We start from the raw sequence: 72,089 nt of genomic DNA on the forward strand, positions 1-72,089 counted from the left end.
CTTTTAAAACATAATTTGTAAAAATTTGATAAATATAGTTGCAGAAGCATAAAAAGTTTTTTTGTGTTCAAAGAGAAAGATGTTATGAAGGGGAGAATAGTTCTTTGAGGAGCAGTAAATATTGTTTTTCGGACTGTGTCATCAAAAAGATCTCATCTAAATTTTCATTAAGTGTGACAAGGAACATTAATTAAAATAATTTTATTTAATTTAAGTTCCTAAATTTTAATAGTTTTAAATTAATAATAATTGTAAGTATATTAAGTGGATTGTTATCCAATATAATTCAAGTTGAAATTTTGTAAAAGGCAGAGTTTAATTTAGTGAAGTTGGACTTAAATGCCACAGTGCCAAATCAAGCAGAAAATCATGATAAAAATTGAATGTTTGTGTACTTGCTCTCAAAACAATGTTTAAGACAACTTACTACTTTCTTAGCAGATCAAATATGCCAATTGAACAAGACCAAGATCAATATGAGTGGTAATCATGTATCACAACTCTACGAATGGTGTAGAACTACTCGCCCCCCCTCCCCCCTAGTTTGATTTTAAGTCAATACTAGTAAGACTTGAAACAATGCTGCCTAACCTGCCAAATTGGTTGTTTAAAGCTGCAAGAAAAACATCTTCTCGAAGAGCAAACCACCATTGAGAAAGAACCAAGTATGTGTTGAGGTACACGCCACGTCCATTAAGATGAGATTTTCCCCACCAATGTTCTCAAATAAAATTTAGAAAATACCTTTAATTTTTACCAGCAAAAGATGCCAAAGCAGCCAAATAAATTGCATCTTGAGTTGTTTTCAATAAAAAATTATCTCCGGAAAGAACTATCAACTAAGTATCCGGCGTGCCTCTACTTAGAATTAGCCCCGAGAAATATCTATACTTAAGTAATTTTTACATATATCGGTTGAACAAGATGAAATTCAGCACCCTTTAATTGTTAATTACGCGAAAATTACTTTACAGATTTTTTTAATTTTTTGACACAATGAAGCTAATTTAATTGTTTATTTATTTCAGTAATATTTTACATTTTTTATTGGACGCTTAGATAGAAACCGGATATCTTTGTGAGTACTTGACATCATCTGCTGGATCTTGCTTCGAGTTACTTTTTTTGAGGCGGCTATCTATCTACCGGCCATTTTTTTTTAAATCTTTTTCCTTTGTAGCTAATTTCTTGCTTTTCAATAAGTTTTCCTTTATAACTGACCAATAACTTTTAATAACTGGCTGCTTAGGACAATTAAGAGGATTTGCTTCCTTAGGACCAAATTCGACATCATTTGTTCATACCACTCTAGAGACTTTTTGGAGTAGTGAATTGTAGCCAAATTAGGCCAAAATAATATGGGCATTTCACGCTTTTTAATAAATGGCAAAAGGCATTTCTTTAAGTATTCTTTTATATTTAAATCTGCGTTCAAAGTTTTACGAGTAATGTATGGTGTACTTTTTATATATGGCCAAATAAGGAACTTTGGAGGAAGTTTTTCAGTTTGAATATATTTGAATTTTTTGGCAACATATCTACCTTTCGACTGATAAAAGTCATATGTTGTCACATATCCAGGCATTGCATTTTCATAAACAAACATTTTATAATCCAATACAGAAAATGCACGATCGAGTATGTTGTTTTTGATGGGTTTTGGGTTTTTTTTATAAGCAGTTGGTCACCAATCTTTGAAATTTAAAATGTCCTCGGGCGTGATCTTAGTAACCGTAAATGGTTTGGAATTTTTTTGCAACTGACTATCAAATCAATATACTTATCCACAAGGTAGTTGCGATCATGCTTTCTTACATTTCTTTTGATAGTACCAAAGTCTCCATCACAGAAAAGGAATGTCCCCGCGTAGGAATGTAATGACAAGTTTTCTTAAAACGCCTTCCAGCTTGTAGAGCTACTAGAAATTAAACAAGGGTATGGTTTTTATTTTTTCCAGGGCAGCCATAAGAGAATAGATGAAGTTCTTGAATGGTATTTTTGTGAAGATATAGTTCTGTAGAAAGGTACATACTTCATTTGGGCCTTTTCGGGCTTGTCATTTTAGTGGCTAATGTTTGTGGCAACTAAAAGTTGTTTTGACGTTTCTAAGGACTTCAAAAACCGACTATGACCAAAAAATGACGTAAGAGAGGTTCGCTATGTGCATTCCTGTTTGCCCCAAGATTATCCTGCAAGCATATTTTTGTTGACTATAAACTTTTTTAAGTTTAGTGTGATTAGTGCTACCCCAGGCAACGTTACAGTTAATTACAGTATTAGAGTATTAGTGTTCATAATACTTAAGGTCGTTCTTATTGTGTCAAACTTATACTGTATAAACCAAGCTATTGTTCTATGTCTTTTTAACACCGTTTTTATCTTTATGAGTCAGTGCAATATGTTTGTTTTTCATTTTAGTCAATGACTACAACTGTCCTGGAGGGCATTTGTTTTTAAAAGTTACATTCTAAATGTATTTTAAATGTCTTTTAAACGTTTTTCCGTAATGAAAGTTTAAAAGACGTTTAAAAAATGTTTAAAAGACATTTATAACGTAACTTTTAAAAACAAATGCCCATAGGGTGTGTTGTAGTTATTGCATGTTATATCTGCTTATCAATTCTGGTCATTTATTATTTTCAAAGTTTTCTAGCTTTTATTACAGTTTATATCGATATGGTTTTAATTAAACTTTTATTTTACACTTAAAAAAAATAGTTAAACAAGATTTCATTTTGAAATATATAATATAAAAATAATTAAGTAAATAAATATATAAAATAAAAATAAAGCTTATCTTTTATTGTTTCGTTTTTTAAATTGTGCATTACATTTTGACTTTCAAACGAATCACCAAGAAATCAATTATTATTTAAGCTACAAATGTTGACTTGAATTATTTATTCACTGTCATGTTAATTATCCAGAAGTTGGTTGGGGTCCGCAAAAATAAATCATTGTCGATAAAGTAACATTTTTAGTTTTATTAGTTTCAAAAGTCGTTTGACTCAAGTTCAAAAACTTCAGAAATTCATTTAATTATATTTGACATTTTTTTTAACATTAGGAATTTATTATCAATTATTATAATAAGTTATTTATTTTGTTAATATTATTATAATATAATACTTAGATGTTATCCGTTTAAACGTAAAATCAATTCAACTGCATTTTTCTTTCTTAATGCGATACATCTCCATTTATTTAGAAATTTAAAAAAAAATCAATTTTTTAAAAGTTTTTATTTTTAATTCAAAGCATGTCAATGAAACTTTTTTTTGTAAAAACTTGTGTTTTTTGGTCATAGTCGGTTTTTGAAGTCCTTAGAAACGTCAAAACAACTTTTAGTTGCCACAAACATTAGCCACTAAACTAGCTTTCTAATGTTCTGTGCTCAATATAAACAAGAAATATTTTCAAGTAATCAACTCTTTAAATGAGTGAATTAAGCACGGTATCAACAGTGACAGAAGCAAAGAGCCAGAAAGACACAAGTTTTTTCCACGAACAAGTTGGTGTTCGTGGCAGTGTAATAAAATAACAATTGAAACACCATACAAAACTAAATTAGGTTTACCGTTAGCAACAGCTTTTTAAAAAAAGTTACACAGATACTAAAAATGAAATGAAAAATGATCTGCTTACCCGAGAAAACCACTTATATGGAAAGATAGCGTATACATTAAGATACCCAACGGGCATTTGTCTTTAAAAGTAATGTTCTAAATGTCTTTTAAACGTTTTTTAAACGTCTTTTAAAATAAAAAAAACATTTATTTCCGTTAAAACAGAAAAACTGTGAGAAAATCATTTAAAAAATTTAGTCAACTAAGATCACTGACCGCTAAAAAGTTTGGAGGGGCGAGTCCAAAGAATGTTATTCATTACAGATTAGGGATCTTTTAAAACATAATTTGTAAAAATTTGATAAATATAGTTGCAGAAGCATAAAAAGTTTTTTTGTGTTCAAAGAGAAAGATGTTATGAAGGGGAGAATAGTTCTTTGAGGAGCAGTAAATATTGTTTTTCGGACTGTGTCATCAAAAAGATCTCATCTAAATTTTCATTAAGTGTGACAAGGAACATTAATTAAAATAATTTTATTTAATTTAAGTTCCTAAATTTTAATAGTTTTAAATTAATAATAATTGTAAGTATATTAAGTGGATTGTTATCCAATATAATTCAAGTTGAAATTTTGTAAAAGGCAGAGTTTAATTTAGTGAAGTTGGACTTAAATGCCACAGTGCCAAATCAAGCAGAAAATCATGATAAAAATTGAATGTTTGTGTACTTGCTCTCAAAACAATGTTTAAGACAACTTACTACTTTCTTAGCAGATCAAATATGCCAATTGAACAAGACCAAGATCAATATGAGTGGTAATCATGTATCACAACTCTACGAATGGTGTAGAACTACTCGCCCCCCCTCCCCCCTAGTTTGATTTTAAGTCAATACTAGTAAGACTTGAAACAATGCTGCCTAACCTGCCAAATTGGTTGTTTAAAGCTGCAAGAAAAACATCTTCTCGAAGAGCAAACCACCATTGAGAAAGAACCAAGTATGTGTTGAGGTACACGCCACGTCCATTAAGATGAGATTTTCCCCACCAATGTTCTCAAATAAAATTTAGAAAATACCTTTAATTTTTACCAGCAAAAGATGCCAAAGCAGCCAAATAAATTGCATCTTGAGTTGTTTTCAATAAAAAATTATCTCCGGAAAGAACTATCAACTAAGTATCCGGCGTGCCTCTACTTAGAATTAGCCCCGAGAAATATCTATACTTAAGTAATTTTTACATATATCGGTTGAACAAGATGAAATTCAGCACCCTTTAATTGTTAATTACGCGAAAATTACTTTACAGATTTTTTTAATTTTTTGACACAATGAAGCTAATTTAATTGTTTATTTATTTCAGTAATATTTTACATTTTTTATTGGACGCTTAGATAGAAACCGGATATCTTTGTGAGTACTTGACATCATCTGCTGGATCTTGCTTCGAGTTACTTTTTTTGAGGCGGCTATCTATCTACCGGCCATTTTTTTTTAAATCTTTTTCCTTTGTAGCTAATTTCTTGCTTTTCAATAAGTTTTCCTTTATAACTGACCAATAACTTTTAATAACTGGCTGCTTAGGACAATTAAGAGGATTTGCTTCCTTAGGACCAAATTCGACATCATTTGTTCATACCACTCTAGAGACTTTTTGGAGTAGTGAATTGTAGCCAAATTAGGCCAAAATAATATGGGCATTTCACGCTTTTTAATAAATGGCAAAAGGCATTTCTTTAAGTATTCTTTTATATTTAAATCTGCGTTCAAAGTTTTACGAGTAATGTATGGTGTACTTTTTATATATGGCCAAATAAGGAACTTTGGAGGAAGTTTTTCAGTTTGAATATATTTGAATTTTTTGGCAACATATCTACCTTTCGACTGATAAAAGTCATATGTTGTCACATATCCAGGCATTGCATTTTCATAAACAAACATTTTATAATCCAATACAGAAAATGCACGATCGAGTATGTTGTTTTTGATGGGTTTTGGGTTTTTTTTATAAGCAGTTGGTCACCAATCTTTGAAATTTAAAATGTCCTCGGGCGTGATCTTAGTAACCGTAAATGGTTTGGAATTTTTTTGCAACTGACTATCAAATCAATATACTTATCCACAAGGTAGTTGCGATCATGCTTTCTTACATTTCTTTTGATAGTACCAAAGTCTCCATCACAGAAAAGGAATGTCCCCGCGTAGGAATGTAATGACAAGTTTTCTTAAAACGCCTTCCAGCTTGTAGAGCTACTAGAAATTAAACAAGGGTATGGTTTTTATTTTTTCCAGGGCAGCCATAAGAGAATAGATGAAGTTCTTGAATGGTATTTTTGTGAAGATATAGTTCTGTAGAAAGGTACATACTTCATTTGGGCCTTTTCGGGCTTGTCATTTTAGTGGCTAATGTTTGTGGCAACTAAAAGTTGTTTTGACGTTTCTAAGGACTTCAAAAACCGACTATGACCAAAAAATGACGTAAGAGAGGTTCGCTATGTGCATTCCTGTTTGCCCCAAGATTATCCTGCAAGCATATTTTTGTTGACTATAAACTTTTTTAAGTTTAGTGTGATTAGTGCTACCCCAGGCAACGTTACAGTTAATTACAGTATTAGAGTATTAGTGTTCATAATACTTAAGGTCGTTCTTATTGTGTCAAACTTATACTGTATAAACCAAGCTATTGTTCTATGTCTTTTTAACACCGTTTTTATCTTTATGAGTCAGTGCAATATGTTTGTTTTTCATTTTAGTCAATGACTACAACTGTCCTGGAGGGCATTTGTTTTTAAAAGTTACATTCTAAATGTATTTTAAATGTCTTTTAAACGTTTTTCCGTAATGAAAGTTTAAAAGACGTTTAAAAAATGTTTAAAAGACATTTATAACGTAACTTTTAAAAACAAATGCCCATAGGGTGTGTTGTAGTTATTGCATGTTATATCTGCTTATCAATTCTGGTCATTTATTATTTTCAAAGTTTTCTAGCTTTTATTACAGTTTATATCGATATGGTTTTAATTAAACTTTTATTTTACACTTAAAAAAAATAGTTAAACAAGATTTCATTTTGAAATATATAATATAAAAATAATTAAGTAAATAAATATATAAAATAAAAATAAAGCTTATCTTTTATTGTTTCGTTTTTTAAATTGTGCATTACATTTTGACTTTCAAACGAATCACCAAGAAATCAATTATTATTTAAGCTACAAATGTTGACTTGAATTATTTATTCACTGTCATGTTAATTATCCAGAAGTTGGTTGGGGTCCGCAAAAATAAATCATTGTCGATAAAGTAACATTTTTAGTTTTATTAGTTTCAAAAGTCGTTTGACTCAAGTTCAAAAACTTCAGAAATTCATTTAATTATATTTGACATTTTTTTTAACATTAGGAATTTATTATCAATTATTATAATAAGTTATTTATTTTGTTAATATTATTATAATATAATACTTAGATGTTATCCGTTTAAACGTAAAATCAATTCAACTGCATTTTTCTTTCTTAATGCGATACATCTCCATTTATTTAGAAATTTAAAAAAAAATCAATTTTTTAAAAGTTTTTATTTTTAATTCAAAGCATGTCAATGAAACTTTTTTTTGTAAAAACTTGTGTTTTTTGGTCATAGTCGGTTTTTGAAGTCCTTAGAAACGTCAAAACAACTTTTAGTTGCCACAAACATTAGCCACTAAACTAGCTTTCTAATGTTCTGTGCTCAATATAAACAAGAAATATTTTCAAGTAATCAACTCTTTAAATGAGTGAATTAAGCACGGTATCAACAGTGACAGAAGCAAAGAGCCAGAAAGACACAAGTTTTTTCCACGAACAAGTTGGTGTTCGTGGCAGTGTAATAAAATAACAATTGAAACACCATACAAAACTAAATTAGGTTTACCGTTAGCAACAGCTTTTTAAAAAAAGTTACACAGATACTAAAAATGAAATGAAAAATGATCTGCTTACCCGAGAAAACCACTTATATGGAAAGATAGCGTATACATTAAGATACCCAACGGGCATTTGTCTTTAAAAGTAATGTTCTAAATGTCTTTTAAACGTTTTTTAAACGTCTTTTAAAATAAAAAAAACATTTATTTCCGTTAAAACAGAAAAACTGTGAGAAAATCATTTAAAAAATTTAGTCAACTAAGATCACTGACCGCTAAAAAGTTTGGAGGGGCGAGTCCAAAGAATGTTATTCATTACAGATTAGGGATCTTTTAAAACATAATTTGTAAAAATTTGATAAATATAGTTGCAGAAGCATAAAAAGTTTTTTTGTGTTCAAAGAGAAAGATGTTATGAAGGGGAGAATAGTTCTTTGAGGAGCAGTAAATATTGTTTTTCGGACTGTGTCATCAAAAAGATCTCATCTAAATTTTCATTAAGTGTGACAAGGAACATTAATTAAAATAATTTTATTTAATTTAAGTTCCTAAATTTTAATAGTTTTAAATTAATAATAATTGTAAGTATATTAAGTGGATTGTTATCCAATATAATTCAAGTTGAAATTTTGTAAAAGGCAGAGTTTAATTTAGTGAAGTTGGACTTAAATGCCACAGTGCCAAATCAAGCAGAAAATCATGATAAAAATTGAATGTTTGTGTACTTGCTCTCAAAACAATGTTTAAGACAACTTACTACTTTCTTAGCAGATCAAATATGCCAATTGAACAAGACCAAGATCAATATGAGTGGTAATCATGTATCACAACTCTACGAATGGTGTAGAACTACTCGCCCCCCCTCCCCCCTAGTTTGATTTTAAGTCAATACTAGTAAGACTTGAAACAATGCTGCCTAACCTGCCAAATTGGTTGTTTAAAGCTGCAAGAAAAACATCTTCTCGAAGAGCAAACCACCATTGAGAAAGAACCAAGTATGTGTTGAGGTACACGCCACGTCCATTAAGATGAGATTTTCCCCACCAATGTTCTCAAATAAAATTTAGAAAATACCTTTAATTTTTACCAGCAAAAGATGCCAAAGCAGCCAAATAAATTGCATCTTGAGTTGTTTTCAATAAAAAATTATCTCCGGAAAGAACTATCAACTAAGTATCCGGCGTGCCTCTACTTAGAATTAGCCCCGAGAAATATCTATACTTAAGTAATTTTTACATATATCGGTTGAACAAGATGAAATTCAGCACCCTTTAATTGTTAATTACGCGAAAATTACTTTACAGATTTTTTTAATTTTTTGACACAATGAAGCTAATTTAATTGTTTATTTATTTCAGTAATATTTTACATTTTTTATTGGACGCTTAGATAGAAACCGGATATCTTTGTGAGTACTTGACATCATCTGCTGGATCTTGCTTCGAGTTACTTTTTTTGAGGCGGCTATCTATCTACCGGCCATTTTTTTTTAAATCTTTTTCCTTTGTAGCTAATTTCTTGCTTTTCAATAAGTTTTCCTTTATAACTGACCAATAACTTTTAATAACTGGCTGCTTAGGACAATTAAGAGGATTTGCTTCCTTAGGACCAAATTCGACATCATTTGTTCATACCACTCTAGAGACTTTTTGGAGTAGTGAATTGTAGCCAAATTAGGCCAAAATAATATGGGCATTTCACGCTTTTTAATAAATGGCAAAAGGCATTTCTTTAAGTATTCTTTTATATTTAAATCTGCGTTCAAAGTTTTACGAGTAATGTATGGTGTACTTTTTATATATGGCCAAATAAGGAACTTTGGAGGAAGTTTTTCAGTTTGAATATATTTGAATTTTTTGGCAACATATCTACCTTTCGACTGATAAAAGTCATATGTTGTCACATATCCAGGCATTGCATTTTCATAAACAAACATTTTATAATCCAATACAGAAAATGCACGATCGAGTATGTTGTTTTTGATGGGTTTTGGGTTTTTTTTATAAGCAGTTGGTCACCAATCTTTGAAATTTAAAATGTCCTCGGGCGTGATCTTAGTAACCGTAAATGGTTTGGAATTTTTTTGCAACTGACTATCAAATCAATATACTTATCCACAAGGTAGTTGCGATCATGCTTTCTTACATTTCTTTTGATAGTACCAAAGTCTCCATCACAGAAAAGGAATGTCCCCGCGTAGGAATGTAATGACAAGTTTTCTTAAAACGCCTTCCAGCTTGTAGAGCTACTAGAAATTAAACAAGGGTATGGTTTTTATTTTTTCCAGGGCAGCCATAAGAGAATAGATGAAGTTCTTGAATGGTATTTTTGTGAAGATATAGTTCTGTAGAAAGGTACATACTTCATTTGGGCCTTTTCGGGCTTGTCATTTTAGTGGCTAATGTTTGTGGCAACTAAAAGTTGTTTTGACGTTTCTAAGGACTTCAAAAACCGACTATGACCAAAAAATGACGTAAGAGAGGTTCGCTATGTGCATTCCTGTTTGCCCCAAGATTATCCTGCAAGCATATTTTTGTTGACTATAAACTTTTTTAAGTTTAGTGTGATTAGTGCTACCCCAGGCAACGTTACAGTTAATTACAGTATTAGAGTATTAGTGTTCATAATACTTAAGGTCGTTCTTATTGTGTCAAACTTATACTGTATAAACCAAGCTATTGTTCTATGTCTTTTTAACACCGTTTTTATCTTTATGAGTCAGTGCAATATGTTTGTTTTTCATTTTAGTCAATGACTACAACTGTCCTGGAGGGCATTTGTTTTTAAAAGTTACATTCTAAATGTATTTTAAATGTCTTTTAAACGTTTTTCCGTAATGAAAGTTTAAAAGACGTTTAAAAAATGTTTAAAAGACATTTATAACGTAACTTTTAAAAACAAATGCCCATAGGGTGTGTTGTAGTTATTGCATGTTATATCTGCTTATCAATTCTGGTCATTTATTATTTTCAAAGTTTTCTAGCTTTTATTACAGTTTATATCGATATGGTTTTAATTAAACTTTTATTTTACACTTAAAAAAAATAGTTAAACAAGATTTCATTTTGAAATATATAATATAAAAATAATTAAGTAAATAAATATATAAAATAAAAATAAAGCTTATCTTTTATTGTTTCGTTTTTTAAATTGTGCATTACATTTTGACTTTCAAACGAATCACCAAGAAATCAATTATTATTTAAGCTACAAATGTTGACTTGAATTATTTATTCACTGTCATGTTAATTATCCAGAAGTTGGTTGGGGTCCGCAAAAATAAATCATTGTCGATAAAGTAACATTTTTAGTTTTATTAGTTTCAAAAGTCGTTTGACTCAAGTTCAAAAACTTCAGAAATTCATTTAATTATATTTGACATTTTTTTTAACATTAGGAATTTATTATCAATTATTATAATAAGTTATTTATTTTGTTAATATTATTATAATATAATACTTAGATGTTATCCGTTTAAACGTAAAATCAATTCAACTGCATTTTTCTTTCTTAATGCGATACATCTCCATTTATTTAGAAATTTAAAAAAAAATCAATTTTTTAAAAGTTTTTATTTTTAATTCAAAGCATGTCAATGAAACTTTTTTTTGTAAAAACTTGTGTTTTTTGGTATAGTCGGTTTTTGAAGTCCTTAGAAACGACAAAACAACTTTTAGTTGCCACAAACATTAGCCACTAAACTAGCTTTCTAATGTTCTGTGCTCAATATAAACAAGAAATATTTTCAAGTAATCAACTCTTTAAATGAGTGAATTAAGCACGGTATCAACAGTGACAGAAGCAAAGAGCCAAGACACAAGTTTTTTCCACGAACAAGTTGGTGTTCGTGGCAGTGTAATAAAATAACAATTGAAACACCATACAAAACTAAATTAGGTTTACCGTTAGCAACAGCTTTTTAAAAAAAGTTACACAGATACTAAAAATGAAATGAAAAATGATCTGCTTACCCGAGAAAACCACTTATATGGAAAGATAGCGTATACATTAAGATACCCAACGGGCATTTGTCTTTAAAAGTAATGTTCTAAATGTCTTTTAAACGTTTTTTAAACGTCTTTTAAAATAAAAAAAACATTTATTTCCGTTAAAACAGAAAAACTGTGAGAAAATCATTTAAAAAATTTAGTCAACTAAGATCACTGACCGCTAAAAAGTTTGGAGGGGCGAGTCCAAAGAATGTTATTCATTACAGATTAGGGATCTTTTAAAACATAATTTGTAAAAATTTGATAAATATAGTTGCAGAAGCATAAAAAGTTTTTTTGTGTTCAAAGAGAAAGATGTTATGAAGGGGAGAATAGTTCTTTGAGGAGCAGTAAATATTGTTTTTCGGACTGTGTCATCAAAAAGATCTCATCTAAATTTTCATTAAGTGTGACAAGGAACATTAATTAAAATAATTTTATTTAATTTAAGTTCCTAAATTTTAATAGTTTTAAATTAATAATAATTGTAAGTATATTAAGTGGATTGTTATCCAATATAATTCAAGTTGAAATTTTGTAAAAGGCAGAGTTTAATTTAGTGAAGTTGGACTTAAATGCCACAGTGCCAAATCAAGCAGAAAATCATGATAAAAATTGAATGTTTGTGTACTTGCTCTCAAAACAATGTTTAAGACAACTTACTACTTTCTTAGCAGATCAAATATGCCAATTGAACAAGACCAAGATCAATATGAGTGGTAATCATGTATCACAACTCTACGAATGGTGTAGAACTACTCGCCCCCCCTCCCCCCTAGTTTGATTTTAAGTCAATACTAGTAAGACTTGAAACAATGCTGCCTAACCTGCCAAATTGGTTGTTTAAAGCTGCAAGAAAAACATCTTCTCGAAGAGCAAACCACCATTGAGAAAGAACCAAGTATGTGTTGAGGTACACGCCACGTCCATTAAGATGAAGATTTTCCCCACCAATGTTCTCAAATAAAATTTAGAAAATACCTTTAATTTTTACCAGCAAAAAGATGCCAAAGCAGCCAAATAAATTGCATCTTGAGTTGTTTTCAATAAAAAATTATCTCCGGAAAGAACTATCAACTAAGTATCCGGCGTGCCTCTACTTAGAATTAGCCCCGAGAAATATCTATACTTAAGTAATTTTTACATATATCGGTTGAACAAGATGAAATTCAGCACCCTTTAATTGTTAATTACGCGAAAATTACTTTACAGATTTTTTTAATTTTTTGACACAATGAAGCTAATTTAATTGTTTATTTATTTCAGTAATATTTTACATTTTTTATTGGACGCTTAGATAGAAACCGGATATCTTTGTGAGTACTTGACATCATCTGCTGGATCTTGCTTCGAGTTACTTTTTTTGAGGCGGCTATCTATCTACCGGCCATTTTTTTTTAAATCTTTTTCCTTTGTAGCTAATTTCTTGCTTTTCAATAAATAAGTTTTCCTTTATAACTGACCAATAACTTTTAATAACTGCTCTTGCTTAGGACAATTAAGAGGATTTGCTTCCTTAGGACCAAATTCGACATCATTTGTTCATACCACTCTAGAGACTTTTTGGAGTAGTGAATTGTAGCCAAATTAGGCCAAAATAATATGGGCATTTCACGCTTTTTAATAAATGGCAAAAGGCATTTCTTTAAGTATTCTTTTATATTTAAATCTGCGTTCAAAGTTTTACGAGTAATGTATGGTGTACTTTTTATATATGGCCAAATAAGGAACTTTGGAGGAAGTTTTTCAGTTTGAATATATTTGAATTTTTTGGCAACATATCTACCTTTCGACTGATAAAAGTCATATGTTGTCACATATCCAGGCATTGCATTTTCATAAACAAACATTTTATAATCCAATACAGAAAATGCACGATCGAGTATGTTGTTTTTGATGGGTTTTGGGTTTTTTTATAAGCAGTTGGTCACCAATCTTTGAAATTTAAAATGTCCTCGGGCGTGATCTTAGTAACCGTAAGAGGAGTTGATGTTTTGGAATTTTTTTCAACTGACTATCAAATCAATATACTTATCCACAAGGTAGTTGCGATCATGCTTTCTTACATTTCTTTTGATAGTACCAAAGTCTCCATCACAGAAAAGGAATGTCCCCGCGTAGGAATGTACTGTAAGTTTCTTAAAACGCCTTCCAGCTTGTAGAGCTACTAGAAATTAAACAAGGGTATGGTTTTTATTTTTTCCAGGGCAGCCATAAGAGAATAGATGAAGTTCTTGAATGGTATTTTTGTGAAGATATAGTTCTGTAGAAAGGTACATACTTCATTTGGGCTTTTTCGGGCTTGTCCTTGGTGATAAACATAACAGTGGTCCGTATTATTTTCCAGATTGTGAACTTCAAAGTTATTTACCCAAAGGTGACGATAGTAAAATACCTCTTAAACAGGTATGTGTGGAAAAGGGAGGTTTTGAATGAAGCCAAAACATAGTGCGGCTACGTTTGGATTTGTATTACAAAGATATTTTACGTCTCTAATCATATTATAAAATTTAATAGCACGTCTTTTGTTGACCATGAGCTGCACTGCCGCCACTCTATTAACATTGTCGTTTAAGTTTTTGTTGCGTATTCTTGATCCCAAGTTCTCACATTCTGAGCACACGTTAACTTAACTTTTGTACTAAGATACTTACTGACATTTTATAGACTTGGATTGCATTCTGGTGATAGAATTTAGTAAACGGAAACTTTCGGCTTCGGCCGAAACCGAAACCGAAATTTCTGCTTCAGCAATTTTTTACTTTTCCTGTTTCGGCCGAAATTTCGGTTCAAACTGCAACCGAAATGAACCAAAACTTTTATAATATTTTTTTAAGTTTAGATTTTTTTTTAATTAAGAGTGGGATCATGATAATTTCCTAATTGTAATTGTTTGTTATTAAATCAGTTTTTAATTATAACAATTGTAGAAATTTTAATTGAAATCACGTTACACAATAGTTTTAAGTTACAATTCTCAAATCATTTTTAAAATGAATTAACATTTAAGTGAAGCAACCCAAATCAATAATTTCATCAAAAGTTTCTCAGTACTAAATTTTACAACGGAAAATGATCGATAGTAAAGCTGTTCGTCAAATCATTTTACCGTGACAGCCAGTGATTTCAAATACGCAATACTTGAGATATTTTCAAATTGCAATATCTGCAATTTGAAAATATCTCAAGGATCGCACAATCCAAAACTTCAATCACTTCGTGGACTTTCATCACATTTAAGAAGTTGACACCCACAGCTTACTCTAAAAAATCTCCTAACTGAAAAAGCAATACTCACAACTACCGGCAGTCCTGAAAATATACCAACTTCAGATCAAGTTGAGCCTATTGCAATTAAAAAAAGAACAATACCCTTATTTGAAATCATATCAAAACGACAGAGGACTGAAATGCTGCAATTTACAATGCCTGGTTGGGTTGACAATATCTTAAAAATTGATTCAAACTCCAAAGAAGGTCTAAAGTTTCATAGATCTATATTAGAAAACAACATTAAAAGCAAAGTTTGGTTATTTTGGTTATATATTATTATATATATATGTTTATTTTGGTTATATATTATTATATATATATATTATATATATATATTATATATATATATAATATATATATAATATACATATAATACATATATATAATATATATTTATAATATATACTTATTATATATATATATATATATATATATATATATATATATATATATATATATATATATATATATATATATATAAATTGGTGTATTCTACAAATAGAGTGCTCAATGTTCTTAAAGAATAAGGCCATCTTCTTGATGAGCCTACTGATAGCAAAACAACTTGTTGAAGAAATTTAGATAAGTGTTTTTACTAACTTATATATATATATATGTATGTGTAACTTATATATATATGTATATGCAGGCTTTTTCAGTATGACGTCACACCACTCACCAAAACCCCCATTATAATATATATATATATATATATATATATATATATATATATATATATATATATATATATATATATATATATATATTATTAAACAATCATTACTATCTATATATTTGCCTTTACTCAATAAAACCTCTTTTAAAACTATCTTGCTATTTTACTCTAAACATATAATCACTATAATAATAATTTTTACTACATTGTAAACAGTACTTTTTTTGTGTGAATTATATTGATATATATATATATATATATATATATATATATATATATATATATATATATATATATATATATATATATATGTACATGCACATATAAACATATGTAAAGACATTATATTATATAAATATGTATGTATAATTTTTTATTTTAGATATAAACATTAATAAAACAATTTTAAACAAAAATAAAGCATGAATCATTACAGTTTTCATAGAAAACTACAATTATACTTTCCTATATAATCTTCAATCAAAACATGCATCATATTTGATACACTACTTTATTGATATACGAATTTATTATTATGTTAATTTTCACAATCGTGACTTAGCTTATGCTATAAAAATTGTTTGTATTATTCATAAATAGTAAAATACTATATTTAGTTGAAAAATGTTTATTTATTTTTTTGAAATGTATTAAATTGAAACTACAAGTTTTCTATAAGCTTAACAATTTTTATTTCATATTTAAGATGAGGAAAATAAAGATAACAAATATATTTATAAAAGCATAAAAAACAAAAATAATGAAAGCATATTAATACTAGAAGAAACGTTTGAGTTGTTTTATACTAACAGAGCTCAATAAACAATTCATACAGCAGTTATATAATTTTGGGTTACTAAAAAAATCTCTAAATATTAAAACACTTACAAAACTTGAATATAACCTCATTTTAGTGTTGTCAAAAAAAATATTTTTTTGTTTAAATAAAACCCTGATTGCTGTCTACCATACAGTTATACTATAAACCTTCTAGCATACTGCAGAGGGTAGTTACGAATTGAAACGTACATATGTTTAAAAAAAAAACATGTTCATATAACTAATATTTATAGTTAACCTATTAGTAATAGTAGGTATGTTTAATCCCGCGTTTTACGGAACCGATTTTTGTGCTAAAAAACTGTTCCACGTTTTTAAAACTTGGCGTTTAGGCAGTATGGTAGGATGATGTTTTGTAGCATATTTTTTTAGAATTTTATATTAACTTAGAAGTTTTTTTAAAAGTAGAATGGTTGAACTTTTTTAAAGAGTATTTTTTTATTATATTGACGAAAGTTAAAGTGTTATTTATTGATATCAAAAAGTGTGTTGTACTTCTTGTGCTTAGTAAATGTTGAAGATATTATCTTTTTTTTTTCTATCCTATTCTTTTTTTTAAGTTTATACGTTTTCTATGCACATGCCATTTTTCAAGAATTTATTTTAACTAGCAGATACCCTATTTTTACCCTCACTTTTGGTACCTAAATTTTTCCGACTTCTGTTTGGGGGAGAAGGGGGGTACTGAAGGATATTGAATATTCGTTTTTAAAAGCCAATAATAATAATTATTAAAAAATTTGTGTGATTTTTCTATAAAGTGATTCTGTGATAAAAGTACTAATATTACATTTATAAAGTATCAATGTCAAAATAGCATTTATTATATATTAAATCAATAATACATGTTTTTTGCTCAGTCCAATCATACTATTACATTTTTAAATATCATATACTAATATAATATATTGCTTTTTTACGTATTTAGAATATATCATATATTAGTAATATACTAATATTTGTCTAAAAATATATAGACATATATAATATATTTATAGTATATTAAATTTAATATACTATTTAAAGTATATTACATTTATACTATATTATATGCTTAATAAATACTATATTATAGTATATATTAAATATATACTATAATATATATATATATATATATTTAATACATACTATATCAATAATAATTATGAATGATATGATTCCGATAGAGCAATGACAGTCTTGCACAATAGCAGAAAACTAAAACTTAAAAAAAAACATAGAAAGGCTATTACTATTTCTTACTGGACTAGAAAAGAAAATGATTCTGAAACTGTTGATTATTATATGAAAAAGTTCCAGCTGGTTGCTGACATTGTAGTTGATGTTTTCATTGAGTTGATGTTTTCCTAATGTGAATATGTTGCCATTATTTTTTGATAATTGGACATGCATTTTATTATCTTACTACATGATTTTACTATTTTTCGACTATATATATATATATATATATATATATATATATATATATATATATATATATATATATATATATATATATATATATATATATATATATATATATATATAAATTTTGTTAGTGTATTTTACAAATAGAGTGCTCAATGTTCTTAAAGAACAGAGCAATAATAAATTAGTAAAAAATACTTGTCTAAATTTCAACTTGAAGCTTCACCATTGCTGGATCATCAGGAAGAGTTCTCAGGAACTCCTCCTGATGGTCCAGTAATGGTGAAACTTCAAGTTGAAGAAAAGTTAGATAAGTGTTTTTTACTAATTTATATATATATATATATATATATATATATATATATATATATATATATATATATATATATATATATATATATATATATATGTAGTATGCAGCAAGTAGTGGAACTTGCAAAAAAAATATACAGCGAGTAGTCAAACTGGCAAAAAAAATTTACAGCAAGTAGTGGAACTTGCAAATAAAGTTACAGCGAGTAGTGGAACTTGCAAAAAAAATTATAGCGAGTAGTAGAACTTGCAAAAAAAATGTACAGTGAGTAGTGGAACTTGCAAAGATATGTACACGGAGTCGTGGAACTTGCAAAAAATATGTACAGCGAGTAGTGGAACTTGCAAAAAAAATTTACAGCGACTTGTGGAACTAGCACAAAAAAAATTACTGCGAGTAGTGGAACTTGTAAAAATATAAAGTGAGTAGTGGAACTTTTTTTTGATAGATGGATCTAGCTTACATTCACGTCGTGTCTATTGTTAACAATGATTATTATATAGTTTCATTAATGGAATTTAATATCTTAATCATTAACTAAAAGCCAAGATGTAAACTAATTAAAATAATATTATAAAACAATTTTTGTTTTTAAAAGTTTTTTCAGGTCAGAGGGGGAACCATCTATAACTATCACTAAGCATTATGTGATGTATTTTGAATTTTGGTAAAAGATGTTTTTATATTAAAGTTTATTATTTTAATTACATTTAAATATTTTTTCGAATCTCATTAAAAATATAATTTTTTTTTAGGTTGTAAAAGAGGGGGGGGGGCGGTGATACGCCCCTTCGCCATCTACACCCCTTGAAACAAAGGGTGCACTGCTAGTGATGTGAAGTAGTAAAATATAATTTTTGATTTGATACTAGATTTCTTTTTTATTATAAAGATAAATGTTTATTAAAAAAAAGAGTCATTTTTGACAATAGGGTGTTTGAAACCTTACATCCACCCAAAGACAATGATAAAACTTCTATGTTTGACTGGGGTCGGATAGCTAATTACAAAACATCTTGTATATAAAAATTTTTACTTTCATTAAAAAAAAACACTTTTTTACGAATACTGTTAGTCTTTATTGCCGGTATTGATGGTGGTTTTGTGCCCCCTCTTGCCCCCGGATGCACCCGTAATCTAGAAACCTTTATAAATTTGTAGATAACTCTTGTATCCATCTTTTGATACCAAGATGTAAACTTTTGGATAAGAATTGATTAAGTTATAATAGTTTTAGTTAATAAAAACTTTATTTTGACCACAGTTTCTTCAACAAATCCTAATATCAAAAAATCGGTACTTAAAACGTCATAACCTTTTGTAGGGTGGTTCGATTTTGAAAATTTTTTCGCTTTTGGAATAATGAAATAAAGCTCTTTTTAATGATATATAACAATCTAAAACTTGATGAATTTAAAAATTTCATGTAACATACCTAGTAATAGGTTTACTTTGTTAAACAATTTAACATTGTTTGTAAACAGTATAACAATGTAACATTTTGAAAACATTTAATAATAAGAGAATATAAGAATAAAAATTTATGGCATTTTTAATGTTTGTATTTTTTTATGTTTTGAACAATAAAAATAACATTGAATGTTGTTTTTATGATTCAAAGTATAACAAAAATACAAACATTAAAAATCCCATAAAAAGGTATTTTTATACATATATATTTCATCGTTTTTTAAATAAACCATTTGATTTTTAAGTAAATAAATATTGCTGCTATATTTTATTGAAGCATTATTATTTAAAATAAGTTAAAATCATCTTTACAAAAGCATTATTCTTTACAAATCTGTCAAAACGCCTTAACGTAAATATTATTGTTTATAAATCTGGCTGTACTTGACATCCCAGAATACCCGTTCGCTAAATTACAAGAAAACTTGAGAGTCCGTACACCACTGGCTTACGGTTTATAATGAAAATTTTTTTTTTTTTTAATTTTTTATTTTAGGTGCCCCAAGAAGTCAATTGAAGATTGGTCGCTACCAAGAGCAGTAACAGTATACGTTCTTCGAGACAATGGTAGTATTATGAGAGCAGCCATGAACATGTGCCAAAACTTTATAGAATTACCTTGCTTTGCTCATACGCTTCAATTATTAATTAATGATGTAGTATCCGAAATTAAAGGCATAATTAGTATGATAGCGAAATGTAAAAAAATCGTCTCGCAATACCATCACAGTATTCATCATTTCAATTGCTGTATGCACAACAAAGGCAATTAAAAAGAGATGAAAGTGGGCTTATAATGAGTGTATCAATGCCTTAGAATTCCGACTATAACATGATTCAACGCCTTATGGAAGAGAAAGCGCCCTTATTAGCCGAAATCGCATGAACTGGTAAAGTAAAGAATTTGTAGAATCTCACGACAAACGAATGGAAACTCGCCGAGGGTTATGTAAAGATTTTAACTCCTCTTGAACAGGCTAGCAGAGAGTTGTGTGGTTAAAGTTACCCAACGTTATCTATGAAAATGCCAGCACTGCATGGATTACACCAGAAGTTGCAAGGTTTCATCAGTGATATTACAAATAGAGGTTCTGGAATTTCACTGGCGCGGAGACTTGTGAAAGAAAGTTTCCTTCTTTTGACGAGATAACATAAATAATTATTTATATACTGAGACTTAATGTATAAGTGTTTATTTCTGTGTTTTATCAATCTTTTTTCAACATTTACTGTCATAATCACCACGCACTAATTTTTAATGATCTATTTCCATATAAAGCTGTCTTTAACTTCAATTGCATTATGGACCATGGTCATACTTATCTAATATATTAATAACTAATTATTTATGTTCCTTGAACTATTTGACAGTCTCTGTAATATTTTGTTTGGTTCAGCCGACTGCAGTTTGCACACTGGTAGATCCCAGGTACAAGTCACTTTACTGCAAGTAACCTGAGAAGCTGGCGGCCAACTTATCAAAGCTTCGTGAATTAGTCAATGAATTTCCAACAGTACCAGGTTTAGGACCAAAACCAGTCCAGTCTTAGCACTCCGACGGAGTCTACACTAAAAACACAATCAACAGGCTTGTGGGAATCAATCGATAACATGATGACAGCAAATGCAACCAACGACAATGCTGTTGATGCTGATGTGTCAAGTACGAGTGCGCTTGATAATGGTGTGAAGACATATTTGAAATATATGACAATTGGGCGCGATGGTTGTCCACTGACATGGTGGAGGCAAAATAAAAGTCAATTTTTTTGTCTTGCTAAGCTTGCTCAATCGCTTCTGGCAATCCCGGCGACCATTGTCAATTCAGAGCGTCTGAACTCAACATATGGGAACATCATTCCCATTAAACGTTGCAATCTTTTATCAGAGCATGTAGAAGAACATACCTTTCTTCATAAAAATTTGTAGACTTTTAGCATTAGGATAAGTATGGTTTGTTGATGATGACATTTTTAAATGAATTGATGTACACTTTCACTAGTTTGTTTAATAATTTCGAACTCGAACTCAATCGAATTTTTAGTAATCTCGATCGAACTCAATCGAAGATAAAAAACCTAATCTCGCACAGCTCTAGTTTACTTTTTCATTTAATTTTAAAAGTAAATGTATTTAAAAAGGTTTTAAGTGTCAATAGTAAAATTGTTATGAGTCAATTTTTTTTTTACTACCTGGTGGTCCTTTGACCAGATTTTGTACTTTTTTCCAGCATTTTTTGCATTTTGGCAGTTTATACCTTATGAACCCTAAGCATTAGCCTATTCAAACCATGCTTTAAATAACAAATCAATATTTTGGTCTATAAAATAAAAATGGTACATGTTCCAATAAAACATTTAAAATAAAAGTTGCTGCTACTAAATAGTTGAACACTCATGTAACCATTATTTTGTATAACACTCATGTAACCATTATTTTGAAAATAGTGATCAAGTATTACAGTAATTGGTAACGTTTTGGGATATAATTAGTACAAAAAACTAAAAAAAGTTAAACTAAAACTGGCACAAATCTTTACCCAGTTAACCAATCAGACTGATATTTTATCAAAATTTTGATATAGTCATAGCCTACGTTTGCACCAGTTTATATTAAAATATATAGGGAGGTTCTCATTCTTTAGATGTTTTTATTGGCGCACTAAGAAGTCACAACATGAGCATTCAAACTGAAAATTATTTTGCGGACAAAGTTTAAAGATTTGAAAATTTACATCACAAGATACCTTTATGCTGACGCTATTTTTCCGTATAAGTTTTGTTTTTGGGTCAGCTAGATTGGCATCATTATCCATAATAACTGTGTATTTGAGGTTAAAAATTGGCGTATGCTTTTTCATAATATGACAAACTTTTAATTTGTTTTTTGTGCTTTTTTTAACAAATATGTGCATTCTTAAACATGATATTTTGAGTTTGGTAAAATATCATGGTATTTAATTTCAAATTTAAAAATTTTCTGAGTGCTTTAGTTATTATTGGACTCAAGGCCGGCGCAAAGGTGTGTGTGTGTGAGAGTGTGTGTGTGTGTGTGTGTGTGTCATCAATGAACTTTTTTGTTCATTTAGTCAGTAAATTTGACTGTTTTAGACAAGTTAGTTGGCAAATGTAGACCTTTTTCACCAGTTAGTCGTATTTCAAAAAACGAGGATCTTTTTTTTTCGGTTGTAATGTGGAAAAAAGTTGTAATGCCAAACCCCCCACACACACCTCGTAACACTTATTCGCGCTAGCCATGATTGGATTCATTATTTAAATAATGAGTTTGAATTACAAATAAATATGGCGTTAAAGTAAGTTTAATTTCTTTATTTTTCTTGCCTTTTTTGCTAAACAAATTCATAAATCTATAAAAAGTTACTCTAAAAATGTTCTATGCATTTTCAATGCACGATTCTAAATCGAAACCTTTTTTTTTAGCTTTTAGAAACACGTAAAAATTTCAAAACTAAATAATTTATGATAATAAGATATCTTCTTTTAAATTATACCCACTTTTACGTAATTTCTTTGGAATAAGTGAGGCAATTGTAAGGAAATCAAGATTTCTTATTAAAAAAATGATAGCATACTTGTCTCGACTAGCATGCTTGCTTCAACTTGTATCAAGATTTTTTTTGAAAGGAAATGTGCCACCCTAATTATATACATATATAAATATATATATATATATATATATATATATATATATATATATATATATATATATATATATATATATATATATATATATATATATATATATATAGGAGGGATTTTTATTAGTGCAATTTTCAAATTTTAAGTTAATTTTCTTAGAGTATTTAGTTCTAAGTCTTTTACTGTCTTAATGTATGTTTCCCAACATATTCTAATACCAATTTACTATTCCTTGTTCTCCTCACATCTAAGTTAATGTTGCACTGTTTGGGGTCAAAAAGATAGTTTTCTATTACATCGTAACAGTTTACAACGCACTTCCATAAGAATTATGGCATTTCTCCTTACGATCTAATATCCAAAAATGGTTTTCTGAATTAAAAATTCTAAAGTTTTAAGATCTTTTAAAGCTTTATAATTGTCTCTATGTGTTTGATTTTCTTCAAAATAGACTACCAAATTCGTTTAATAACTTTTTTATTAAAACAAGTGACACACACAAATATTACACTCGAAATATTGAAAATTTTAACTTGCACACTTCCTTTTTCAACACTATAAAATATGGCTAGCTCTCTATAAAAACCACCTAGTAAACCTCGATTAGCCGAAAATGAGCTTTTGGTTTATTTCTCACCAAATTATAAAACTTATATCAGCATATTAAATCCTATTGAAATTATGATAAAAAAGTTGTTAAAAAACGCGCATTTGGCAGCAAGCCACGCTTGAATTGAATAGTTTTATGCGCGTTTTGTAAAAAATATTAGTTTGGATTTGTAATGCTGAAATTTTTTTAAAAAAAAATTCTTATAATGTAATATAAAAAATTTCCTACCCCCGTTTATTATATCTGGACTAAACCCCCCTTCCCCCGCCTGTATTAAGGACTCGAGATTAACTATGAAATTACACCAGTAGTTTTAGAAAATTTAAACTCAATCAGTTATTACTTGTTCAAAAGTAAAATAGTTTTCTTTTAATTATTAAAATTTTATCAAGAATTATATTTTATTACCTAATTTATTATTCAGAACAAACTTTACAAATGTGTTTTTTTTAATGTTCTAATGTTAAATATTATAACGATATTATAATATTGGATGATATTAGAACGATATTAATATTAAATATAAGAATGATAGTGTAATGCAATATATTAGAACGATATTAAAGGTTGCATTGTCATTATTTATCAATAAACTTTTTATTTTGCTTCAAAATATTCTAATTTAACAAGTTAAAACTAATTAAACAACTAAAATAAAGCGGGTTTTGTTCATGTATACTAAAGTGAAACCGAATGGTTCGGGGTTTGATGCTGGCTCTGGCCAGATAAGCGACGTTGGTAATGTCGACATTACCGATGATACTTAACCAAAAAGTGGCGTGGCGCAGTAGTTCTGGCTTAGAACACAGAGTTCTGGCTTAGAACACAGAGGCCCGAGGTTCGACGCCGGCTCCAGCCCAATAAGGACCATTGGCAAGGTAGCAGACGTGAACTTCTAATTAAATGCTTTTCCGCGGTGCTCCGTAACAAGACCGTAAGGACTTCTGGGAGCATCTAAATAACCTAAAAAAAAACGCGCTTACGAAGCCGTTTGAAATTACACCACGATTAGCATTTAATTAAGAAGTTCTCAGTCGTTTTCCTCGCCGTTGTCACCTTTATCGAAAGGTCGACCTTTCAATCCAAGAATTAGCAGGCTAACCATAGCGCTAAAGCTGCAGTAGTTATTTTTTTTAAATAGTGTAAAATTTTGTTTGTATAAAATATATGAAATCCTAGTCTATTCATAAGGAGTGTACTAGTCCATAGATTTTTAGACGATAATTTGTGACAAAATTAAAAATTACCACATAATATACAAAAACGTGCAAGTGTAAAATTTTCATGTCGAGTGGTAATGAAAATTTAATTTCCCTATACCGTAATTCAAGGCCACATATGATACTACATTAAATATAGAAAAACAATTATTTAAAGTAAACTATTACATTTGCTATTGTAAAGTAAAAAAATTATAACTAATTAGATTTTTTTAAAGACCGAGATTATGCAGTTTCAACGCTCTTTAACGTAATTGTGCAATAGCAACCAAAAGTTTAGAACGGTTCAGTTCATTTCTAGTAGATGTTGAAAGCTTGCAAACCAAACTACTATTTACAGTGGCACAGGAAAATTCTCTGATCGGGAAAAAAAAACGTAACATAACATAAGCTGATAAACTTAAGTACTAAAAAAATAATTCAGAAAAATTAATAATATAAAATTCTTCAGAACATTTTACAAAAACATCAACAAAAAAAATTAATTCGTTATTTAGAAAAATTATTTTTTGGTTAAATAAGGTACAAATCTTTCTAGATTTTAAATAGTATACGCCTCATAAATTTAAGCGTACATTTACCATGCGAATAAATCTCAAAAAATCAAAGTTTCTGAACTTATAGATAAAATATTTAATTTTAAAATTAAAACTGCAGAGAATAAAATTTCAATTTCAAAACATTGAAGAAATTAATTGATAAAAAGTCGAAGTTAATTGTATTTAGTCAGTAGTAAAATTCCAAAAAAAAAATAACATAAAAATGTAACATAAAACATTATTAGTAAATTACGAAAGATCGTGAAATACCACAAGTAAACTACTCAAAACTGCACACAAAAAATAAAAATAATTTCTTGAAGCTAACATTCAATAATATTAATTTAATAATATTATATAATAATAATAATTTAATATTAATCCATGATATTAACAAAAACAAATACACAAATACAACTAACTTATTAAAAAGCAGCTATAACTCTTTCCATTGAATAACCTAGATCAGGACTGTTATGAATCATTGAAGCAGCTCCAATGTAAACTTCTAAATAAATAGGCCCATCAACTCCTTCAAATAAAGCACCGGATGTCTGTGATGCTAAAATAACTGCTTTTTTAAATTCTTGTAAGTTCATGTAAGGAGGGCAGCTATTTAGCTGAGATGCAGCTTTATGTTCGGAGAATGTAACATAGGATGGACTGTTGAATAAAGGGCTAAAGCGTTGCCATAATGAAAGCACTTCTTTTTTGTTCCATGATATACGTACTCCGGACTGATGTGCACGTGCTCTAAATACATATAAAAAAATTATATGTGTGTATGTATATGTATGTATGTATGTAGTATGTATATACATACATATGCACACACATGTGTGCGTATATTTATGTGTGTTTTTGTATGTATATATATATATATATATATATATATATATATATATATATATATATATATATATATATATATATATATATATATATATATATATTAAATTACAATAAGTTATAAATGTCTTATAATACTGTAATACTTTACACACATTTGTTAAATATTATAACTAATATAAATTTTTTAAAATTGTTTACTTCTGCTTTTTTTTTAACATATTTTTAAACAGGGATTTATTAAAATTATTTTTTGAGCTGACTTATTTTAATAGCTTTTCAGGATAAACTTATTATTATGCTTGCATTTAGAAATCAATTCCAATTTTTTATTTAATAAACATTTTTGGTTTGCATGTGTAATTATGTCAAATTTTTCTTGCAGACATAACCTGAATTTTTTGGAAATATTATATGCTTGTGCTGTTATAAGGATAGATCAATTCAATATAAATCATCAATATTTCTATTATTTAATTTATTATTGCTCTGTTATTTTAAGAATATTGAGCACTTTATTTTTAGAATACATTTAAAATTATTTGTGTATATATACTAATATGGTACAGCAAGAACTTTGAATCTTAGAACTATTTAAAGTATGCAACAGTGTAATATGTAGAGAAAGAAAGAATAAAAAAAAGGGAGGGGGGGGGGTGATCATAAATTGCATAAGAGCAGAAAGGAAAATTGTGTAACTTCTTTGCTTTTGTAATATGTATGTATATGTATGTATATATATATATATATATACACACACACACACAGATATATATATATATATATATATATATATATATATATATATATATATATATATATATATATATATATATATATATATATATATATATATATATATATAGTTATGGTCAAAAACATCCAATCACCCAATAATTATAGTGAAAAACTTTTTTGTGCTGTGGACTGTACCAATTTATTTACTAGAAAATCTTTAACTCATAAAAAAACATACACAAACATAAAAGAATAAAGAAATCAAAGTATAAAATTATTTTATTATCTTATAAAGGCTGCTTGAACTTTTTAAACGATCTCTATTCCTCTGGCCATTGAGTTAACAAGAGACTTACTACATTCATGCAGTATTTTACGACACCACACTTTTATTAAGGATATACTCAGATCAACTAGTGAGGTTGGGATGTGTTTGGAAACAGTTCCAACCTCACCAGAATATTCAAATTTTACCTAACAGTTTTTGATGGGGTTTAACTAAGGTTGCCAGACCACGGGGCAAGAACATAATTGCACTTTTTTGGAGCGATATCTTGAGAACTTTGCCTGATGGCAAGTGTCTCTTCTATGCATAAAAATATTAAAGACAGTTTTTTATTAAAATTACTAAATAATTTGCAAAACAGATTTTTTTAAAAATAGTTGTTAGGTTGCTCCAAGAAGACCTAACTATCTTATCACAGAGCTCCGCAGAAGAGCATTTAACCAGGAAATTCACCCTCCTTCCTTGCCAATGTTTGCTAGCAGTTTAATTGCACCCCAAATCATAAAGTCATATCTCGATTAAACATATATACAATATAATTGCTAAATTAGCATCTGATAAGGCTGCTTCTCTTTATCGTGCTCACCATTTTCTCTCTCCTGATTCCATTCTCTACCTCTACAAATTTCTCATTCGTCCTTGTATAGAATACTGTTGTCATTTTTGGGCTGATTCTTCTAATGATGCTCTTTCTCTTCTAGACAAGGTCCAAAAACACATTGTAAATGTAGTTGGACCAGGTCTATCTGCTAAGCTTGAGCCCCTTCCCATCATAGTAAAGTTGCACCTCTTTCTCTTTTCTACAAATAATAGTATGGTCACTGCTTAAAGGAGCTATCATCTCTAGTTCCATCACATAAAAATTATTTTTGCTTGACTCGTCATTCATCAAAGTCTCATTCTTTTACTGTACCAGTCCCTGCATGCTCTAAAAACTTTTATTAGTCTAGTTTTTTCCTGCACTTCAACCCTTTGTAACTCTCTTCCATCTTTATGTTTTCTTGACTCATACAACCTTCAACTTTTTAAGTCTTCTGTCAACCGTTTCCTTGCTCTATAACTCTATCCTTTTTTTCTAGTAGCTCCCAACTTAATAGTGGTTGCTTGCAGCCTTGTTGGGAGTGAACCAGAATTTAAAAAAAAAATTGCTGAACAAACTGCTCCACTTGTACTTTGTCAGAGAACATGACATGTTGCCATATTTTAACAATCCAACAGTTGTATTCTTTGCAAATATTCACAAATATGTTTATGAGTAAAATGTGGCACAGTGTGTTAAAGCAGCATGGTAAATTAAATCCTTGGCGAGGCATCTTTTTGTAAGATTGAAATTTTTCACAGCCAAATATGGTATTATCTTGTTGGGTTTTAGAACGGTAATTCTAGATTTTTACATAATTTTGCTGAATTGACGGCATCTATTGATTTCATGTGCTGAATGATATCATAAACAATTGTCTTAGACATCTTTAAACATGCAGCAATCTTTAGTTCAGACTTGCTATTTTCCAATAGTTTGTTTATACTGAATCTCTGCAATACTCTTTATACTAGCGGTTTTCCTGATTGGTTTAAAATTTTTAGAAAGTAAAATAACACATGAAAACCTATAACAGGAATAGAACATGTTGGTACACAGGACAACGCTTTAACTACTTTATTATACAAATTCAATAAAATATGGTTTATAAAACATAAAAGTGAAACATTATCATGTAATTAAGTATTTAAATAATTACATTTTAATTGCTTTAAAGTTTTAACCACAATAGCTTAGGGCCGGGTTTGTGTCCAGGGCTGCATAAACATTTATACATCTTAAAATATATTTTTTTTATTCCAAACTCATGTTATATTTTGTATATTTATGCAAATATAAAAATCATTATAATCAACATGAGCATCATGATCATGATCATCTTCTCTTTTGGCAAATCTACACCATATAAATACTAAAGTTTATATAAATATGAAAGGATATTATATGCCAGGATCTAAATAAATAGCAAAAAAATGTCCATAAAAATGAAAATGTCCATAATATGTATGCATAAAGCGCATTTCAGAAGCTTTTATTCCTTCTGTACTAAAAGTTTGGAAGCTTTTATCCCTACTCTTCAATTTTAAGTCAAACCTCATTCTACTCCATATTTTTCACCATCTTGAGCAGTTGCTTTACTAATCATTTATTTCATCTTTTTTACAAGATCATCTCTCTTAAGAACAAATATCTTTTTATTATTGCAAGAAGCCAATGTAAAAAAGTCCTGTCTGATGTTAAACTCTGTTATTCTCAGTTTACTAAATCTTGTATCTTATATCATATGTTAGGTTATAGAGACTTTTGGTTAGTCTTCAACAATGTCATTAACTAAATTAGATCTAACATTTAATCTTTTTAATTACATAATATTTAACAATATTTAATTTAAAAAAAATGCTAAACAAGTGGTTCCAATTTTTCAAAACTCTTGAAAACACTTTGACCTCTCCAACTATCCTACTATTAGTCTTCACTTTGTTATTAGTTTCTTTATATAAAGGTTTTGAGATTATTAAATTATTTCTTACTAACTGCAGTAATAAAGTTATTCTTGAAGGCCTGCACTCTTCTTTATTTCAAGTAACTTTAAGGGTACCACAAGGTGTCTAGTGGTACCCTTAAATCTTTGCTCCTGTATTGTTTTTTATCTACAATATCAATCTTTATGAAAATTTAACATCTAAAGTAGCTCTATTTGTTGACGACTCAACTTTATGCTCTTGTCTTGACAAAAAATCTTCACTTTTTGATTGCTTAGAACAAGCAGCTGATTTTTAATCTGATCTCTCTTCTGTAACAGCATAAGGCTTGCTATGGCTTACGGATTTAAATTCTGGACTTAAAATATGCAATTTTTCAGACAAAAAAACTCATTTTTTTACAGCAAAAAAATATTGCAATAATGTTTGTATTCCTACATTGATAAATAACAACCGTCTTACTCTCAGACAAAGTCTAAAAGCACACTATAAATGTAATGCGGTTGTGGTGTAGTGGTAGAGCATTCGAGTCAAACAAGAGGTACCGTGTTTGATCCCCACCACGCTTCTGGTAGTACTGCTACTGCTACTCAACTTGTTTCTCTGTGTAGCAGCCTTGGTTGTCAAGCCTCTCTCAACTATATAACTCTGAATCACGAACTTTGGTTGTCAAGGTTCGTGTTTCGGAGTTATATAGTTGAGAGAGGGTTACAACCACAATTAAGTAGCCTCCTCGCCTGTAGTGGTGTTTTCAGCCTTGAGGTGAATTAACATAAAAAAATATAATAACAATAAATTAGACCTGCTTTATCTGCCAAACTTGAGCCACTCTTCCTTAGTTGTAAGGTTGCATTTCTTTCTTTTTTCTACAAATATAATCATGGTCAATGCTCAAACAAGCTATCTCTAATACCTAATATGGTTTATCATAATATCTCTGTTAAACCAAAAACTAAACCAAAACTCATTCTTGCTTCTTTCTTACTCAACAAGCTGCATCCGTTTACTGTATCTGTGCCTTTATGCTATAAAAATTTTTATTAATCCAGTTCTTTTCCTTGCACATCAAAAAACCTTATAACTATTAGCTATCTTCATGTTTTTCTTTTATATACAACCTACAACTTTTTAAGTATTCAGTTAACCATTTGTTAGTATTTTTATTTATTCTTTATTTTAAAGTAACTCATAACTTTATAGTGGTTGCTTGCAATCTTGTTGGAAGTAAACTAGAGTTTGAAATTATACAAATATATGCAAGTATTTAATAAATAGTAAGTGTAATAAGCATAAAAATATAATAAAGTATTATAAATTTTTTTCTAGCCCCGGCTATTAACCCCTGCTAAATCTTATAGTTTAGCTCGGGCCGGGTTTGAAAAAAGTATCATTTTTAACCGGGGCCCCGGTCACTTACTAATTATCACAAGGTGGCATCTTTTTCTTTTTTCTACAAATATTATCATGATCAATGCTCAAACAAGCTATTATCTGTAGCTCCATCAACCCAAACTTATTCTTGCTTGACTCATTATTCAGCAAAGTTGGACCCTTTCACTGCATTTGCACCTTCATGCTCTAAAAACTTTTATTTATCTAGTTTTTTTCCTTGCACATAAATACCTTAGAAATCCTTCCCATCTTCATGTTTTCCTGACTCAAGCACCTTTTCAAGTCAACAATCTTGCTTGAAAAGGTGCAATCTTTGCCCTTTGACAATTCTATGCCATTTAACACTATTTTGTCTTCTAGTAACTCCCAACTCAACAGTGGTTCTTTGCAGCCTTGTTGGGAGTGAAAAAATAAAAAATTCAAAATACTAATAGTTAACTAAATTTGCTAGTACACAGCATATAATAATATAATAAATTCAAAAAAAAAAAAAACTACATTGTGATGAAGTGACTCATTTGAATAAAGTATAAAAAGGAATATTTTATTTATTTATATATATATATATATTTTTTTTAATTATAAAATAAATTATTACAAAATCAAAGAAATTACATAATTTACTTTCTGCTCTTATGCAATGTATGATCCCTCCCTTTTCTTCCTCTACTTAATACTGTTGTTGCATATTTGAAATAGTACTAAGATTCAAAGTTTTGCTGTACCATATTAGTATATATATATATATATATATATATATATATATATATATATATATATATATATATATATACACATATATACATACATATATATATACATATACACATATATATACATACATACATACATGCATATATATATATATATATATATATATATATATATATATATATATATATATATATATATATATATATATATATATATAGTAGAATATCATTACTCTGATCCTTTAAGGGAAGAGATATATTGTCCAACTAAGTGAATGTACCAATTTAAGTAAGAGTTTTTGAAAAAGTCTGATTTTATTTAACGGCAAAAAGGGAAAAAAGAGAAAAGGAAAAACAAAAGAAATTATTCTAAAGAATAAAAAAGATAAGTTAAAAATAAAGTAAAATAACAAAAATATTAAAAGGTAAAAACAAACTAAGAGATTAAAGAAAAAATAAAACAAAAAAATGAATAAAAAAGTAAAACTAACAAATAGATTTAATAAAATAAAACAAAAATAATCAATTAAAAGGGAAGTAACAAGTTAAAAGAAAAGAAGTTCGAAAAAAGTTCAAAAAAATAATAAAAAGAACTAATTAAAACAAAAATAATTTACTACAAACTTTCTACGCTTTTCTGTTTCCGCCAAGAATAACATATATAATTTAATTTATTTTGTAGAAGTTTTTGTGTTTGCCTTTTCGCTATGTAATTTTTGTTTTCATTTTGTAGTTTTTGTGCTTGCCTTTTCACTTGCATAAAGTTTGTTATTATATGCGTTGTTGTTGCTAATTATTTTTATTTTTGTTATTGATTGTTTTCATATTTTTTTGTCTCTTTATTTAATTATAGCTTAATCATTTTTTTTTTTGACTAAATTTACGCTTACTTTTATTTATGCTGTTGAATTTATTGCTGTTGAATTTTTTGTTTGTTTATTCTGTTTATGTGTCACTCCAATGACTAGTTTTTAACTATATGAGTGACACCTACCCTAATTTTGTAAAATTATAAAAATTTGTAATTTTCAATTTTTGGTTATGCAGCATTTTACCATATATGCTTGATTTGCAAGCCCATAAATGTATAAAAGTTACCTTTCATTACAACATGTAACTTTGTTAACTAAGTTACATGTTGTAACTTAGTAAACTAAGTTACAACTTAGTAACCTAAGTTACAACTTAGTAACCTAAGTTACAACTTAGTAACCTAAGTTACAACTTAGTAACCTAAGTTACAACTTAGTAAACTAAATTACAACTTAGTAAACTAAATTACTTAATTGTAACTTAGTAAACTAAATTTACATTAAGGTTAGTAAACTAAGTTACAACTAAGTTGTAACTTAGTAGACAAAGTAACAACTAAGTTGTAACTTAATAAACTAAGTAACAACTAAGTTGTAACTTAATAAACTAAGTAACAACTAAGTTGTAACTTAGTAAACTAAGTAAAAACTAAGTTACATGTTGTTAAAATTCTTTTTATCAGCTTTGACATTATTGTTAATTATGTATGTTATAATGATAGATTTAAAAGGTCGAGTGTTTAGGAGAACGTTGAAAAATCAGTAGATAGTTTTTGCGAATGTATAAAAATCAATGGATAATTTTCATTGCATGATAATAACAATATTTGTGTTGAAAAATATTTTTCTAATGTAAAGTAAGTGAACAATAGATTATCCATTATAAATACTATTAATATTATATTTAATATATACCAGTTTTATTTGAAAATAATGATATTTACCTGATTACTTTCTTCTATAACTCTTTAAATGTTAAACTTTTGCCCCAAAAAACAAGCGCATTACGATTTTAAATAAAACAAAAAAGGTTATATTAACTTAAATGGTATTTTCGATGATTACTTAATGATAACTTAAATGGTATTTTCGATCATACAAAACGCTTAAAAGCACGAAATGGATTTGTGTTGTTGTTGTTTAGAATAATTTTCATACTTTAAATTAATTTTTTAAATAACTTTTTACATGATAACTTGGAATTTTGATTAAAAAAACTAAACTTAGTCTAATACCACAATTAAACAAGTTTTAACAGTTTAACCACTTTAAACACATTTTATATTCTTTCATTCATGTCAAATTTAGAACTGGTTTTAATTCCACGCAAAAGGCGCCAAAGTTATTTAAACAAAAAACCTATGTTACTTTAACAAGTCACGATTAAGACACAGTTTAATTTAAGTGCAAGTTTGATGTGAATCAGGTATTAGTAGTTAATTAGTCTAATGACAATTACTTTTGTTTTGTTGGGAGCTATATCTTTATCTATTCAAATAGCATAATTTATTTTAAATAACTTATTGAACATAAATAAATTTTGTTTCATTTCAAAAAATAGATTTAACAGTAAAATAATTTAGAATAGTAAATATTATACTATTTTTTTTTTATTATTTAACTCTGTGGTAGCTCTCAGAGAGGCTGATTCCATCAACAGCTGAAAAATATCATAGTATTAACAGTGCCATGGATGGTGTCCCTATTTGTACTTTTGGTGTGCAATGCCGAGGCAACATTTGGAGCCCTTTGTTATGGCTTAGGGTTTATTAATAGTAATGTGGCAATTGCTGGGCTATTAAACAGTGTTCTGAGTACTATCTATGCTTTGAGTCAAGTTCTTCAACAAATTTAAAAATGAATCAAGTACCAAAAACTATAAAACACAAAAAACCATCATCATCATTCACTAATATTCGTGGTCTTAGAAGTAACTTTTCTTCTGTTGAGTCTTATCTCTTGCAAAGTTCACCAGACCTACTTGCTCTTTGCGAGACTAATTTGAGTTCAGCTGTCTCATCTTGCGATCTTAGTGTTGATGGTTATCTTCCTTTAATTCGTAAAGACTCCAATAGTCGCATGCATGGCTTGGGCATTTACATTTGTAAGAATTCACCCATTTGTCATGAAACTGGGTTTGAATACACAGACCATTCTTTCATGTGCTTTTGTTTAGCACCACTTCACTCTATTGCCTTTCTCTTTGTTCTATATCGCTCTCCTTCATCTTAAAATTGCACTCTTTTTGATGTTATTTCTGATCATATTGACCAAGCTTGGCTCTAGTGTCAGTGATTCTGCAGGCATTAAAGCCCATAACTTTTACCTTTCTCAATCCCTATCTGAAATAGTCAACTTTCCAACTCGTTTTCCAGACAACCCGAATCATTTACCTTCTCTACTCAACTTTTCTGATCCTAGTCAGTGTCTTTTCTGATCCTAGTCAGTGTCTTTTCTGATCCTAGTCAGTGCTTAGTTTCTCAACATTCACCCTTAGGTGCTTCTGATCACAGTTTGATCTCTCTAAAACTAATATCTCATTCTTCTTCATCAGCTGAATCCCTCTATTATTGTACCTTATACAACTACCTTAAAGCTGACTGGGATACTTTCCGTAATTTTCTTCGTGATGGCCCTTGGGAGAAATCTTTTGTCTTCCTGTCAACAAATGTGTTTCTTACATAACTTCGTGGATTCAGGCTGGCATGGAAACTTTTGTCCCATCTCGACAATTCCAGGTCAAGCCTCACTCTTCACCATGGTTTTCCTCACATTGTGCTGCTGCGATTGCCAATCGAAACCATTACTTCCATATCTATCAGAAAACAGACATCTGTTTATTACTGCTAGAAACCATTGTAAAAGGCTTTGTCTAACCCCAAAGCCCGCTATTTTCAGCTCATGAAATGACTTTGTCACCTCACCTAAAGACATAGCTGAACTGTTTGCTAAAAACTTTTCATCAATATCATTTCTTGATTCACTAGTTGCGTTCTACCTGATATTGCCAACAAACAGGTTGATCCATTGCTTGACATTCGTATCACTCCAGCTTCTGTATCTAAAGTGATTTCCTGCCTAGACTCTTCTACAGCTTATGGCCTGGACAACATACCTGTTATTGTCTTGCATAAGCGTTCTCTGGAGCTGTCGTCTATACTCTCAAAACTATTCAACAAGTGCTTATCAGAGTCTTGTTTTCCAGCCTGCTGGAAAGCGGCATCTGTTATTCCTATCTTCAAAAATTCTGGGGAGTTATCTGATTCGTCTAACTACTGTCCCATTAGTCTTCTTCCTATGATAAGCAAGGTTTTTGAATCTTTAATTAACAAACACTTAATTTCTCATCTTGAATCTAATAACTTACTTTCTGACCATCAATATGGATTTCAATCTTCTTGTTCTACAGCTGACTTGCTAACACTAATAACCGATAGGTTTTATCGTGCATTAGATAAAGGTGGAGAGGTTAAGGCCATCGCTCTTGACATTTCAAAAGCTTTTGATAAAGTTTGGCATGCTGGTCTTTTCCATAAGTTTCTTCTAATGACGTATCTGGCAACATCTTTAAGATTATTAAATCCTTCCTTTCCAATCGTAGTATAAAAGTTGTCCTCGATGGACAACACTCTTCTTCTTATTCTGTAACTTCAGGGGTTCCTCAAGGTTCTACCCTTGGCCCTATACTCTATTTAATTTACATTAATGATCTTCCAGATATTCTCACATCTAAGGTGGCATTGTTTGCTGATGATACTACTATTTATTCTTGTCGTGATAAGAAACCAACACTCTCTGATTGCTTGCAGCCAAGCTCCAACCATTATTAATATAGCCATTATTATTAAACATCGTCATAATGTTGCTTCTCTTTCTTTTTTCTACAAATACTGTACTGGGCACTGCTCTAAAGGGCTAGCGTCTCTTGTGCCATCTACTAAAATTCATTCTCGTGTTACTCGTCATTCAATTAAGTTTCATCTTTTTTCTGTGACTGTTCCTAAGTGCTCCGAAAACTCTTATTCGTCTAGTTTTTTTCCTCGAACATCAGCTCTTTGGAATTCGCTTCCTTCATCTTGCTTTCCTGATTCATATAATTATCAATCCTTTAAGTCATCTGTCAATCATTATTTTGCTCTACAATCTTTATCTTTTCTCTTCCAGTAACTTCCAACTTTAATTTGTAGTGCTTGCAGCCTTGTTGGAAGCGAAGATGTTTAAAAAAAAAATTATTAAACAATTTTTTTTCTTCCTAAAGGCCTTTATAAGATGAAAAGTTTAAAGCCCATACAGGATTCCCGCATAATCACTGGGGCCAGCATGTCACTGGTTTTTGTTTTTAGGTTTCTTTTAGCAACCCTTAATATTTTATCTTAATAAATTAAATTAGTTGAATTGTATAACTATATTTAATAAATTTTCAAACATTTAAAGCTCTGAACATTTAATAAAGTTTTTTAAGTTTTACAAGTTTTAGTGTTATATGCACTTGTGTGTAACTTGATACGAAGACCTACTTAAGTTTTTTGCTAAAGGAACCAAAGACCATGTTTTATCGAATAGTCAGGCTTAACAAGGTACATCTTAAGCAGATGGTTTTATAAAAACTTTATACTGAAAATTTGGGGGAAATTAAAAATCTGCCAAACTTAATAAAAGCCTTTAAATAAAATCTTTAATATTAGTTTAATAATAACTTTTTAGCTTCTTTCAAAAAGTTAACTAAAAGTTAAAATCAAAAATATTTAAGACAGCATTAAAAAAAAAATTCTTAAAAAATATTTCACGATTTTTTATGCAACTTAATTTTAGGTTGTTTTTGTACCAAATTAGCTAATTAATATAATTCAGGTAAACATTTATTAGCAAAGAAAATCTTTCATTTTCAAATCTAAACACTTAATAGTAAGGAGAATTAAAAAAATCACCCATTTCAATATGAACTTTAAAACGAATTTTTAAAAGGAAAGTCTGAAAGTTGATTTGTAAATTTCAAGTCCAAAAATTCATTCATTAGTTCTCTCTAAAACTCTTTCATTCTTAAGTTCATTCTAAAATGCTTCATTCTAAAAATCTTTTACTAATTAGTTCTTTCTAAAACGCTTTCTTTCATTAGTTAATTTTAAAACGCTTTCTTTCATTAGTTAACTTTAAAACGCTTTCTTTCATTTGTTAATTCTAAAATGCTCTAAACAGAAAATGAAAAAATTCAACAAACTTACGTTGTAACATTTCTTTTAGGATAGACAAATGGACCAGTTTGAACACCATCAATTTGCCTTAGTTTAAATATTCTCCAGGACTCAATACACATACCTGAAAAGTTAAACTTAACAACTACCATATTAGAATCAGTCAATACCACAATTCTTTCATTTTCCATATCCCAATGATCAAGCCTAAATTAATAAGTTTAAATTCGATTTTGATTGATGCCATAAAATATAAAAGATATTGTTTACTAAACATGCTAAACAATTACATTCATTTCAACTTAATAATTTTTTTTTAGAGGCCTCATAAAGCAAAAATAAGTAAAATTATTAATGCTATTTTTGTTGCGCATTTTTTTAAGTATAAAAACTTTATTAGAAGTTTCTAAATACTATTTAAAGTTTTAACTTCCTACTTAAATTTTGTAATGTTTATAAACTTTTGTTACTATACATTTTGATATCTTCTCTACTAACTAACAATTTTTCAATGATCATTGCATGATTGATAAATTAAATTACCTTTCAATCCTGTATAAGAGGAAGTCATTTCATGTATTCAAAGAGATAGTGTATAAAAAAAATTTTAAAAACATTTAATTTAGTATTTTTAATCTATTTTAAGTGAAAAATTCATTTATAATATTTAAATCAAAGATAGTTCTTTGTTGGATTAGAATGTAATCTTGATTGCCACAAGCAAGGTTTAACAAGAAAACAAGATTTTTTAGACCCTTCAACATTAATGTTTTAGACAATTTGGAAATGCATAAGTTGTTTTATGGGCTGATCTATCTGGTTAATAAATTATGATTAATATGCAATAATGCACATGATTTTGTGAATTGACAATACTTTAATAATAATGAAATTTTTTATTATTATTTAATTTACTCCAACAAGGCTGCATGCAACCAATATTATGTTGGGAGTTACTAGAAAATAAAGATTAAAGAGAAAGCACTTCAAAGTGCTTTAGTTCCTTCCTAGTTAAGTGAAAGTTCCTCGCACTTTAATGCTTTGGAACTTTCTCCCATCTTTATGTTTTGCTGACTCATACAACTTTCAACTTTTCAAGTCTTCTGTCAACCGTTTCCCTGATCTTTAACTTTTGTTTTCTTTCTCTTGTTCTCTTGTTTCCTTGATCTTTAATTTATGTTTTCTGACTCGCACTACTTTCAAATTTTCAAGTCTTCTGTCAACTGTTTCCTTGCTATTTAATCTTTGTTTTCTAGTAACTCCCAACATAATATTGGTTTTTCTTGTTGGTGTGAATTAAATAATAATAAAAAAAAATTTCATTACCATAGATTATCCAGGTCATATTTTAAAAATCTGGAAAATTGTTTGGATAAAATGTCTGAAAAAAATCCAGAATATGTTTTCCCTTATTTTCAAACTTTGTTTGAAAATAAGAGAACTTTTTTTGAAAATAAGGGAAAACAGTTGTTTTTAATTTTTTTTCAAACTTTTCATAATTTTTCTATGAGTGATGAGTGAAAAAGCTTAAAAAACAAATATATTACAAAAATATATACTTAAACTTGTATGTATGGAAAATGTTTTGGATACTTGGGAAAACTAGGTGAAAAAATATCCAGAATTCTAGAAATATCCAGAAAAAGATAACACCTGTATTATTAAAGTATTATCAATTCACAAAAAGATGTGCATTATCATAATTTGTTTATCTGTAACCAGATCAGCCCATAAAACAACTTAGAGCATTTCCAAAAAATTAGAGAAACTTGTATATGTTTTGTCTATGATTTTTAAAATAATAAATTTGGCAATCTCCAATTTACTCTCATTTAATTCTAATCTATTTTGCAAACAAAGAATGGTATAAATTAATAAATTTTTATCAAAGAATAAATTAAGTTTGAAGCGGAATCACGCACAGAACAAAAAAACACAAATTTTAGTAAATAAACTTTAATTCCTTGAAAAAAAGAAAGTTTTAGTATTATACTTTTTTTTAAATATTTTTTTTATATTAGTAAAGATTTCCAGAAAGTTATAGGATTGCACTGTTATCATAGTCACAACAATTGTTTAAATGCAGTTCGTGTATGGCCATGCATGGAAGTCACAAACGGAGTTTGCAAATTTGTCAATTTCATGTAGTTATTTTTATGAAAATAAATTGCTTGTGAGAATTTTAAGTGAAATATTCTCTATCAATCTCTACAACTCATATCTAATATTTTTCCAATGAGAAATAGCATTCCTTAAATATTTCTAGCTTGAGTATAGCATTTAGAAAATTACTGTATATTTTTCGAAATATTGCAACATAAATACACACAAAAAACGAAATAATAAAAATATATATAATTAAACATTTAGGTAACATAAAATATAATATTTAAAAATAATTAAAACAAAAATAAGAAATATTTTTGTTTTAATTACTTTTTATGATAATTATAATAGCATGCATATTGCTATAAGCCCAAGCTTCTAATTTTAAAATCAAAGAAAAATAAAAAATCATGCACAGAAATTTATCAAATGTAAAGTTAGTATGGATGCCAATATAATCCAAAAAATAGTATGTGACACTAAATGAAGAAGATTATAAATAAAGGGAAAAAAATGCTATCAATTTATCTAGATGAAGCTAAAATGCCAGAGGATTGCAAACTTCAAGTTTTTTTGGTTCACTATGCAATAACATTGCTTATAATGGAATTGGCCACCAAAGATGCTCTTAATTTGACAACAACAATGACAGCTAACAACACGCTACCAACTTTTGCAGCAAGTCATAGCCTAATCTCATTCATGGTGGCCACACTTTTTTTGAGTTAAAAGATAAGAAGAATTTAGGAGGTTTTTAAGGACTTTTTATAAGATTTTTCCGGAAAACTTGGAAAAACGAATAAAAAAAATTAGGATTATTTAGGAGATTTAAAAATTTTTTTTAAAGGAAATTTAAATATTATTCAAAAATTTTAATAAAAAATTTGAAAGTTCAAATTGAATTTTGAAAAGAAAACTTAAAATTAAAAAAGCAAGTTTAAATTAGAAGATTTTTGGAGTATTTTTTAAACTCAAGTATATTTTAGGAGAACTTAGGTCTTTTTAGGAGATTTTTTAAATATTAGGAAATTTTAGGATTTATTAGGAGGCGTGGCTATCCAGTCATTATTTTTGGTGCCATATTGATCTACATCCAAAAACCATATGCCCAGCACGAGATTCTATTTGTACACATTGTTAAAAAAGGGCAACTGGGAAACTGTCTGTCTCTTTTAGAAACCTACACCAAAGCAGCAGTTGCTTAATGAAGAAAATATAATGAAGAAAACAAAAACACAATATCAACAGTCAAAGCATCAATCAACTCACCTGATAGACCTGATAGAAATATACTTCACCATAAACAAAAATATAACACAGATTTAAAATTAAATGTACAATTCACTGATAACTAAACACTGGTAATTTTCAGATTGGATATATTAACACAACATGTTTCAGTTACTATAAAGAAAAAGAGCCACTAAAATTCTGTTTGGAGACAAAAAGCATGAAATATACCACATATTCATTAAAACCTGGAACTGATATTGACAAAATTAAACTGGTCACTACAATATCATGACAAGTTGCCAAAAATAAATCCTTCATAACAGATAAGATAAACCATATGTTAAAACAAGAAATAATTGAAGTGAGCTGCAGTCTTTGTTGTGCAGTGTTTTGAAGTATCAACAGGAAACACAAATCACCCTGTGATCAATTATTTAAATAAGATCATCAGGTGAAAACATGATCTAAATATTACAAGCTAACCACATTTATGAGTTTAAATGTTTACCCTGTGTTTCACAAGACGCTTTACTAATTTTTCAGTGGGTTATGGATAAACTTTTTTAAGCTTATAAACGCTTATCTTGACAATACAATTACCAGTGGAAAAAATGCCTAAGAACAATATAGAAATCTTAGCTGTTTTTAACATCCAGCTAAAATCACCAAAAAATAAACAACGAAAAAGAGCAAATAAAAAAAACAACTCATTATTAAAAATCGAACTTTGAAACCTGATCCAAAAAGACCTTGTTTTAAAGTGTTGTGCATAGAGCGATTTTGGTTAAGTGACTTTTTATCATTTTTTAACTTTTAAATTATTCTATAAGTGGTAAGATAAAAGTAATTAATTTTAAAAAAATCACATTAACTTTAGAATGATGTTTATGTCAAAATACTTTTTACAAAAGTTTGAATGACAATTATGTTAGGTATAAGCACTATTTACTAATAAAAAAAACTCAAATAAAATTAAAAATTTATTTTTATTTTGTTTTTATTTTATTGTAATGATTGATTTTTCACTTGAAAAATGGTAATACTTTAAGCTTGAAGCAAAAATAATTTAACTTAATTCTGATAAAAAATATATGATTTAATTTAAAGCTAATTTAATAAAAATATATAATTTTATTCTGATAAAAAAAATATATAATTTAATTAAGATTTTAAAAATATATTTGCACAAAACGTAAGTTAACAATTTTTTTTAATAACGCAAGATAAATCGCAGTTTTTATTTTTTAATAAAGGATACATACAGCGATATAATTTTAATAAACGATGTTTGGAAAAATAATCTTTGCTTTCACAAACAAAACCATTAATAAAATAATAAACTTTTAATAAATAAAGTAAATAAATTAACAAAAATTTTTATTTGTTATTTGCTAATTTTTTTTAAATAAAAAATCATTTGTATATATCGTAAAAAATCATTTGTAAAAATCAGTTCTAAAGCTGCAATTAGAAATTTATGAAATTATCATCTTTACAAATTTAACATGTTTTAATTCATTTATACAAATGTCCAGAAAAACACCTTGTTTATATCAAAAATGTAATATTAAACTTAATTATTTAATATTTAAAAACAATAAAATAAAATAAACACTTTCTTATAGTAATAATAAAAAGAAGTTAATTAATATTTAACTCGTTTTGCGGTAGTTAATATTTTTGCAGTAATTTCTAAAAGCTAGTCTTTAAAAAATAAAAAAATAAAGAGAATTTGATGATGTTAAATTCACATTGGGCTATTGTGTTAAGCATTTTAAATTTAAAACAAGGCCTGTGTTTGTTAAAAATAAGGGAAATAGATCTATGGCCTGTGATTATATTAATATGTGGTACTAAATTAAATATTTCTATCTTCTACAGCATTCTACTATGGTAGCCATTACTTTCTCAACTAATATGTGCTTTTTTTCAACATTTGTTAGTGTTCTTGAGAAGAAGGCTACAGGTCTGAGGTGCCTACCTCAACTCTTGGAATATGGAAAAACGAGGTCAGCAATTTTTTGCTGGCCATAAATTGTTTGAGGTTGGCATCAGTTTGGTTTAAAAAATTGGAAACAAAAGTTTTATATTTTACCCATAAAACATAGAATTGAGTCACGCCCAAAGTTGAAAAATTGTTTCTTGTTTGAGTAAGTCGAGTCAACTTGGTGCAATGGTGTATCCATTTGGCATAATATGCAAAAAAACATATTATGCCAAATAGATAGACAATTGTGTAGAAAAAAAAAATTGTTGTTAACTATAAACAATTTTGTTTTCTGTTACTAAATATTTCGATAAAATAATTAGATAAATAGAAATTAGGTTTTCGTAGTTTTTAATTTTTTGAATTTTTTTTATTAGTAAATAGCACTTATATCTAACATAATTGTCCTTCAAACTTTTGTAACAAACTTTTTTTACATATTCGTTATTCTAAAGTTAATGTGGTTTTTTATAAAGTTAATTACTTGGTTTATCTTACTGTTAAAGAATAACTTAAAAGTTAAAAAATTATAAAAAGTTGCTTAATGGAAATTGCATTAGGCATACATAACGTGCATGTTAATTGCCAGCAGCTTGATGCTTTAAAACAAGGCCTAAAACAGAGTTCAACAAAAATCAAAAATGAAAAACTTGATGACATTTAGAATTAGCAGATACTAATTATTTACAATATTTATTCTTAACTAGGCCATTCTTTTAAAAGAATGGTACATTATTGCAAAATCTGGCATTAACCCTACTCCACTTAAATTAAACAACTAACAAGGCAATGTACAATTTCCGATGAACTTAAACCATATTTCTACAAGCCACCTATAGGTCATTTCTTTTGGGAGCAATTCGATGTGAAATTTTGTAGATGTTCATAACTTATTAAAATCTTTGAGTGGTGTAAAAATCAGCAAAGTCTGAGACTTAGGGTTGCATTTTATAGAAAAATTGAATGATTTCACATAAAAATGCCCTCAGGCAACAACACCTTGGGAACACTTATCCATGGACTTTGTCAGGCCATTTCACCACATTTCACCACAGCTATTAAATATATCCTTGTGGTAGTTGACCAGTACTCACGCTACCTATTAGCATTCTCTTGTCAGGATATAACAGCTAACACTGTAACAACATGTTCTCAGTCTCTTTTCATTATTTGGTTCACGATTATCTACTCATACAGATTGTGGACCATAGTTTGAAAATATAAAACTCAAAGTATTCCTAGAAAACAATGGTATCATTAAAACCAGAGCTTCATATCACCCACGAAACATTTGTGAAAGTGAACGAATAAACAGAAAAGCTGTTAGTCTGGGTCTGAAAACACTAAGTCTAGGGGGAAAAAAGATGAGAGGTAGCATTGCAAATAGCTCTATACTCTGTAAGAGGACTTTTGTGTACTACTACTAAGAAAACACTCCATCAGAGGATAACAAACTTGCAATCCTTATCAATAATAGGTACCTTACTACCATACTTCATAACAGAACAGGATTCAACAATCCTATATTGGAGTGAGATAGAAATAAAAGAAGATTCACTCCTTGACAAAGCCAGGGTTCCCATCAAATAAAAAAAATTAAAATTCCAGGACTATCCAGGACAATTTTTTTCTTTTTCCAGGACATTCGCTTCATTATTTCAAGGACTTTTCCAGGACTTACAAAAAAAAAAGTTATAAACTCCAGGACTTTTTTATAGATAGCCCAAAATAACACAAAATACGATATTAAATGTAAATTAATATAGAAATCAAATAAAAATCAAAGAAATACATTACAGCTACATCACTATAGCTACATCACTACAGCTACATAACTAAATGTAAACTCAAAAAATATTTGACAAGGAACTATTTTTTATTTGAAAGAAAACTTTTAACACAACCAATTTCAAAAACATCAGAATCATTTCAAAAACTCATAATATAAATACCATTTTATAAAACAACAAAACAAAAACTAAAACTTTACTCAACAACTATGTGTACAAAAATATGCTTTAAAAATTAAGCAGTGAATTTATCATTTTCGTGAACCATCTTATTTTTCCTATATTGCACAAATCCTTGATTTCCTTTTGTTTTTCTCAACAGAATTTCTTTTTTTCATTTGATTCTTTCAAAAGAACAAAACTACTTTGCTTATCTGTATTTATAGCTAGCATATGAGACTGTTCTATTAAAGTAGTTATTTCACTTCACAAGATTCTGCACTTTATTCTAACTAACTTTTTCTCATCACCCAAAATTTTTCGTTTTAAATTCCTACTGCTACATTCTTTTTGTTCTCTTTGTGATTGCAAATACTCTTTATATTGACTACTTGCCTGTTTTACATTTTGCAGGATTTCTTTATCAATTTTGATACTATCAGGGGATTCTTCAAAAGAAGACAAATGATCTTCAATAAGACATAAGGCAATAAGAGATTTTTCATTCAGATTTTTGACAAGAAGTTATTTATTAATACTGAAGCCATGCTCAATGGAAGATTGCCCATGTGAAAGCACAAAAACTATTTTAAAAATACTCCAAATGTCTTAATAAGCTTTATTTGCTCCTATAAAGTCAGAGAAAAAATGATCAAGACTATCATTTTTAATATCAAAATCTTAAAATGATATTAGATTTGAGTCTGCTATTTTTAAAAACTTATAATATTGATTTTTTGCTAGTTCGACAGACTTTGGTGACAAAAGGCCATATTAAACTAACTTTTGCAACAGAATTGAAGAATTATTGACACAAATATTCTTTTTATTGGATTTGAAATAAAAATTGGGTTAGTAGATACTGCAGTGCGTATTATGACAAACTTCAAAGGGGACTTCTCAAGGAGATGTGTCAACAGACCAGCTAATAACTGGCCTGCCTCTTTTTTAAATATAACTACTCTTTGGTCACTGTAACTTGAACTAGCTTCATCAATTTTTAACTGAGCAGCAAAACCAATATCAATTTCATACTTTCTAATATTTTTATCCATTAAATTTATTTGAAGCTGCTTGTATAGATTGCTACAATTATTCAAAATGCCTTTTAATATGATTCTACTGAGTAAGTTGCTTTTCTTAAGACTACTGAAATATATTATAAACTTTTTGTATCCATCAAGTAGTGATTCAGCCTTTAGAGCGCATTTTTCATTTTCATACCACTTATGTCAATAAAACTGCATTGGATAATTAAGTATCCAAGTGATGTTTTCATGAGTTACTCTTCTACTAGAAGAGTCATGAAGAAATTGCCACATTGCTTTTATAGATTATTTAGCTTTCAGCTACTTGCTTTAGCCCCTGCTTTAAAACTGCCATGAATGATATGGAGACAACAGGTTCCAATATCTATAAGAGGATCAAGTTCTTCCTATTTCCTCTGTTCCTTTAAATTATCTAGAAAAAGCAAATTTAAATTTAGCCCATCTGATGACACTTGTAGAATCTTTGATTTATCTATATCAGAAATACAGTTTAGCAATGTTTGCATAATATCATGTGCGGTTGAGAACCCCATGAACTCTGATTTAAGATAACGAGTTTTAACCATACTCATATTGTCATCCCAAAATCTAACTTAAAGGTCCATTTGACCCTTCTGAAAAACTTGGTTCGTGGATTCATCAAATGAAACAGTGTAATAAGGTGTATTAGATAGGGAAGTTAGCAACTCATTTTTAAAAAAAGGAGCTAATACGAATGTTGAAATAGCTGACCTTGGTGGGTTCACATTGAAACAACTTAGCAATGACACTATCTGGAAACATTTTACTAAATGATTTAACAGAATCAGTTGAAGAATTTAACAGCTTTAACTGTAGATGTATTTATTAGCATTTTATTAACTGGTTTTTGGTGTTCTGCTTTATTTGAGCATTCTGATCTACTCATTAACTTGTTAGGAGCAGTTGGCATCAATGACTTGATATTGTTAGCAGAAGGAGATCTCTTTATGTGCTTTCATGGTGAAGTTAAAGTAGCTTCTCCCATATTAGCAATATTAATGTCTTTAGCACAATAACTGCAAATCACAACAGTTTCTGTTTTTCTACATAACTAATGTTTATATTTTTCTTTAACAAGCCATTTTACTTGAAAAATACATTTATTTTTAGGCATTTTCTAACTATTTTATCTATAAAAAAAAAAAAAACGTAAACATTTTAGGAGCCTAAAAGAATTTAGAATCTCTAATATTTTATACTTTTAAAAATTATTCAAAACTATACAACAATCCAACCATTAAATACTAATTGAAAAAATATATATCAACAGTTATTATTCCATTTTCCAGGACTATTCCAGGATTTTACAGAATAGTTAAAAAAATCCAGGACTTTCCAGAACTGGTGGGAACCCTATAAGTTTAACTATTAGAAATAACATTGCTTCACTTTGTGCAAGTCATATTTCAAAATGAAAAAATTAATTCTCCTTCAACAAAAGATCTCACCCTATTGATGTAAATCCACCATCAGAACCAATCCATCAACAGTCAAACAATGACAAAATTGTTATCAGCAACAATATCCAAAAATCCAGAAATGGAAACCAAGATGAATTAAATGAAACCAACCAAGTAGTTTTAAAACTACATTATTTGATTGTGGATTCAATATTGGATAGCATCTCTTATGACCAATCACCTACAACAATACCTGGCCAGCCTTATATACAAAAAGTTACTACTCCTGACATTGTGTCTGATATATCCTCAAGAATAGGACGTACTATAAAGTAGTCAAAGTATCTCACTGACTACTTTCCTTCATAGATTATTATCCAAATTTAAGTCATTACACCTCAACCTAAAACTTTCTTAAAGCAGATAAGACGAGTTAAAATATAACATTTTAACTCGTATTATGAAATCAGTAATTGAAATCACTTCCTGCCATTTAAACTAATATGGTTAATTGAACTGGAGATAACTATATAACTATTACCTCTTCTCTGATTGAGAAAGCCAGAGCTTTATCTCTCGCTCTTGCCCACACTCCCATAATCGATTAACCTTTATGGCTCTTGCAAAAATAGAGGCCTATATATATATATATATATATATATATATATATATATATATATATATATATATATATATATATATATATATATATATATATATATATATAAATATATATATATATATATATATATATATATATATATATATAGATCTATAGTTTGTTGTCTTTGGGAAGAGCGGAAGGAAAAAAGTGATTCTTACACCAACACATACGTCACTTTTAATTACTTTTGACTTTCGTCCAACATTTCGTGTTGAACAAAAGTAAAAACCATTAATTTAATTACAAATAAATCGTTTTTAAAAAAAAACACAAAAACGCAAATTTAATTGACCAGAATGTTTTAAAAACATTCTGAATGTTTTTAACAATATAAACAGTGTTTTTATTTTTCATTTTTTTTAATAAAATATTTTTATTTTTAATTTTTTTAATAAAATGTTTTTATTTTTATTTTTGTTTACTGTAAATCATGCACGGAGTGTTGCTACATCGACTATCTTATAGCCTGACTTGCAAGGGAGTGCTGCTACATCGACTGACAAATAGCCTGACTCGCAAGGGAGTGCTGCTACATCGACTGACAAATAGCCTGACCTGCAAGGGAGTGCTGCTACATTTACTATCTTTTAGCCTGACCCGCAAGGGAGTGTTGCTACATCGACTGAGGGTTTGGTTGAGGCAGGCAGTCTATCAATTATTAAAAAAAAATAATTCCGGTCTTGAATTTTAATTTTTACTTTTTGTCAACAAAATATGGAAAAAACTTTTGGACAACATCTACGGGTTGTATATATATATATATATATATATATATATATATATATATATATATATATATATATATATATATATATATATATATATATATATATATATATATATATATATATATATATATATATATATATATATATATATATATATATATATATATATCAGGCCTTGTTAAGAAGCGTTATGCAGCTCGCATTTTGCTTGCAAAAATGCAATTTACCTATGTGTTCAGCAGTTTTGCGCTACGCAAAAACTTTTATCTTTTAGAAAATTTAAATTATCTTTAGATATTGTTTATGTGACATTTATTTAAAAGAAATAAAGTCGTAAGTAAAAGCATTTAACCGCAATTGTAAACTAATAGATTTTTTGTTTAATAATTTTTTTGTTGTTGTTAAAAATTAGTTAAAGAAGATAAAGTGTTTTAAGTTTTATCTTAAGGAATTAAATATATAAATTCCTTTTAAATATATAAATTATTTTTTGTCATAATAGTTTAAAAAATGCACAATTTGTTTTGATGAAATTATTTTATTAATAAGATATTTTATTTAAAGTTAATCGCCAATTCAATAATGTAAAGTTTTAATGACATTCGTTTAATTTGTGAAAATAAACTATGATCACGAATATCTTATCGGTAACTGATAAAAATCTTTATTGTTTAAAAACACTATTAAAAAGAGTTCACAAAAAAAATAAGAAAAAATTTAACAACAGTTAATAAAATAACTAAAAACCAACTGTAAAATTATAAGAAAATAAACAAATATTATGTTACGTTTTATGAATAAAATATTTTTTTTTAAATGAAATTTAGTTCTTATTTGAAAAAAATGATAAAAACGATTTTTCAAATAAGAACTAAGATTTTATTTGTGTCTTTTGTTATAGTGAGAAAAAAACTGTCTGTATGATTTTTAACGCGTTAATAAAATAACTTTAATTACAATGCGGTACTTAAAAATATGCTTGTGACGCAATATAACTTCTAACAATACAAAATATATTTGCTGAGTTGAGTTACTTTGAAATGCGTAACACGTTTTCGTTACGCAGCAAAATCTCATAACAAGGCCTGATATATATATATATATATGTATATATATATATATATATATATATATATATATATATATATATATATATATATATATATATATATATATATATATATATATATATATATATATATATATTAAGAGTTTTTGTGCTATAAGGTAATAAGTTAAGTTATTTCAAGATATTATGATTTTAGAGATCGTAAGTTAAGAAAAATTAAGCTTAAATCTGTTAAATTAAGATTAAACAAGATTTTTGGTAATTCTTAAGAACAAATTTAGCCGCTAAAATTTTTGCTACCATTTGGAAACTTATTTTATTGAATTGTGCTCATTGCTTACAGATATATTTTTAAAAGCAATCAAACATTTATTACAAATTCTTTCGAAACATTCAAACATTCAATTTCGAAACATTTTAAACATTCGAAAACTAATTGTTGTTTTGAGAAATAATTTTAAAATTAGAAGCCATATTAAATAAGAAATTAGATTAGCAAAATGTTTGTTATTAGTATTAAAAAAAGACTGAGAATTATGAATGTTAGATTTTTGTAAAAAAAGATATTTGCTAATAATATAATGTAAGATGATAACCAATATGATAACTTATCTGAACTTATTATTTTAAGAGAGACTGTAAATGATAGTTTTAAAAGAATTAAAACTTTAATGATGAAATTTCAGGATTAATCAACAACACAGATGAGCTACAAATTACCAATAACTTAGTTATTCATTTTATACTAAGCTTTAAGCAAGAGACTTATAAGATAAACAACTATTTAAGTAAATTTTCAGCAAGTCTAATGATGGCACTAGTTCTATATGTACATTTTAAGTTAATAAAACAATAATACTTCCTACATTATAAATTAAGGCATTTTATGGCAATTGGGAAATTTGGCAATCAATGGGAAATTTATGAGTAACATTAAATGTCAGACATTCTTTAATTCAAGTTAATTACTAATACATGATTAATTCTTAATTCAAAATAAAATTGTGTTGTTAATTTTATAGTGAATAGCAGATGTCATATGATCTCTATTTTAAACTGATTTTTCATTATTTTATGACAATTAAGTTACAAAATAGGTCTGTAGATTGGTGAGTTCTAGCATATTTTTAAATAAGGAAATTATATTGGTTGATGAACAAAAAAGTTTAAGTTATAAAATATAAAAAATATAAATGCTATTTTAAGTGTAATTTTATCTTTAATTAGAAGTATCATAGCAGTATATAAATACAATTAGTAATATATAAATACAATTTCTTTTTTTTTTTTTACAACTTTTTATATTTAAGTTTTTATTTCAAAGTCAAGAACAAAAATGAAGTTCACAGAAAACTTAAAAACTGTAAAATGTACGAATAAAGAAAATATAGAGACAGGGGAACTCCTAAATAATGATATTCCAGAAAAAAATTTAAATGAATAAAAGTTTTTTGAGCATAAAGAGTCATCCAAAAATGTGTTTTGGTAGGTGAATAGGTAGAACAAGAGATGATAGCTTGTTTGAGCAGCAACCATGATAGCATTTTAAGAAATGAGAAAGAGATGCAACCTTTATTTAAGTATATAAACTTGCATTTAACATAAAAATATTAAAACTTACTCAGCTAGAGCCCACGCAGATTGATATACTCCATCACGATCTTTATTTAAATTTGCGCTAATTATACTAACTGCTTGCTCAAATAATCCAGGCTAATCATAAATAAATTTCATTATTAAAAATTTATTTACAAATACTACATTTAATAAATCAATCATATTTGGACATATTTTATAAACAATCTTTTAATATATTATTGTTACTAGGAACTTTATTACCCGCATAATATAAAACTTCCACCAAACTTTGTTCTTTGCATCTGCAAGAGATACTTGGAAAGAGGTGTCAGAAGTTAAACATGGCGAGTTTTCTCTTTCACCAACATTCATACTAATATAAACTTTGTTTCTATTTGAAAAAATAAGAAAAAACTGTAACAAATCTACAAACAACACATATGATAACAACATATGATAAATACAAACAACACATATGATAACTACACATATGATATGAAGCGACTCAGCTAATTTTTGAGTAAAAATTTAATGAGAATTAATTTTCAAGGAGAAGAACATAAATATCGTTAAAAAATTTAGTTCTTCTCCGGCTTTCTATATTTCACCGCTAACGCGATAAGTTTTGAAAGAAAAGGCTAAAAGTTTTTACTGAAGAATAAAAGGACTGTCCCTAAATTAAATCGATATGATCGTATTGAACACATTTATTAATCTACGGAAATATAATAAAAAAGTTTTAAACATTCATCAATAAAATCCTGGCAACCGCTTCTTTTTTTAATGTTAGATGAAGAAAACTTTCAGACAAAAAGCAAACTTAGGTATGTTTATGCTTGTATCAAATAAGAAAGCTTTGCAAAAAGTTGCTGTGATTGGAGTCTTGGAAGAACAAAAACTCAAAAGCTTAAGTCGCCCAAACCCCGACCCCAATTTTGAGGCCCATAATATATTGAGCTTTTTTATTATTACTATTTTAAGTTAAATTTATATTCAACGATAGACTTTTTTTCCGAAAATCGTTTTACAATAAAATAGTTCAATTTAAAAAAAATCGTTATACAATAAGAAATAATTAAAGTATTAAAATATTAAACAAATGTACAAGTATTCAAAAACATTTTTAAAAAAATGAACGCGTATATTCCCAGGAGACCAATTAAGTCTTATCATCGAGAATTTCAGCAAATGGTTTTTAAATGTTCGAAAGTTATGCTCAGGTAAAGTTTCCGAGACCCGTAAAATGAAGGGGTCATTTCATGTTGTTCTAATACAGCCTGTTTCTCGGTATTTCTAAATTACACTGCAAGGAACTATTCTACCGTTTTTGTGGGTGCAAATTCAGTCAATATGATGGTTTGCTACCAATCCATACCAACTCTATACTTTAAGATGGAATGCGCTTTTTCAAATGTTTCCTTTATATTGCGTTCTGATGAAATATTGTTACTTTTTATGGTAATGCTTTATGGCATAATTATGGGATCCGGGGGGATATGGACCATTATTACAGTTAAAAAATCAATAAATAAAGTGAGCAAATATAAATTACTTTATAAAAAAAACAATATCAATAAGAGGCAAGAAATGCCGTTCAATCTTCTACTTAAGGTTCTTTCCAGACTTTTTTGATAGATTTTTAAAATAGAAGTTAAAAATAAATAAAAATTTTCATTTTAGTTAGTGCGGTTGCTAATAACAACCACATTCATTAAAAGGCTTATAATTCGAAAAAGATTGTAAAATGCAGACCAATTTTTTCTAATTCAATGAGAAGTCTAAAATAAAAACAAAGAGCTAGACAGTCTTTTAAAACAAACTAAAAACAAAACTTTCATACTAATAAAACACTTAAAAACAAAACAAGATTTGATAACCTTTGATAAACGAAACAGCTGTTTAGATTAACTTATTTTATTGTTTAAGAATATATACAATGTCAAATATATGACAAAATTGATGGCCGGAGCATGAAGAAGGCATCAATTAGTTTTATCAGCAAGCTCCAATAGAAACGTATTTAACTAATCCGTGACATATGAAAAAAATGACAGTTGTCAGAAGTTTAAAGTAAAAAGTTTTAAAAAGTTTATTTGGTTTATAAATGCTTAAACACTTAAGAACTTCATAAACAATAATTCTTGAATAAATAATAACTAAGAGTTAACGTTATGACTCGATTTTTTTATTTCATGTTTGTTTTTTTTAAAGTTTTGTTTCACAATATTTTCAAAAATTATTTATTTGTTCAACAGATATTGGACATCTGGTGGGAGAAAGAAATAATATATATTTAACATAGTTCAATAGCCACTCTCTGTAAGAATCAGGTAAAACTCAACAGCTACTCTCTTTATTCAAAGCATTTGGTAAACAATAAATTTTTTTTTTTAATTTTAAATCTTCATTTAGTAATGTACCTCAAAATATATAAAATATCCATGGCAAAGTAAAAGGTTAAGGCTGTTTATGTAAAGGAGGAAAGAGTAGTTTAAGGTTTTGTGACAAAAGGAAAGAAGTGGGTCAAAAACTTTTACAAAAAACATGACTTAATTTATGAATAGCTCCTTATTTGCATTTATATTTCATCATCAGTTTATATATTGATAATCATCTAGAATATAGTTTTAAAATTTTATTCCACTTTTAAGCACCATGGCCACATGTGGGCCACCTATACGTTTCTTGTCGGGTCATCACAATCTTAACGTAGAGCCCCTTTAATAAAATTTTTAAAGAATATTGTAATATGTTATAATATACATACTAAAATTTTAATAAAATGTTTTAATAAAATGCGTAGTGACATAATTTTATAATAATAAATAATAATAAGATTATTAAGAAACAAGCAAAAAGTAAAAGTAAAATAAGAACAGTTTTAAGAACAATTATTCAGAATAACTTTAACCGAAAAGGTTTCTCAAGTTTTAAAAGTTTCTTTCTTTTTTATAAACCTGAATAAACTTAACAAGTTTACCATACCCCTGAGTCTTTTTTTAAAGATATTCCATACTTTTGGTATCGATATCGAAATGCTATATTCTGAATATTTATTAGTTACACAGACGAACGAAATTTTACTTTTTTACTTTTTTTTTTTTTTTCTTACAATATTTGCTTATATTATTTTTCTTAGAGTATTCCTAATTCTGATTTCAAATACGCAATCTTTTTTCTTCTATGATGTCAAGTTTTAAAGATATTCAAAAGTATGTTAAACTGGGTCTCAAAAGCGTTTTTTTACAAAGATTTTAAAAATAATATTTGTTTGTAATAAAAATGAATATTTTTTATTTATTGGTGAAAAACCTTTTTTTTTAGATTATTTTAATACTCTTTTTTAGCCCTAAAATTAATACTTCGTTTTTAAGTTGGACTTTACGATTAAAAGATGTTCATAAAGTACATCACGCTTTTTTTGAAGCTTTTTTAACCCTTTTCCCTTTCTTGTTACAAAATACCCCATATCCATACAATTAAGAATTCCAAATTCGAATTTTGGAAATTTGTAATTCCGAAATTCACTTGTTTTTATTAAATTTGAAATTCCGGAATAGAAAGAAACCGAATTCCGGATATTTTGGATTTTTATATCGTTAGCTAGTGTCCGGACTTTGTCGAATAAAATTCCGGTTTACGAGAAATTTCGAGAAATTTTCGATAAAAACTGAAAAATTCGGAAACGATAAATTATTATTTTATGAGTTTTTTCGTAACGTCGGAATGAATAAAATAATTATAAATTTCTGTTCGAGTATTTTCGAAAAAAATCATTGTTTACAATAATTTTCATTTTTGACGACTATGTTTTTAAATACATTTTACTTTTTTTTACCTTTAATTTTACAACAAATTTTTTATTGTTCTTTGTTTGTTTTTATGATTTATTTTTATTTTATTTTAATTAATAACTTAAGTTGAATTCACTTCTTAATTTTTTTGTGGTAAAAATTAGAATTTGATGTAATCTTTGTTTAATAATTACTAGACAATTATTAATTCTAATTTAATTTTGTATAATCAGACAGTGCAGACACTTCCGGAATGGCGGACACTTTTTTATAACGAATTTTATAAATAAATTAAAAAAAAAAAGAAAGATAAAGAATAAAATAAGAAAAATAAATGAAATAAAAATAAAGAGAATGAAGAAAAGAAAAAAAAGATACAAAAAAGCAAAAATTAAAAACCAAACCAAACAAATTAAAAAAAGAAAAAAATTAGATAAGAAAAAGACAAAAAAACAAAGTTAAAAGAAAAAAAACATTCGAAAATGGAAAGTAACTAAAAAGAATTTTAAAAATATATAAAAATTGGTCCGTTTATGAAGAAAGGAAAAAGAATATTTTTAAAATTTTATTATTTTTGAAAGACTATATGTGATTGCTTGATATGATTTACTTTTTTATTTTATTATTGTCATTTATTGAGAAAACTCTATATTTTTCGTGACTAAATGTTTGTGTGTTAGTGGGTGACATGTTTTTATTTGTGAGTATTATTGAAAATTTTTTGTTTGTTTATTTATTGTTATTTTTTAATGAAATATTTATACTACTTTTATTTATATGATTATTGATATCAAGATGATTATATTTATTAAAACATTGTTACTTTTTTTTTGCAGTAATTGTTTAAGTTACATGGTAGGCTGTTACGTTTTGTCAGTACTTAACTGTTTGTAACTTTCCTGTCTGTGCATTATATTCAATTGTTGTTTTAAAGTTGATATTGATTTATTATCATATAATTTTCTTATTATTCTTATAATTTATCATCATTATTATTATCATTGTTATTTGTATTATTAATGCTATTTCATGGTATTTACTTAAGATTAGTTTTTAACTATTTGTAAATGACCTCGATTGTAAGATCTTTTATCGAAAAAAATATATTGATATTGATAATAATTTCCAGTCAGGTAATAATTTTTAATTTTAATTTAATTTTATTAAAATTAAAATATTTCTAAGTTTGTTGAATATAAAGGATGAAGAAAATTTTCTTCAGTCTACTTTTGTTTTGATAAAGGCAAGAAGCCAAAAATTTGAAGAAAATATTGAATACAAAAAACTTTTTGTTGTTCGTTGAAATTTTTGTGATAAAGTTTAAAAAATTATTAGTAAATCAAAATGCCAAAATCAAATAACACTTTCTGGAATTTCTTTGACAAGGAAATTGTTCCTAAATTAGACTACCCCCTTGCTGTATGTAAAAAGTGAGGACAAAATTAAAAATGCAGCAATCTTCAACCTCCAGTGCCAGGTACCACCTTAAGTCAAAGCACCCACAAGACTTTGCAAAGTTGACCAAACTGATGGCTGAACGGGAAGAGAAAAGGGATGAGGACCTCAAAGAAATCCATGAGGCAACTGAGGCTCAACGAGGCTCAAGACAAGGTAGCCCACTATACCCTTTCTCAGAATGAAAAAATGAAAGCCATGGGGCCTTGGAAAGTACTCCTCTCAACACAAGAAACAGTTGGAGGCTGACATGGAAATAATGAAGTTCATTGCCAGAACAGGTAAAAAATTAGTAAGTTGTATTTTAAACAAAAGTACAACTTAAATTGCGTTAGATTGAGATAAAAATTACCAATAGTTTTTAAAGAGATATATAATTTTTTAACAAGCACAATTAAAAATCCTTTTTAATGAGAACATTATAAGTCATATATTTTTAAAAAAGTTCTAAAAGCATTTCATATTCATTTCAAATTAATCTAAAATGTTTTAGTAACTTGGATAGCATAAATCCAGAAAATGCCTCAGGTTTTCTAATATGGTTAGCATTTTTCTTTTATAAGGATCGGCCTTTGAAGTTGCAAGTAACCCAGCCTTAAGAGACTTTGTCAAGTACTTCAATCCTAGTGTCAATCAAAGACCCAACCACTTTTAAGAAGTACAAGTTGCCACTTTGTATTCAGCTGTCATGGGTGTGATTAAGTCTGATTGGAAATGGATCTTCCAGATTGCAGAGGTGTGGCACTGACTACTGACTGTTGGACCTTCAAAGCTGAAGATCCATTTATTTCACTTACCCTTCACTACATCAGCAAGGAGTTTAAGTCGAAAAAATTTACTTTGACTTTTGACAACTTTACTGGCCGCCATACATCCTACATGATTGCCAAGGTAATTATTTTTTATTTTTTTTTTCCAAAAATTTTAACGCTTTTTAAAAATATTTTATCTATTTTCAAAAATATAATATGATGTTTAAAAACTAAAATGATCAACTTATCGTTCAGTTAATGTTATTTAAAAATATCTTGAACAAATTAAAAATTTCTAAAAAAATATAGGGTCTTGATGAAATGATGGCAGAATACCCTGTTTTAAAAGATGTCAATCGAAAAATAATTGTTCATGATGCAGCAGCACCAATTAAAGCTGCAATCCCATTACTGACTGTTAGTGGCTGTTCTTCATTGCTGTGTGGTGACCACCTGTTGAACACAGCCCTCAGCAGGTCCATCAACAACATTAAAGAGCTCAACGAAATGCTTGAAAATGTGACCAAATTGTCAAACAAAGCCCACAGATCATCACTGGCATGTCAAGCTATTATGAAAGAATGTAGAGAAATTGATTGTGATTATGTCAAAATAATCTCTCCTGCTGCATCAAAGTGGAACTCCAACTACATGATGTTGGAGTCAATTGTGAGGATGAAGAGGGCATTGATTCAAATTAGAGAGAAAGGAAACCAACTTCTTGAGGTGCGTGATAATTTTTTTATGCTTTCAAGAAGAAGAAAAAAGAAAAAATATTTTTGGAAAATTATTTTATGACAACTAGGAATACTTTTTACGAACACCTACTTTTGAAAATAGATTCATATTTTAATAGAAGTATTGAACGCAAATAAATATTAGCCAATAATTTTATTAAAGTATTTTTTACTTTAGTTTCAATTTTTTTTCAGGATGTTATTCCATCAAATAATGACTTTGAATTGATGCATAGGTTACTCCCAGCTCTTAAGTCATTGAAACTCGTTAGTGAAAAGTTCTCAACAGACAGTGAACCTGTCATGCATATTGTCATGATCACCATCTACAAAATGACAAAGTACTTTGAGTCATTCAAGGTTGAGCCAGAAACGCACTTTGCTGCTGCAGTTGTTAGAAGATTTTGTAAAGAACTGGTGGAACAGATCAATCAACAGTCAAGATTTAATGACATGGGAAAGCACACCACTGCCTACATTATGGGAAACCTGTTTCACCCTCACTACCGGGGTCTTCTTCTGAAAGAGTACAAGCTGTATGAGGAGGTTGTCAACAAGTTGGTAGATGAGCATCCTTCTACCCAAGCTTTTTATGAGCAAAGACAGGAATCTACTAATTCGAGTGACATTGATATTGTGGTGGATGACAATGAATTAATGGACGAAGTGGAAGCATTGTGGCAAAATCAAGAACCACACAATATTAGGTAAATCTATTTTACAATTAAATATACCCCAGATCGGTTAAGTCATTTTTTCTGATAAAATATATCTCGGATCTGAAAAAATTGTTTGTTGCATGAAGTAAAAAGTTTTACTATTTTTTAAGATATATGAAAATAAACTTTTTTTGATGTAATATAACCAGAGAAAAAACCATTGTTTAGATCTAGTTAAAACAAATTTAATTTTAAAATAAATATTCTCTTTCAGCCAACAAAAGCCACTTCTGCAGAGAGAATTTGATGCTTACCAAGCAATGCCTCAAGCACCAGACAGACATAAGGTGGACCCATTACAGACAGACATAAGGTGGAAAGCAAACAAAGGACATCTGCCACTACTGGCAGAATTGGCGAGAGAATGGCTTTGTGTCCCAGCAGCTTCAAGCAGTAGTGAAGGCTCTTTTCACAGAGTGGAAACATCATCAGTTCAAAAAGGCAGAACTTGGATCCTTCCACCTCCAAGAAATTAACCCTCATCAAGGTAAACTACGAATTGGTGGTTAAAAAAATTAAGGTCAAATTGTTGAATGATGGAGAGAGAAGAGGCCGACGCAATGATGGAAGAGGAAGTCGAAGAAAAGGAGGATAGCCCCAAACCACCAGAAGCATCATCAACCCCAAAACCTGTAAAGAGAAATAAAACATCAGAACATGGTTCACAACAGAAAAAAAGAAGAGTGTCCATTAGACCAGAGGATTTGTTCCAAACCCAGTCAAAAGCCAGAGAAGGTCAAAGCTCAAATGCGGAATTCCTCTAAGTGATATAAAAGATTAAAAAAGTGATAAAAAAAGTTGAATTTTAGGTCCACTAATTAATTATTACAATAAATAAAGTTTGTTTTATCATGAAATATTTTTTTTATTTCTGTAAAAAGCTGTGGTATTAAAAACTAACAATTAGAACTGTTAATTTATGCCTTTGACTTTTTATATCCAATAAGCTAATTACTTCAAAAATGTTGTGGATTAAAGTAAAAAAAAATCGACAAAAAATGATAAACTTACAATTTTTTGACAAAGTATGATTGCCGAAACATTACGAACATTCTCGAAAAATTCGATAAATTTCCAACTTTCGAGAAAGATTTTTTCGAGAAAGACGGATTATCGTTTCACGATCTTTGTACTTCAGACGATTTAAGAAAATGTTTAATAATGCGCGAATATGATGTTCCTAAATCACCCACCAGTATATAGAAGGTTTTAATGAACTTTAGCACAAAAAAATTTGCCAGTCAATAATTGCATAAATAGTTTCCCAAAAAAAAGAAGGTATTTTTCAGTGTCCCACCTGACGAGTGAACTTCTTCTCATGACCGGTGATTTATGAATGTTAACGTACATGGATCAGGAGGCCATATTTGGAACTTGGGGCTGTCTCGTATTAATGGCCAATTTGCGGCTGAGGGTTGTGTAAAGATGTTGGAAAAGAAGCTTGAAACTTGCCAATTAAATGTTCACTATGATATTTTGTGGATTGTGACTGACGGTGCAAAAAGTGGGTAGATTGCTACCTTTTAAACAAATTTTATGTTTTGTCCATACAATTCAAATTGCTATAGTATATTTTATAATTTTGCTATAGTGTATTTTATAAAAAGCAAACTGAAGTGGAGGAAGAGGAATATAATAGTGACCTAAATCTCGAATCCAAGGAAGAAAAATCTTACTGATGACGAGAATGATGAAAATGGAATGCGGGTAGACGTGGGAAATAAAACTGATGTTATAAAAACCACCGAAAGTTTCCAGCAACAAGCATTAATCACTAAAGTGCAAAAAGTTGTTAAAGTATTCCATCGTTTGCCTTTAAAAAATAAAGTGCTTTAAAAATGCGTGGAGCACGATTGTAAAAAGAGTTAAACCTTGTGTTAGATTCGAAAAGTAAATGGAACAGAATGTTGTTTATGTTAGATCGTTTAAATATTTTAAAATCTTTATTAAAGAAAGCACTAATCAATATCAATGCGGGCATACTTTTATATGAAACGGAATGGAATACAGTATTACAGGTGCCTGTGATATTGTACAGCTTGTTTTACTGGCATCAAAAATTTGATGCCAGTAAAATAGGCTGTAGACGCTTTCCCAGTGAAAAATAAAACCGCGTCCCACATGGGTTACGCGTGGGTTCCGTGTGGGATTGATGGGATTTACGTGGGACGGATTTTCCCATGTGGTATCCGAATGGAAATTTGTCACCTTAAACCCATGTGGGTAATCCCACATGGGTTACATGTGGGAACCATATGGTATTTACACACATGGGAAATCCCACGTGGGTTTCCTGTGGGATTTGCATGGGAATTAATTTGAAAGCTGGAAACTAAAAAAAAAAAATTTTTTTAAAAACTAAAAAAAAAATTTTTAAATTGCCATTGCATTGCGTTACGTTTATATAGTGTGAAAATATTTTATATTAATATAGAGAATGGCAAGCAAGTATGTAAGTACCACGAATATTGTTTATCTTTCTTTATAGAAATAAGATTAAGATTTGTGCAAATAGACTTATTATTAGGATAATATTATATTTATTTGAATGTAGATCTTGAGTAAATTATTTGCAAACAACTGATGCAAGTTGAAATGTTGTCAAAAACCAATCTTGCATGCATGGGACACTGCAGTGTCCCACAAAGAAATGCAGGTTTGAAAGTCGAAGAATTTCCAATTTTCTTTATTAAAAAAAGAAAAAAATAGGATGGAGATGGGTTTCTGTAACTTTTTTTATGCTCCAAAACTTTTAACTTTAGATATAATAAGGTCCTTAAGACTTAAGGGACTTACGAACTACATTGAGGAACAAAAACAGGATATTTACAGAAACTTTTCAATTTTTAATCTGGAGTACCACAGTGTTATTGAGAATAAAGCCTCAGGGTCCAGTTTTCAAAGTAATATGATCTAAAGTAATGTTTAAATTAAATAATATGCTTTAAAATGATAATAGCTTTAGGAAACTAGTATTTATGTATTATTATTATACTATAAATAAATAGTTTACTAATAAAATCACGTTCAATAATGATAAATATTCTTACTGTAGTAAGAATTAGTACTAGTTAACAAATTTGAACAAATAAATATAAGATAGTGAAAAAATAATGAACAAATAAGAACTTGAACTTGAACTAAACCTTGAATTTGAATTAATTGGTACTAATTTGTTCAAGCATAACCTTAAAAAATAAGTTTATATAATAAATTTTATGTATAACTAGTTATACTTATAGTTAACTATCAGGAGTTATATGTATAACTGCATGCATTTTAAAGCATTTTTTTAAATTTATTTATAACTTTAGATCGTATTACTTTGAATACTGGACCCAGAGACTTTTTTCCCAATTACACTGTGGTACTCCAGATTAAAAATTGAAAAGTTTATGTAAATATCCTGTTTTTGTTCCTCAATGTACTTCGTAATTTCCTTAAGTTTTATGAACCTTATTATATATAAAGTTAAAAGTTTTGGAGCATAAAAAAAGTTACAGAAACCTCCCTATCTCCCCCCTATTTTAATATTCTTTTTTAATAAAGAAAATTTGACTTTCAAACCAGCATTTCTTTGTGGGACACTGCAGTGTTCCATGCATGCATGCTTGGTTTTTGACAACATTTGAACTTGCATCAGTCAATTGTTTGCAGATAATATACTCAAGAACTATATTCAAATATCATATGAACATGTTAGAGAATGTTCATATGATATTTGAACATCACTAATTTAATAATATTGTTGTGATATGTTATATAAATAATACCATAATAGATTATGATATGAAAATAAGATAGGATATGAAGGGAATGATCAAAGAATAAATTTACTTATAGAAATTTAGATGTTTGTTTATTAGTTTCAGAATATTGTATTATGTGTGACCGCGGCCTTCTATAATAAAAGGCCTTGACATCGCGCAACAAAGTTGTTAAACTGAAGGCCAATTCCTAATACTGTGTTTACATTTTCATCTTTTAACATTAGACGAAAGTTTGTGTTCACGCTTTTTTAATAAATCTTTAAAATTTGATTGGTTTATAAATTAGATAGCGTTAACATTGTAAGGTAATAATATTGTCAAACTAACGATAAGTCTTTTTAATAATTAAAATGCCTTAAAAATGCCTTTAAAATGCTGTGTATCTCTTTGCAAGTCGAACTATTTCAACTACAACAAAAATATCAATTTATACAACAACAACTACAATATCTATTGCAACTACAACAAAAATATCAATACTCAACTACAACAAAAATATCAATTTATAACTTCCCGAAGAATCTAGAGGAGAGAAAAAGATGTAGTGAAGCTATCCTAAGAACTGGTTTTATTGTTACAGACAATGCAGTTGACATACAGCAGTATGTCAACTGCATTGGCCGAATGAAGCACCTTTTGAAAGCAAATATGGGAAGCAACGACCTTTAAACCCACCATCTGTTTTTAAAAATATTCCGCTTAGTTGTTTAGCCACACCAGCAAGTAAAGTTAGAAAAACTGTAACTTCAAGCGGTTTTCGAAGCATTTTACCAGATGAGTTAAATGATTTTCTAAAAGAGGATGAACTTATATTTGACGATATTCAATCTTTGTTAAGTGATGATAATGATGTTATTGTTTTCCAGCTTAATAAAAGAAGTTTACACATACAATCAAAAATGTACAAACTTGGTTTTCCATTATTTATTTTAGTAATTTTCAATGATTATTCATTTGTAGCTAACCATAATGGCACAACTTGTAATATTTCATCTTTAGCTGTAAACAAATTAAAGTTAATTAAAACAAAATCAGCTTTATTTGAAGCAGTTAGATTTTTAAAAAATAAAGAAAGTTCGCTTCAGTCAAATATTCTATTCGAACACCTTAATGCTATGAGAAAAGTTAATGTTGGTGAAGTTTTATATACTTCAGATATTATATGTAGAGAATATAAGTATTTTGCTATGCGACGAAGTTTAAATGATTGTTTGTGTATTGACTACAAGTTACCAAGTATAAGGATTTTAACACGATTGACTTCAAAAATAAGCTCAATGGAGGACCTAAGTTTCATAAATAGTATTTTTATGAATTTAAATCCATTGAAAAGAATTTCCATACTACTAATTGATTAGGTCTATGTCAAAGCTTCATTACTTTACCAAAGAGGTGCTTTGTTTGGTCAAGCAGTAAACTACCCTGAAAAGTTAGCTAAAACAATTTTATCTTTTATGATTTAATGTCTTTTTGGAGGTCCAGAATTTATATGTAGAGCTCAACCTGTTTCAAGTCTTTCCTCTAAATTTCAGTTTGCTCAATGTCAACAAATTGTTGATACGATAAATAATATTGAAAGTAGTAAGACACTGGTAATAATTACTGATGGTAACCGTGTAAATCAAAGATTTTTTGGAATGTTTAAAACAGTTGATAGTAAACCATGGTTATCAACATCAGGTATATATTTATTGTATGATTATGTGCATCTCTTAAAATCTATATGAAACAATTGGTTGACAAAAAAGACTGGCGAACTTCAATTTTTGAACAATAAAGAACTGGCTTTGGCTAAGTGGAGTGATTTAGAAACTTTATATAAAACTGAGTGCAATAGTCTTTTTAAATTCTCTAAACTTACAGCTAAATCAGTTTATCCAAAACCAATAGAGAGACAATCTGTAAAGTTGTCTGTTTTTGCGAAGAAACAGTAGCTGCATTAAGAACGCATCCAGAGATTGAAAATAAAGCATTTGAAGGTACTGCTGTATTTATTGAAAAAATATTTTTTTTTCGAATGTTGTTAATGTCAAAGCACCTGGTGCTGGTATTCGGTTTAGAAATGAATTATGCGGAGAAATCCACTTAGTTGGTGATCAACAGTTACAACTGCTACGAGATATTGCTGAACTGTCAAATTTTATGAAACCTACAAGTAAGCGTGTAAAACAGCTTACGCTAGATACTAGCAATGCAATAGCGCATTCATGTTATGGCTTTATTGATCTCGTAGAAACTTTGTTGAGTAATGGAGCAAAGTATGACTTAATAGGTTGGTTTTTAACAGATCCACTTGAAAAAGCTTTTTCTAAGCTTCGACAGGGATCTGGAGGTACTTACTTTATAAACGCTAAATCTGTAATTGAAAAAATTAATATTCAACACACTAAATTGATATTACAACTTGACATTCCTGTTGATGGTATCGATGGTAAATCTACATTAGTGGCTATAGTTTACATAGCTGGCTATGTGCAAAAAAGCGAAATAAAAATTTATGATAATTCTACCAATTATTATTATAAATATGGAAGTTATCTGTATAGCCTAAACAGAGGCGGACTTGAAATTCCTTCTGATACTCTTTTCTAATGGTCAATATTTTGCTTTTTTTTTTTCAAGGTGCTACTGACCCTTTATGCAGAACATTTTTCGTTACTCAGTTTCAGTTCATTGCTGCTAAATATAAATTTAAAATCACAAAAAAACAATGCAGAGTATATTCTAATATTCTGCTAAAGAATTACTCACTAATTACCACTCCCAAAATACTAAAGCTATCATAATTTATGTGAAAATTAGTTTTGTAATTTATTATGCTATTTACTTGTAATGTTTTTTATTTTCTCATTAGCCTATATGTCTCTCAATATGTTTGGATTTGTAAATATTTACCCTGTTGAGATATATTGATAAAACTTTTTTTTTGCTTGAATCAACTTTTGTTGGTGTTTTTTATTGTTGGTGATTTTTATTGTTACCATTTTTAGCAAAAAAAATTAAAAATACAGTTATCTTACTAATATATAGATATATACTTTGTTATGGTTCTGCTTGTTATTGATACTATTTAATATTACATAAATATTCTTAATGAATTTTGAAATACGAAAAATATGATTATCTTTTAACAATTTTTTGGTTTTCTTTTTATATTTCCGTCTTTACTAGAGATTATTATTAGAAAACACTGCCATTACACCCTACCTAATATAAAAGTATATCAATATAAGTAAAAGTGAAAGTTTAATCGGCCTTCAGTTTTTACGGCATTTTGCGCGATGTCAAGGCCTGTTATTATAGAAGGCCGTGTGTGTGACAAAAAAGTAAAGATACTTTTGCATCCAGTGGTTATTGCACCCAACGTCTTCATCATTGAAAAAGTAGGTTTTTACATTTTTGTTTTTGTTTTTTTTGTTTAACTACTTATCCTAATTGATCACTTTTTTTCAGGATTCTCCTTATGGGTTCAAGGTCATTACGCTTAGTATGTGTTCAATTACCCATAATACGTTAGTCATTGTAAGTAATAAATTAGGAAATAATTATTTGTGAAATATTGTAGTCATTAATGACTTCAACCTGGCTAATAATTAAAATTGCTCTCTCTCTCTCTCTCTCTCTCTCTCTCTCTCTCTCTCTCTCTCTCTCTCTCTCTCTCTCTCTATATCTCTAAAAATATATATATCTATATCTCTCTCTATCTCTATATATATATATATATATATATATATATATATATATATTTATATATATTTGTATTTTTTTTTTTTTTAGAAAATGTTTGAAGAAAGTTAGAAGATACTAAATACCTTGGTATTATGCAAGCCGAAGCGATTTAATTAATTCAATCGACAAAAAACGGCGTGTAAATCGCAAAAGAAAAAATAATATTTTTAATATTCATTTTGGATGTATTGATTAATAGCATTTATTTTAAGATAAATTCATTTTGCAACACGTTTTTTAATTTTATAAAATTTCGTCATAATAGTTTAAGGTAAATCCCACATAGGTTATAGGTGGAAAACATCACATGTAAAAGATCAAAAATGCTACACGTTTTGAATACCAAATGGGATAAAGTAGCAAATACCAGATTAAGTTAAGCCTCTCTGAAAGCTTCGATGATTAATTTTAAATTACTATTTAAGTAATTTTTAAATTAAAAGAATTTTAAAAATTATCATAGAAGCATTCGGACTTTCATTTGTCTAGTATTGACTACTTTTATACCATTTGGATTAAAATATGTGGCATTTAAGATCTATAACATGTCGTATTTTCCACCTATATCCCATGTAGGATTTACCACATAAAACCCATGTGGGATTTACCATATGAAACCCACATGGGACAAAATAATAATCCCCATATGGGTTACATATGGTAAAAACCCACGCGTATCCCATATGGGATTTACCATATGGAATCCATGTGGGATTTACCATATGAAACCCACATGGGACAAAGTAATAATCCCCACATGGGTTACATGTGGAAAAAATCCACGCGTATCCCATGTGCGCTTTTTCACTGGGTTATGCCGTGCTGAAACCAACTTAATTTCTACGGGCGCAACATTTACGTTTATGTTACAAAATTGGCCTTGCATTGAAAAAAGAGCTAGAAATCCAAATTAATTCACAAGAACTATTTTATATGATGTTTTACAGTTTTACATAATGGAGATAGAGGGGGAAAAAAAAAATTCATAAGAGTATTTCTATTCATTCTAAAACGGAAATAAATAATTTTATTCTAACCCTAGCTCGACGTCTAAATAATGAAAATTCTCCGGAAGTCGATTCAACGAACTCTGAGTCTGATCCTGATATAGAATCTGAACTTCAACCTAATGAAAGTAAACCTCCTTGACGAAATTGCTACAGCAAAAAATCCAGCTGCCACTTTTACATCTGAGAACAAGAACTTTAAAAAACCCATCAATTTAATTAAAAATACGAAATGAAATTATATTTTGGGAGAATATTTACAATAACCTGTTGTGTATTCTTCCAACAAGTGTTTAAGCAAGCTTTTTCCGCCGCTGGAATATTTTCAACAAAAATCAGGTCAAGACTAAATGATGCGATATTGGATAATTTGTGTATACTAGGAAGCTTTTTTAAAAACGAAAACGTTAATTTTCATTTACTTGACTAGATTATTTATTTACTAGTCGAGAAGGGAACATCGTAATAGCAGAGCTAATCGACACGAGCTCCCTTCGTACCTAAGTACTACTCATACGCTGAGTAAGCGAAGCCGGGCTTTAAACCTGCAATCCTGAGTGCAGATTCGCAACACTTTCGAAAGTCCAAAGTTTGAGTAAGTTTTGCTTAAGTTCGAAGTTACGCCAAGTCATATTCACAACGAAGTGTCTGGACGTCCGGCGACCGGACAAATATCTTTAGCACTATTTGTCCGGCAATCGTACGACGTGATTGCCGTAAAAAGTGTAAATTGTGTAATTTATACGTCGCCTTAGTAATTCTAAAGATGGCATCAGAATTTCATGTGGGTGGATTTCTTTAAGTGAAGTAAATTAAGTACGGTAAATCTACAGTTAAGCGGCCTAATATAATTTTATATTTTCGCTTGCAGCGCTTCCGTGTGGAGACTTGCTCTAAGTGGTCTCTTTCTAATATAAGCGTAAGAAATATTTATTGGCTTCAGTACATACATCGACTATCTTATAGCCTGCTGCTACGAAGGAGTGTCGCTACATCGACTATCTTATAGCCTGCTGCTACAAGGAAGTTCTGCTACATCGACTGAAGGTTTGGTATGGGGCAGCAATCTTTTTTCTTTTATTACTTCACCTAATATTCCTAATGTTTAAAAAGCCTCCTCAGACGAGAGCACAACAAGCAAAAAAAATATAAATATTTTAGGCCGCTTAACTGTAGAATTACTTTAAGTACTTCACTTAAAGAAATCCAGGATACTTTAGAAAATTACATAAAAAAATATCATGCCCAATATTATAAAAAAAAAATCCAAGAACTATATCTGGTTTCAAAAAACATTTTCCATCACAGAAACATCTTGATATTCCTGACTGCCTTACGTATGGAGAAATAGGATTCAACTGCATCCACGGTGGGAAGAAGTTTAAATCAACCGCTGTTACAAGACTAAAGCAAAGGTATGCTTAACTTATTCAATTTTATATCTACTTTTATGTATTAAATTCACATATGGCGATAAATAAAAAAAGTCTGTTTACCTTAATTCAACACGAACTCGTCAGCCTCAGATGAAAAATAAAAAAATATCGAATTAGAGCTATAGGATTTTAAAAGGTATATATAATAAATTAGACAGATATCTAGAAAGAAATCAATATTATAAAGGTGAGTCAATTGATTATGTCACAACTAAAAACAATAAATCTCTTTTCAATATACATCCTAATATCGAACTCTGGTAAATCAGTAATGTAACATAGCAGATCATAAATTTGAACTTTCTAAATGTTATTCTAATATGGTTAAGATTATTTATTATGTAAGACAAAAAATAAAAATTATGTTAAAATTAAAGAGAAAATAAAGAGACAAACAACATTTTTTGTTAAAAAGTTTGTACTTGTCATTATTATTTGTCAGAAAAAGTTATTGGTCCTGTTGCATCTACCTACCCCATAACATTGTAGGGCTGTATACTTCTCATTTGGGGGTAAACAAAAAAGTTCTGTTAAACTTTATGCAACACAAACTAGGAAATATAAAATTAAAGCTATAGGATTTTAAAAGGTAATAATCAAAAATTAGACAGATGTCTAGAGAGAAATCAAGATTATCAAGGTAATTCAATTGATTATATTACAACTAAAAGCGGTATACAACCTAGTATAGTTTGTATAAAATTAAATAAGTTAAGTTATACTAACTTAACTTAATTAATTTTATATCTACTTTCATGTATTAAATTACAAATTTCATCAGTGATAATTTTATCATTAGTATTACCTTAGTTTACTTGGATTTAATAAATTATTTACATTAAAACTTAGTATTGATTAAAGTTTATTCCTTTGCGCAATGGAATAAACTCAATTATATAAACATAAATTGCTTTTTATTAAATTTTTTCATAAATGATTTATGTTTGATTTCAGAGGCAAATTAGATTTAATACTGGGATTACATTATTGCAAAGATAGAATGAGAGCTAAAGGTTTTAGATTAGATAAAAAAAGATAAATTTATGCATTGTAAAGTGAAGAATGAGCAAGTAAAAAATACTGAAGAGTGGCCATATGAAGTGTGTAGAAAGAGTGTTAGAGAACCCTTTTTGGTTTCCTTATATTAAGAACACAATGTGATCCTAGTATTATTATCAAAGTGGTCATAATGGATTTCAGCATAATGTTAAAGTTAGAAAATAGAATGAAAAAAAAATAGTGAAGGAAAGATAAAGTGTTGGAAAGTTTTTTTACTCTTAGAGATAAAATTGAATAAGCTGGTGGAGAAATGGTTTCTAAGACAAGAGTATGGGCTAAGTTTACAAAACTATCTAAGTTTTTTACAGTATGAGGTGCATTATTACAGATCAAAGGAAAGTTATGTACTACAAGAATTCAGAGTATTAAGATAAGTGATAGTGAAACACTGGCCATGAGGGTTGATGTTGTATAGTGTCTGGAACAAACAAAGCTAATGATCAAATCTATGGTGTGAATCTAAACGATAAGAAAAGAAGTGATGATCTAGACAAATATTGGAAATAGTAAGTGTATCTGATAGGATGATAATAGTAAGTATATCTGATAGGATGAAATCAATAAAGATTAAGGTGGTTTAGGCAAGTAGAGTGAAAAGATACAGATATTGGGTATCATCATTAGAGAGTTAGTTTCAGTAGTCAAAGCTAAAGAATTAGTCAGAAGTCAAAGTTAATGAATTATATATATATATATATATATATATATATATATATATATATATATATATATATATATATATTGATCCTTAAGCATTTTTGGAAATTAACCAGTAAAAAACGATCAAAGTTAATAAAAAGTGAAGTTGTCGACAAAAGTTAAGGGTCATTCTAGCTCAATTCAATTTACGCTCGGCACCATGCCATCTCAGATTTTGCTGATTTTTGGAATACAAGCTTGAATTAATGAAAGAAAACTTCACTCCAAATTTTAGTGTCTGACTCATTACGATTTCAGAGATACTGATACTTGGTCCCAGTCTCTTTTTTGACTTTTTTTTTTAGCGCTATTTATTTTTTAGGCTCATTGCACGACACAATTAGCTTTAACTTATGAAATACTTGTTTAATAGTGGTAAAAATTTTTATCTAACTATTTTCTTAGGGTGAGGAACTTAAAAATGATGGCTATAACACACAAAAATTTAAGCTACTATATGAAAATTCAATTTCAAAATGGTGTAACACTTTTTGTAAGATTTTTGATACCCCGTACAAAAAAATATTTATCTTGGGATGCCTAAAAGATAAAATTCTGAAATTTTTTCCTAATGTTCTATATGTAACAAACTCCATAATACAAAAAAACTGCAGGGGTTTTCTTTTTTAAATCAGATTTATTTCTATTCAAAGTTTTATAAAAAAATTAGGAAAAAATTGTTATTTTATAATGAAAAAAAGTTATTTGCATTTATTTTTTGCATTTTTTTAAAAGGTTTTTAAAATCTTGCTGTCTCAGGTGCAGTTCTAACATATAAACTTGTTTGCATTTCACATCTAAGATCATTATGTTTAATAGCTAAAGGATTTTCTATTTTCAAATCTTCAAACAATAATTATTTTAAAATTGTTTCGTTCAGAACTAAAAAATATGAATGATAAAGAAATATGTTCAATTGGAATAACAAATAAAGAAGTTTGTAACAAACAAACATATGTAAAATCCCATGATATCAAGAAAGTTTCAAGTCTTAATGATGTTGAAAAAGACTTGATAATTAGTCATTCTGGCATTCAATTTGATGAAAATGCAACAGTTTGCCTACACCATGAATATGTTTATTTAAAACGTTATTCCGCAATCCACATAACTTGCTGTGATCCATTTAATTCATACAAAGGAAAAAGAAGAAAAGGTATTATTACTTAATCATGAAAC

The 72,089-nt window shown here is 28.5% G+C and overlaps 1 protein-coding gene across 1 annotated transcript; it reads right to left on the reverse strand.

Moving 5' to 3' along the window:
* Positions 1–25,354: 25,354 nt before the first annotated feature.
* Positions 25,355–52,197, reverse strand: LOC100208028 (tumor protein p63-regulated gene 1-like protein). Its single transcript, XM_065799820.1, has 4 exons — positions 52,015–52,197; positions 51,797–51,888; positions 38,000–38,176; positions 25,355–26,217 (listed from the first exon to the last, which is right to left on the reverse strand). Exons 1-4 carry the CDS (start codon positions 52,123–52,125, stop codon positions 25,890–25,892), a joined length of 708 nt encoding a protein of 235 aa, XP_065655892.1. The 5' UTR covers positions 52,126–52,197; the 3' UTR covers positions 25,355–25,889.
* Between the last annotated feature and the right edge of the window lie 19,892 nt (positions 52,198–72,089).

This window comes from Hydra vulgaris, chromosome 06 (genome assembly GCF_038396675.1).
Source record: "Hydra vulgaris chromosome 06, alternate assembly HydraT2T_AEP".
NCBI classification, from domain to species: domain Eukaryota; kingdom Metazoa; phylum Cnidaria; class Hydrozoa; order Anthoathecata; family Hydridae; genus Hydra; species Hydra vulgaris.

What these genes read in the sequence shown, in the direction of transcription:
- LOC100208028 (XM_065799820.1), bottom strand. Translation starts at nt 52,125, where the DNA reads ATGAATGTTGGTGAAAGAGAAAACTCGCCATGTTTAACTTCTGACACC. An exon ending in TCTGCGTGGGCTCTAGCTGA is followed by an intron (nt 38,177 to 51,796) that starts GTAAGTTTTAAT and finishes TTATTAATTTAG; the next exon opens with GCTTGATCATTGGGATATGG. An exon ending in CCTAAAAGAAATGTTACAAC is followed by an intron (nt 26,218 to 37,999) that starts GTAAGTTTGTTG and finishes ATATGTATTTAG; the next exon opens with AGCACGTGCACATCAGTCCG.